Source organism: Rattus norvegicus, chromosome 11 (assembly GCF_021556685.1).
Source record: "Rattus norvegicus strain SHRSP/BbbUtx chromosome 11, alternate assembly SHRSP_T2T, whole genome shotgun sequence".
Classification (NCBI taxonomy): domain Eukaryota; kingdom Metazoa; phylum Chordata; class Mammalia; order Rodentia; family Muridae; genus Rattus; species Rattus norvegicus.
The window spans coordinates 69,367,580-69,428,527 of NC_141544.1; the positions used below are offsets into that span (position 1 = coordinate 69,367,580).

At 38.9% G+C, this 60,948-nt stretch overlaps 2 protein-coding genes across 11 annotated transcripts; one reads left to right on the forward strand and one right to left on the reverse strand.

The window, feature by feature from the left end:
• Positions 1–8,326: 8,326 nt before the first annotated feature.
• On the reverse strand, positions 8,327–36,661 carry Atg3 (autophagy related 3). The gene is made up of 11 exons (NM_134394.3): positions 36,271–36,661; positions 33,131–33,172; positions 28,997–29,046; positions 26,256–26,326; positions 24,655–24,762; positions 20,810–20,859; positions 17,560–17,641; positions 13,223–13,413; positions 12,395–12,522; positions 9,984–10,052; positions 8,327–8,595 (listed from the first exon to the last, which is right to left on the reverse strand). The coding sequence occupies exons 1-11, from the start codon at positions 36,340–36,342 to the stop codon at positions 8,514–8,516; spliced, it is 945 nt and encodes a 314-aa protein (NP_599221.2). The 5' UTR covers positions 36,343–36,661; the 3' UTR covers positions 8,327–8,513.
• A 138-nt stretch (positions 36,662–36,799) lies between these two features.
• Positions 36,800–57,892, forward strand: Slc35a5 (solute carrier family 35, member A5). 10 transcript variants are annotated; one of them, XM_087576762.1, is made up of 7 exons: positions 36,800–37,239; positions 37,757–37,945; positions 42,883–42,981; positions 44,024–44,157; positions 48,336–48,403; positions 54,229–55,009; positions 56,485–57,892. In XM_087576762.1, exons 1-7 carry the CDS (start codon positions 37,212–37,214, stop codon positions 56,548–56,550), a joined length of 1,365 nt encoding a protein of 454 aa, XP_087432888.1. In that variant the 5' UTR covers positions 36,800–37,211; the 3' UTR covers positions 56,551–57,892. The 10 variants fall into 10 exon arrangements, with proteins under 10 accessions (XP_087432888.1, XP_087432889.1, XP_087432890.1 ...); XM_087576763.1 differs by having other exon boundaries at positions 44,027–44,157; XM_087576764.1 differs by having other exon boundaries at positions 36,800–36,998; positions 44,027–44,157.
• Positions 57,893–60,948: the final 3,056 nt, after the last annotated feature.

Here is a 60,948-nt window from a genome sequence, read left to right on the forward strand (position 1 = left end):
AGTATTTCTAAGGCAGGACGTGTTATGGAGGAATAGAATATGAGGTAGAGAAAGATGGGGGAATGATGAGGATGCCCAGATTTGGCCCTGCAACTGGGTGTTTAGTCGTGAAGGGAAGAATTGGTGACGCCGTGGGGGTCTTACTGTTCATACAGTTACAAGGGTGTAAAATGAGAAATCTTGAGCTACACAAACTATGCCTGAAATGGCAGATAACCGAATAAAAGCAGAAAGCGGAGAAAAACAAAAGGGCAAGAAGTAACTTTATTCAGATCAATGCTGAGGAACCAGTCACAGTTTCCTGGCTTCAACTGCTACGTAGGACCTAGCTGTGACACCTGCATGCTTCAATGGTTGGATTTTTTTTTTTCTTTCCATTGTAAAAAAAAAAAAAAAAAAAAAAAGACACTAACAATTTCAAAACAAATTAAAATGTCTCTGTTAAGATGAAAAAATAAGGGCTGGAGAGATGGCTCAGCGGTTAAGAGCCCTGACTGCTCTTCCAGAGGTCCTGAGTTCAATTCCCAGCAACCACATGGTGGCTCACAACCATCTGTAATGGGATCTGATGCCTTCTTCTGGTGTGTCTGAAGACAGCTACAGGGTACTTATATGTAATAAATGAATGAATTAAAAAAGATGAAAAGGGGTTGGGGATTTAGCTCAGTGGTAGAGCGCTTGCCTAGGAAGCGCAAGGCCCTGGGTTTGGTCCCCAGCTCCGAAAAAAAGAACCAAAAAAAAAAAAAAGATGAAAAATAAAGCTACCTATGATTAACCAGTAGAGTTCTTCTAAGTTATGCCACGACAACAGAACCAGCCTCTTCCCAGATGTCCCCTATGGTGCTTTTCATCCATTTCTTTAGGATGTATGTCCTAGAGTAGGACTTCCTTGACCAGATATAGGACTTCCTTGACCAGATATTGTGGAATTCTTATCCCAAAATGCTGTACCAGTTAACTGTACACCAGCAGTACATAGTGGGGGTGGGGGATGGGTGTGATAAGTTTTTTTTAATTGTCTATTCCTATTTCATCTTTCTTTAAATTTGAGACTTTTGACCATGATAGTAGGCCTTCAGGGTGACCCACTATGATCCTTGCTGCACGACATTCCCATGAAAGTGTATTTTCCAACTACACTGAGTAGACTGACCTATATAACCAATGGAATGAAGGACATGCAATGTGTGGATACTAAGGGTAGGTCAAGGGAGAGATTGTGGCTTCTTTCCCACTCTCTTAGGTACGTTTCTCTAACTGGGGACACTAAACAGCTATCTAGGGAGGTTCTGAAAGTAAGAAACAGCCCCCTTACCATCATCAACTTGCCCATTGTAATGGGCAACTTGAGCAGATCTAGAACCAGAGGAAACTAACGAGGTACATCTCCAGGTATGTCTGTGAGGGTGTTTGCAGAGGCTAATAAATGGGTAATGCACTCTGAATGTGATTGGTGCCATACACTGAGACCCGGGAGGCCTAGATAGAATGATAACGAGACAGTCAAGCACTGGCATGGCCTCTGTGCTTCCTGGTTGGTCATGAAGCCAGGCTTTCTCTATCCCATTTCCCTATCAGTTCATGTTATTTAATCACAGTAACACAAATGCGGATATACCCGTTATATGAATGGGTGCTTTTTACACAGCAAACTGGCAGCTTATGCATTCAGGTACTCACAAACATGGCTGCATGAGACCTGACCCGGAAGGACACGTGAGACCGCTCCAAAGCTCCAGCTCTGTCTTAGGCAGCTCTTACAAAGGAAAACATTTCACTGGGCTGGCTTACAGTTTAGAGGTTTAGTCCATTATCAGCACTGTGGAAAACATGGCAGCCCACAGACTTGGTGCTGGAGAAGGAACTGAGAATTCTACATCTAGGCCATAGGCAACAGGAAGAAAAAGCTGCTGGAATTGGCTTGAGCATTTGAAACCCCAAAGACCACCCCCACACACACACCAGTGGCACACTTCCTCCAGCAAGGCCACACCACCCAAATCCCTCTCAGGTAGTGTCACTAACTCTCTGATGACCAACCTTTCAAATATATGATCCTATAGGAGTCATATTCAAACCACCCACCACAGGATTCAAACTGACATTGCTCTAGCTACTGAACTGCAGGATAATTTTTATTCACATTAATATCCCACTGCTAATTTGCAGGAATTCTCTGTAAGAAGGTGAACCAGACATCTGTTTTGCACTTTACACATGCCCTCTCTCAACTATTTGTCTGCAAAATCTATCCATAGTATCTTTAAAAGAATAATTTTGGCATAATCACACTCATCTTTTCCCCTGCATTAAAGTCAAATAGTTAAATGGATGATGGGGTAGACAGGGCTGGTGTTTGGGAGACTCTCTGGGGAGTAGAGCATGGGAAAGGTTGGAGGGAGAAAATGAAGGCAGGAAAGTAAAATGTATTTTTTAATTAAAAAACTTTTAATCGTGCTGCATTCTTGACCACAGTATGTTGTCTTATATGCTGTTCTAGAAAGCTGTGGTTTACACTTAGTTTTAGCCTTAACGCCATTTTCCCATTCTTTAATCAGAAATTTGGCATGTTCTCTTTAATCTCTAGGAAACAGGAAAAGTGTAAATTTTCTAATCTGTAGTTTAGTAACTAACAAATTTCATGAAAATTAACTTCCTTGGGCTCATACATATAACACAACTCCTTCAGAAGGCTTACTTTCTGGTGTGCTTGGTTTTAGGGTGATCTGTTGCCATTCCTTTGATATTATAAGGCCAAATTCTACAGAATAAAGTATGTATTCTTTAGATAGCTGAGTTTTGAGGAGGGTGTTCAGAGCTCTCAAATCATCAATTATTTGAATTACAGTTTTAAATTTGCCATTTTTACACTGCTAAACGCACAAGTATCAAAGTGTTACAAAGCAAGCACATTGGTAAGTCAGTGCACAACATCACCTTATGTGCAGAGAGTAGACTATTTCCAACCATTTATCTAAACTGACTAACCGATTGTGGAACTGACTTGGTGGTCTTAAAATGCAGAAGACTAGGAAATGTTAATTTCATCTTTAAAGCAAAGAAGAATAGAACTAAATTCATATTATGTAATCATATAGGAAATCTGCAAACACAAATGAAATTAGTTGGTCCAAAATTTGACCATGTCAAAGAGCACTGACTCATGCTCTCTCCATGTATGTCAGCTAGGACAGGAAACACATTGTGAAGACAGTTGTCAAGGGGGCAAAAGTGAGTATAATTTTGTGAGTCCTCAAGCATTTTCAGCTTCTTCTTCCATAAAGTATATCTGACACTCAACAGAAAACATCAGATGAGCATTCAGTAGAGTCTACTGCGGTACATAACTGGAGATGGGGTGGGGTGTAGTCATGCATTGTGTACAAGTTCCATCATAAAACCTCCATTATGGCCAAATTCACTCAAAAAGAATCACCAACTTCACCCAAGAAGATAAGAGGCCAAGAATTCAATTTCTAGCACTTCATAAACTGGGCATTGTGGTGTACAGCTGTAATCACAGAATTCTGGAGGTGGAGACAGGACAGTGAGAACTTTCAGGCCATTCTCAACTACACAGTGAGTTTGAAATCAACTGCATAAGATTCTTACTTTTTTCTTTGCTTTTACCAGTAAATTCTAATTTTAAAAAAACTTCTCAGAAAGTATAAGAAAAGACTTTTCAAAGACCTTGTGTTTACAAGTGTGCTGGCTCACTCCCTACATAGCTGGTGTAGCTGGAGCTAAATGAAGTTGTGAGCTACCCAAGTGGGTGCTGAGATCTTAATCAGGTCCTCTTGAAGAACAGCAAGAACTCCTGTGCCATGTCACCAAGCCTAGAAAAGACCTTTCAAATCAAACTTGTATTATCCCCCATCCAAAATCAACCAAGGCTATAGAAGAAAATAACAGATCAATGCCCAAATGAGCAGAGGCAAACTTTATCAATGCAAGAGAAAGCTGAATCTAAGTAATATATTTTAGATATAGACAAATATGCAATTTTCAAAAAAGGACAAAGTTGTTTCAATAATCAATATAATCTACTAAATTAAAAAACTGATAGTTTTAATTAGATACAAGGGAAATAATAATAATGATGTAAGAATAATGTAAGAATAATATAAGAAACAACATTCACAGAGACTCTAAGTCCAAGAGCATTTATACAAAACTAGCTGATGCTACAGATAAAATAATCCTTCTCAAAGATTACAAAGGCAAGTATGTCTTATTTATCACTCCAACTTTGACAGTTCCTAGATAGTTCAATATGAGAAAGTAGAAATAGATTAGAAAAAAGTGAAACTATTTATTTGCATTTGACAATATTCTATAAAGGAAGATATGAAAGGATAAACAAAAAGTCACTAGAAGTTTTAAAAGACTTTTTCCTTTTAATTTTGTGTGTGGGAAGGGTGGGGATATATGAGAGGAGTACAACAGAGCCCATGGAGCTAGAGTCACAGGCAGTTGTAACAGAGCCACCCAGTGGTAGTAGAAGGAACCAAACCTGGGTTCACTGCAAAACCAATAAGCATTTTTTGTTTTAAATTGGATGTTTTATTTACATTTCAAATGTTATTCTCTTTCCCAGTTTCCTGGCCATAAGCCTCCATCCCATGCCCCCCCTTCTTTTATAAGGGTGTTCCCCCTCTGCAACTACCCATCCTGATATTCCCCTACACTGGGGGGTCCAGCCTTGGCAGGACCAAAGACTTCTCCTCCCACTGGTACCCAATAAGGCCATCCTCTGCTACATATGCAGCTGGACCCACGGGTAGTCTTTGGGTAGTGGTTTAGTCCTTGGGAGCTCTGGTTGGTTGGTATTGTTGTTCTTTAGGGTTGCAAGTCCCTTTGGCTCCTTCAAACCTTTCTCTAACTCCTTCAATGGGGACTCCATTCTCAGTTCAATGGTTTGCTGCTAGCATTTGCCTCTGCATTTGTCATGCTCTGGCACAGCCTATCAGGAGACAGCTATATCAGACTACTGTCAGCATGCACTTCTTGGCTTCATCAATATTGTCTAGTTTTGGTGGCTGTATATATATGGGCTGGATCCCCAGGAGAGGCAGTCTCTGAATGGTCATTTCTTCAGTCTCTGCTCCAAACTTTGTCTCCAGTAGGATTCATCCCAGGGATGCAGGGATGATTCAATATATATGGAAGTCCATCAACGTAATCCACTATGTAAACAAACTCAAAGAAAAAAAAACCCACATGATCATCTCATTAGATGCTGAGAAAGCACTTGACAAAATTCAACATCCGTTCATGTTAAAAGTTGGAAAGATCAGGAATTCAAGGCATATACCTAAACATAGTAAAAGCAATATACAGCAAACCAGTAGCCAACATCAAACTAAAGAGAGAAACTTGAAGCAATCTCACTAAAATCATGATGGATGATCATTTTGATGTGTTCTTGAATTTGGTTTGCGAGAATTGTATTGAGTAATTTTGCATCAATATTCGTAAGGGAAATTGGTCTGAAGTTCTCTTTCTTTGTTGGGTCTTTGTGTGGTTTAGGTATAAGCATAACTGGCTTCTTAGAAGGAATTGGGAAATGCTCCTTCTGTTTCTATTTTGTGGAATAGTATGGACTAGTATGAGGTCTTCTATGAAGGTCTGATAGAATTCTGTACTAAACCCATCTGGCCCTGAGCTTTTTTTTTTTTTTTCTTTTTGTTGTTGTTGGGAGATTTTTAATAACTGCTTATTCTAAAATCAAATGTGAAAGCAAAGAATCTAGAACTGGCAAAACCAATTGTTTAAAATAAAAAGTTGGAAGGCTCACACTATCCAATTACAAGATTACAGTAAATCAGGCAGTATGGGTAAAGTCAAAACATGAATATATCATTAAATCTTCATAGTAATACTGATTTCAGGCAAGAGCCCTGGAAGACTGCTGCTGAATTACTGGACAAATCTATAACTAAAAACTGATCATTTGTGGTAACTCAAAGTTAGTTCCCCCAAAGTCTACTAGCTGTGGTGGTGTTTTTAACACCGCATCATTTGAAGCTTTCTCCAGAAGCAAAGGCTGGATCCTCTCCCTGATGACCCATAACCTCTGAAATGTTGTAAAAGCTCAGACTCACTTCTAATAATGCATAACACTAAGAGTTAAAAGAACCTACCTGACATAGTACAAAGGGCAGGCACACTACTACGTGGTATCTTCTCAAATCCCTATTGTGGTTCTCTTCAAAACTCCTTCAGACTACTCACTGCAAACACCAAACAAAACAACTGAGGGTGCTGAACAAAATGTCTACCATTAAGCTCTGAAGGTTGTCAAAGAAACTAGTGTGTGTGTGTGTGTGTGTGTGTGTGTGTGTGTGTGTGTGTGTGTGTGTGTGTTCACGTAGCGATTTCTAAAGTAAACAGGACCAGCTACTTACCTAAAACAGAAAGAAGGAACTGAAGGTATCTTTCTCATGAGAACTGACTTAACTGGGAGAAAAGAGGCCAGTAACATCTAATATTACATATGCCTTATGAAGAGAATGTTAAAATAAAAGCATTAAAACAAAAATACTCTAGTAAAATCAGTTTGGAAAATTAAGGAAGACTTACTTTGCAGAGAATAGAGCAATGTGTATGAGTGATAAATACCATGATGAAACCTGGTTTTTTATGTTAACTTTTAAAAAGGTTCAAAGAAAAAGGAGACTGGCCTACAGGTTGGATGTAAAGATGGTTGTCCACCATATTTAAGTTTTGATTGTATTACCATAACAAGTATCATATTATGCCCATTAAGTCATTGTCTTCATCATGGCCTTTTCTTCTTAATAAGATTTGAATGGCAATTTAAAGAGAAAATCAAAGGCATTAAAGGGAAGATTTCATTTTTCTTTACAGTTGAGCAATATCCACTGTGAAATGCACATTTCTCATCCATGAGTAACATCCATTGTGTATCTGTACATCTCTCATGCATTCATCAGCTGGACTTGATAGACTCCATTTTCTAGGTAGTATGAATAGAGCAGCAATGGATGAGCAAGTTATCTCTGGTGCGGGATGTAAAATCCTTTGATTTCTAACTGAATTTGATGTCTGACACACTAACCTGATTAAAAACCCACGACTGGAGAAAGATCACAGGCGTTGGGGGTGCAAGGTAACTTACTGACAGTGTTTCACTAAATAGTTAAGCAGTCAAGCCTCCTAATTCATATTTATGTTTATACCCATATCCATAGATAGATGCTGCTTTCAACCTTGGTCAAAGAAACTTCTTACATTGGGCAGCAGTTAATAAGAGACTGAATGCTCAGCTGTATGAGTCATCTATACCAACGTCCCCCAACCAAGGTTCAAGAAACATCATGGAAGAATGGCAGAAAAGAACGTTAAAACCTGCAAGAGCTGTGAAGTGCTATCTTTTCGACATGACATGGCTGATGCCCCACATTACCACCTCGTAATTTCTATGTTTGCTTACACAAAACTGGCACAAGGTCAAGTCAGTGGAAACTTGGAAGAGGCTAGGGAAGGGCTGTTATGGCCTCACTCCTTTCAGCAGAACTGCTCAGTTACTGGCTGATGAGGGAGGGTCACTTTCTTATGGCCAATTAGCGGGATGCCCATGCCCCAGAAGTTGGCCTACATCTATTCAAATATGGCATGTACACAAAGGGTCCTGGAAGAAGGGTGGGGAACTAAAGGGAGGTATGGAGGGGAGGTCAAATCACAATACATGGCATGGGTGCGTAGCACTTTCGAAAGCTTTTAAAGTTAGAGGGATATTCTTAGATAATGTAAACAAAATGGAAGACAAGACAAGACACTACGCTTAACAAACTAAGATGGAGACTGAGTGCAATGCAGGGATTTAAGGCAAAGGTTAAAAACAAACCAAAAAACAAAACCAAGGAGCTGGATTCTTCTCCACAGCTTAGAGTATGTTGTGTCAGAAAAATCTGCTTTTTAAACACCCAAGCCCAGATTTATAAACTGACACAATACAACTAAAGATTCCCCTTCAAATCCCACTATTCTACTGGCAGTTATGTTAAGAAAATTATCTCTAACAGCCTTAATTAGAAAGAAATCTGGATGATGCCAATAAATCAGGAAACAAGTAATGTTTCTTGGCATACAGTTAGCACTTGAGAAACGGGAACTACAAGCACAGAGCAGGTGTGGGACAAGGCAGGGAATGCAGTAGGGAGGAAAGGAAGGCACACAGCCTAGCACGGAATACTTTCTAGAGCTAGTTCTGACACTGGTAGATGTTCAACAGCATCCTGACTCTGCAATCATCCTCTGACGGGGAAGCCCTACTATAACCTTCTGATAGGAAATGAAAACATTTCTTCACACACATTTTATTAAACAAATAAGGCTGGTAGCAGAAAGTTTTTATTTAATGCATAAACATATCAGTCCCATTATTAGAGAAATTATTCTTATTGGTAAATATGGTCAATGGTCACATCTATGTATTAATTCTTTAAAAATCAGAAGCAGTAATTAGGATAGACTCTATATCCTCTCCACTACATTGTGAAGTGTCTTGTGTAGTCATATTCTATTGTTGGAATGACAGCTTGAACAAATTTCAAAAAAATTAAAAGATACCTGAATGTCTTTAGCTAAGGAAAATAAGATTTGTAGATAGTATTGTTCTAAGTCCATAATTATCAGTTTTATTAATTTATAAAAATACGATAAAATCTTATATTGAATCTATTAAGTTGCCTAGATAAGCAAATCTTTATCTGCTTAAAAGAGGTGCTCTACAACTGACTGGCTATCTGCTCCAATATTTGAATTTGAAATTTCTTAATGAGAAGTTCAGATATGTTGAATTACTACAATATTTATAAGGCAATGCTGTCTTTAATGCATTCAAATACGTATAAAACTCATTCGTTTACTTTGCTCCTTTACTGCTTACAAATTTTCTAGAATTTATATGAAGTTAAAATGAAACAAATATGCAAACACTGTAGCAAATGAAAAACAGATCAGATGCAAACACTTCATAAGGGATTCTGAATTCATAAGGAGGCATATAACAAACCATAGAATGGGCTGTACTGTACCATTTCCATTTCATAAATGGTGGAACTTTCTTTTATTGTATCTAGAAACATTGCAAGCTTACTTAGCTTTCAATAGGAAAACTATTATGAGTCACCTATAGTATTCCGAGCTGCTCCAGCCTTCAGCATAGAGGCAAATGTGAAAGTTAATGTACATCAACATTCCAGAAATAAATCTTATTGGACTGAAAAAACTTGGTTGTTTCCGTTATAAATCAACCCAAAGTTCCCCTGCAGAACATGTTTTATTAACAATTCTCAGGTTATCATACATTTAAGGTATGAGTAACCCCTCTCTCTCTCAATAAATGGTATTAACTACCAAATTCAACACAAACCTATGTCCAAATTAATTCAGTTTACTTGCCATGTCATCACTCTCTGTGAGTACTCTGAAGAACGCATCTTGCATAGATGTGACAAATTGCTTGGACATTAATACTCATTTGTGCTTCCTGTCCACCCAGAGACTTAGCAAAAAAGCCAAAAGATTATTTTTCCACAGGAGAAAAGTTTACATTTGTTCTTTACTTTTAATTAACCTGTTTAGCTTGAATTCCTTGCTTCAGGGTGGGCTAAGGTTGATACAACCTTAATTTTACCATCACCTGATGAGAACACATTGTGCTAACATTACCTCTTTAACAAGGTAGAGTTCACTGGCACATGGGCACACACACACACACACACACACACACACACAAATGGAGTATAACCGATGAGTGTGTGGTATGTGGCCTACTTTTCATAGTATATAACACATCCCAGAGAAAATTAAATTTTCACAAGAACTTCCATACATGAGGAGCTAAAATAAACTACAGGTTGCTATGAAAGTTACACTAAATTTCCAAAATGAACAACAACAACAAAAACATTTGTAGGAGCCATTTTCCCTGACACATATACACGTAAGGATACATATGAACACCAAGCTCTCCCCCGCCTTCTGCAACGGTCTCAATAATTTTCTTCATCACTTCAGCATGCCTGAAAGCAAACAACAAATCTTATTAGCATGGAGCAATTTGAGCAAAATTTTGTATTTATACAAAATTTTAAAAAAGCCTTCTGTAATTCCTCAAGTTAATTTTTAATATAATTAAACTATAAAATACTCTGTAAATTGCTGAGCCCTGAAAACACTTTCATTTGAAGGGATTTCTAAAAGTTATAATCATCACCACAGACTCAATAGCATCAGCTAGCTTTCTGATAACAGAGGTAGAAAACCCAAGGGAAAACCCTGCCAAATGGTAAATGTGAAGCCAGGGCTGTTTGCTCTGGAAACATAACAGGGTATGCAAATACAAAACAGAAAGAAAAAAGCTATGAGACCCTCCATAATCTCGTAATTTTACATGTTATTGTTAAAGTGTGTGTGTGTGTGTGTGTGTGTGTGTGTGTGTGTGTGTGTGTGTGTGTGTGTGTGTATAGATATATGCACACCATGAACTGTGAGGTCATTGGACAATTTTCAGGACTTCATTCTCTCCTTCCCTAGTGGATTCCAGCATCATGAAGTAAGAGCTTTTACCAATAAGCCATTGTGCCAGCCCTTAAATGTTTAAATATTTATTTAGCTTAGGAAAAATCGATAGCTGAAAGCTCAAGAAAAGCTAAGAATCAGAGCCAAGTTTATATTTCCCCTCTGCATTAGTGAGTATTATTTATTTGGTTCTACTTAAAAGAAGACTCTGGGTTTACATGAAGACAGTACTATCTCAAGGTTCTGTCCTATGCACAGATATATACATAATAAGTCAAGTCTCTCCAACAGTGCAAATTGAGTGGCATCAACTACAGGGGGGAAAAGCAATATACAAAACAAACAGCTCTTCATACATTACCTAGTTCCTACAATGCTATTTCAGTTCTTTTTTTCTTTTTTTTTTTTTTTTTTTTTTTTTTCGGAGCTGGGGACCGAACCCAGGGCCTTGCTAGGGCCTTGCTCCTGCTAGGCAAGCGCTCTACCACTGAGCTAAATCCCCAACCCCACTATTTCAGTTCTTATACACAGTCCTTTACACAGAGGAAGATCCTCAGGAAACTTGCAGTCCAAGGCAGTCCTAAAAATGTCCCCATTTCTTCTATAGGGCCTCAAATTTTTATATCTTATCTCATTCTATTTCATATAATAATCATTTGTTTTATTAAAATGTTTAATGTAATTATCAGATACAAATCCCTTCTTCTCAATAAAGTAAACTTATGCCACAGATACATATTCCACTCAATCAGAACCTATTAAAATTTGAAACTGATAAAACAGATTGAATCTCAAAAAATGATCAGCTTTAGATAAATTAAAATTAACAGCAGGCCATACTATAGGCTGTTCTCACTACAGAGAAGGGGAAGGCAGAGTAAATCTACCTATATGCACTTAGCCCAAGTCTTGTGCATGGGTCATATAAATGGAGAACAGGAGAAGAAACAAGAAGTAACAATGAATTCCTAATGAATTGCTTTACAGCAATATTAAAATTCTTGGCATAAATAAGCTGAAAAGTGGAAGCCGGCTTTCTCTTGGGTAAAAAGTTCAGCAAATAAAAAGGTTGCATAAAAGAAAAGGACACCAACAGTTTTTAGCTTTGGTACACACTGTGCAACCCAAAATGGGCTAGAATTTGCAATCCTGCCTCAGTCTCCCAAGTAAGAATGTTGCGATTATAAGGGTAACCCACCATGCTCACCTAAACAAATTTTTTTTTGAAAAATTCTCATCAAATTTTTCAATAGATTATCATCATTCTCAGTATCATGAATATTACTTGTTATAAATTACTAATCCAAAGAAACAAGCAGCATATTGCTTTTCTATAAAGAACATTTGAGACAAATCATGTACCTTGGTTCAGCTTGACTATACTTGGACTCAGGAAAACACACTGACAGAGAATGCCAAAGCTCGCAATCAGTTGCCTTGGGAAGGCTAAAGAAAGACTTCCTAAAGCAAGACCTACACTCCACATTCACGTAATGAGGCACCCGCAACACTGTACCCCATGGCTAAAGGATGAGTGCTGAGTTTACAACAAGCTGCCTAAGCTACTGATAAAATGAGAATGATCGAGAGATCTAATCTATAACTAAACACAGAAAACCGAAACAAAATCCTTAGTACTACATTTAAAATAAATCAGTAACACCGTCCTTTCTCTTGGATATTTAACTAAGCAAAAGAACATTTCTAAAGATGAAAGAGAGTTTTGCTAATAAAGTAAAATTTTGTTACTAATGTTTACACGTCCCCAAATAATGAACTAATGAAGTTGACACACATGAACAAAACACACATTCTCTTTCCCCATACACGTATACACCCAGACCTGCAGGGGTGAACTGAACACATAGGAGGTGGTGGGAGGTGAGGATGGTTTTCAATGGTCACTGTTTTCTTCACATGATCTTGACTGATGTCTTCATACATGTGCTCAACTGTTAAAGGCTGCCGTTGCTGAAAGCATAAAAAACCAAGCATGTGAAACAACTATCGAAGCTTGTAGTCTACATCTATTTATAAATATCAACTGTCTACTATCACTTGTAATTTACAATTTCAAATTATTTACAATGACCAGGTTGTTTGAGAAAGGATTCTGAACACTCGGGCTATGTAATAGGAGCCATCGTTAATGTTGAAAAGATGCCACAAATAGATAAGTTTATAGATGCCAAACAGTTTTAAATTTTAAGAATTTATCCCTTATGCCCACTTCATTTTTTGTTTCCTTCTAACAAGTCATAAAATGGCACAAGTTAAATGAGTTGATCTTACTTCAATTATTCTCTAATCCAATATTAGAATAAAAATTTGTAAGGGAATATAATGACATAATTGGTTTGTAAATGTTTACATACTCCACAGATGTATCCTGACAAAATAAAAGGAATTATGCAAAGTTCAACATCTCGAATTTTGAAGCAATAAACTTAAAAAGACTCAGGAGTCAGTATATAACATATTATTTTTATTTAATACTTAGCACTGTCACACTGAATAGTTTATTCTAATTGTGAATCAAGATCAATAATAATAAAACTGTAAAAAATTACTACATAAATTTAAAAGACCATATATACTCATGGATCAAATAAAGAAATTGAATTAAATGCACCAATTTAAAGTATTTACTTTCTCTTTCTTTCTACTGTACCTCATCATAGCCAAACAGCCAGAGCCGTGGCGTCTGGTAGTACTTGTCGTAAGTGATGTACAGGTCATAGGTTCTTGTTTGCAGAATGGCGTCTTCACCCCCAGCATCAGCTTTAGCTTTACAAGCTTCCACTATTCTTCTGGTGTCTAGGGTAGCCTCATCTGTTTCCAACAATCCACTCTCTTCATATTCTTATATAAAAAAGAAAAAGAAAAGTTCACTGAGTTGAACTTAACGTTTTAAGACTTTAATCTTTTTAGTTTGATATATTACCAGCAAAGTAGCATGGTCTCTTTTCTTCTTGATATGTAATAAACAGTTGTTCTCACCATAGAACTTACAACCTCGGTATAAGTTTTTTTATTCTTATCAAATCATGGGCTTTCACCTTCCCACTTAAAGTACTTTCCAGATTCTCTCAGACATACCCAACTGTCATGAAGGACCCTTTGAGACCATTGTTAAGAAGAATAAGCCTATTGGAGCACAAGCACTGCAACACCATGACAATGGCCATGATATAACTGAGATGCTTACAAATGGGCACCACATAGCATGCAGCACAGATATGATGGACAAAGGGATCACTTGTGTATCATGGATGAAAGATACTGCACAGTATAAAATGTCACTGTTTTACTCAGAAACATGCAATTCAAAACTTAAAACTGTCGCTTTTCTGGAATTTCACATTTAATATTTTCAAGACAGTAGATGGCAGGTACTAAGGCCTCTGAAGTTGTGTTATAAGGTAACAAGCATAGCTGGCCACCTGCAATGTGTTCTTTAAAGTTAGAAGTGGCTTCTGTTTCAGTAGTCCCAAGCCTATATTACTAGTTTCCACCTTTGTGGACTCAGAGGCAACTAATAAACCAATGTAACTTATTCCTGCACACTGAAACACTCTGAAACACTTTCCTTGACTTTCACATTATATTTTATTGCCTTTCTCCTAACTTTCCTGATGCTGCTGTTTCCTCGGTATTTTCTACTCTGCTTCTTTTATTGCACTTTCTTTTTTACTGTACTTTTAATACTTTAGCAACAGAAATAGGAAAGATTTCAGGCCTGGGACTTTGTCTTCTCTAACATGCTGCCATTAAAAACAAACTCATCAGATTCAGTGATTTTTTTTCCCAAAAAATCATTAGGGTTAGGGTTAGGGTTAAGGTTAGGGTGTATAACATGGACCCAGACTTGATTTTGCAACAACACTGGATGACGAATGGGAATTACAAATCATATATCTAAAAGTGACCTGACTCCTTTCCTCTCAGTCATTGGCATTTCTCCAGACATTCAGATCACATTTGTCTACCCTGCCTTTCACACTTCACATCTAACCCAGCATATTGCTTTCGTCCTATCCTCAAAATATTTTCACAATTCTGTTTCTCACTGCTATCAATATTATCATCCTAGCCCAAGCTACTATTATTCTGTATTTTTTTTTATTTAGTCTATGTTATAAAAAAGAGTTCCCTATTTTCTTTTTCCTCTCACTATAATTTAATTCTTGGTTGTCAACTTGATTAAATATGAACTTAAGTAAAACTGAAATGTTTAGACACACCTTTGAGAGATATTTTTCTTATTATTTGACAGGGAAGATCCACTTCTAATACAGATCTTTGAGGTGAGAAGATGCACCTTTAATCTGGGCAGTCTGTATAAAGGACAAGGAAGAAGGACACTCCTTTTTGCCTGCTTGCTCTCACCCTTAGTAGCAAGTCCATTCCTTTACTGGCATTAGAGCCTACTTCTCCCAAGGTTCTGGTATACACCAAAGATTAGATGAGACACGTGTCCTCATGGACTCAACAACTACTAGATTCTTGGACCTTTTGTTCATACACAGCCATTGTTGTATTAGCTGAACCAGCCTGTGAGTTATTCTAATACATGCCCTTTATAGACTCCTTCTATAAGTTCTGTTACTCTAAAGAACTTTGACTAACACAACCCCAAATTTTACAGTCACAGTGATTCTGTTCAAATGTTAAACTCCTCGTTTTACTTAGAAAACTGCTTCAGTGGCTTCTCCTCTCTAGTTAGGACACCATACCTCTGGCTCCCAGTCACTTGCCTGACTCCACTCTCACTATCTTATTCTTCTCTAGCTCTGGAATACTTTATAAAAGTCACACGTTCCCACCTCAGGACCTTTGTAGTATACTCCAACATAAACAGCGTGTTTACTCCCTTCATTGCAGATATATTCTCAAAGTATATTTCTTGACTAACAGCAAAATATAGAAATAGTACTCCAAGATATCTTATTCTCTTACCTCATCTTTCTCTCTTAACACTGAAAACAATCCAACACAATATATATTTCATTTTATCATTTTCTGTATTTTTATCTAGTTAAACAAGAATTCCAAAAGATCATGTCTGTTTCATCTCCAACCCTAAATGGTATCTCAACACATCCATTTTTAAAAAAATCTGAGGGATGGAGGCTAACAATGATGCAGTAGTATTTAACAGCTATGCAAGAGAATAAAAGGCCCGATGGAAGACATAAAAGTTAAGGATGAAAACCCAGTCACAAAAATAAAGGGAGAAAAAAATAAGAGGGTGTGCTAACACAATGAAACAATAAAGACACTAAGTACAGTAAGATGGTCTTTAACAAGGAGGTCATTACATGGCATAGCAATTCTTTTATCAAGTTTAAACTATCTGAGATTTCATTTCTATTAAAGATTAATGAAACAGAAGGGGCTGGAGAGGTAGCTCAATGGTTTGGAGCACTGGATGTTCTCATAGAGGACTAGGACCTCGTTTGCTACATCTACATGGTGCCTCACAGTTATTGGCAACGCTAAGATCCAACAACCTTTTCTACTCCCCTTCAAGAGCCTGAGGCACACTCACATGCAAGCAAAGCACTCACACACACCGAATAAATAAATGTAAAAAGATATTTATTAAGACTTCTAGTACCCCGCTATGCTCAGTCTGCACCATCCTCCAATAGAGGTTCCTGTTTTGAGTGTTGCCCTTCTGTCAGCACTGTTTTAGGAGGTACGGCCTGACTTGTGGAACAAGTCAGAGGGGCTGGGTTTCTGAAGGCTATAACTTAGCCTTTGGTTTTAGCTGCTCTGTTTAAACAGCCATTTTGCCAAATGTTCCTCATATCAACAGGGTCAACTCCACCATGTTTTTCCCACTAACGATGAACTGAAAGCTCTTAAACCCGAACCCCAATCGATCTGTCTTCTCTTGCTTCTGTCGTACAGCATGCTGATGGAGATGCGTTATTCTGTTAGAACAGCTGGTTTTCATCCTTCGTAATCATGTTTCATTAAAACACCTCCCTGCTCTTCCAAATCCATGGCCTCTTTTCTCATTAATGGTTGTTATATGCAGCAACAAATATAAATATCAGAACATAAACTGCTTATGTCTGTACAATGTCACTTATAAAATATGTTTGCAAGACAATTTGATATTGGTGTGCTCTTCCCCAGAGAAGACTCCTTGTCCCATTCTCAGCACTCCTTAGCTGCCTGTGGTTCCTGTGTAGGTTGAGGCCTCCTGAGCTTCCCTCCACCCACCTGGCATGTCTACTGTTGTCCTTTTTCAGCTCTTGTTTGGGTCGTCATGCTGATGAGCTGTTAAATGGATATAGGTCCTGACACTATTTGAAGACACAGTCTCATGGCAAACTCCCTAATCCTTTGGCTCTTAACAATCTTTCCACCCATCCTGTGGTAATGTTTCCTGAGTATTAAATGTGGGAGTTGTTTTGTTGATGATGATTCTTATCTGGTAACTAAGGTTATTTCAAAATCTGAAGGAAAAAAAGGATTCTGCACAGCTGCACCATCCACATCATGTACACTTTAAGTCCCTCATAGCCATGCATGACACACACCTGTAATCCCAGCACTCACAACACTGAGGCAGTGAATCTCAGGCCAGACTGAATTACATAAGGAGGTCCTGCTTAAAAACAAAACAAAAGAATGAAAAAACTACTATCTTTCCATGTCTAAAAGCACAGGACTGCACTCCTAACACTTAGAAGACTGAGGTAGGAGAATTTTTGAGCCAAGACAGTATAACAAAATGTTGTTTAGTGCAATCTTCGGGATTTATGACTAATCATCCTAGTAGAAATGATTCTGTCAAAATCACTTTCTAATTAAAATAGAAGGATGTAAAATCAAAATAAGTTTTATTCTAACCTGATGAAGTTTAAAATAAACTAAATATTCACAAGGCTCTTAAATGTTAAGCCAACAGAAAAGAAATCTTAGTGCACATGAAGCATAAATACTCTAGAATGGACAATCTAATAGAATTGACGCAATCTAAACTGGCAATACCTTCCATGTCTGCAGCTTCCCCTTCCTCTTCCTCCTCCTCTTCATCGCACAGCACTGAGCAGTCTTGGAGTTTTATACTGTCCTTTAAAATTAATTACACTTGAGTTATGCAAGCTCATGCTCATTAGTTCAATATTAAGCATACTTAACATGAAATTTTTATCAGCAGTATTTATTAGACAGCCTGTCCTATAAATGCTCCTATTCTTGGCATTGGTGATAGAATGAGGACACAGAATCAGTAGCCTCTCCCTGTGCACCCATGCTTCTTCTGTGAATTCCAGCATTAGTGTGGCCATCTTCATAAACCTTCACACTGAACACTGAGCACAATGGTATCTAACCACAGGAAAAAATCAATGTGATCTAATCAGACATGTATGTTCCCTAGAAACTCACATACCAATGACAAGACTAACCCACAAACAGATCACTGGAGTAACATGCTAATGCTGTGATTGAGAAGCATCAGAGGGTATTACAATAGGTTCCAAAGTCACCTTAGGTGACCATTTAAGTCATTGCCAATCAAACTCTCACTCACCAGTACATACTTTTTTAAAAACATTTATTTTGTGTGTGTACACATATATGGAGTTCAGAGGAAATTTTTAGAAGCTGGTTCTCTCCTCCCACCATGTGAGTTCTGAGGACTGAATTCAAGTCATCAGACCTGGCAGTAAGCACCTTCACTCACTGAATCATCTCACAAGCCCCAAACAGTACTTTTACTGTTAACTACCAGTGCACTGGTATTAAAAAGCTAGTTCAAAGTTATGTTAACCTGCCTATTTACAACTTAGAGAAAAACTATATATTTGTAAGCCAAAAACATTTGTAATTTGAAATGAAGATAAAGCTTTATTGTATTCTGACTTACTAAGAATATCCTAGCTGCATTAATCTAAAGTTATAAGAACTTACAATGATTATATTTTCATTTACCTTATTAATAATAATGTCTAAGAAAGAATAATGCCAGTGAGAGCCTACTTAGGGCTTATTTGCCACTAGAAACAAATCACATATATCTCTACTACACTTAAGATGTAAACCAGAGAAGATAGGAAGGATTTGGGGAAGTTAATGAACTCTCCACTGTGTATCTGACATCGACACAACAGGGTAGAAAGGAACAACACTTGAGTTCAAATGGAAAATATTGTAGAGACTTAATTACAAAAAAGAGAGAAAAGCAAATTCTATTTGTAGTAAAACACAGAAGCCATATACCTAGTTTAAAAAATTAGTTCTCCACTTCCTCTTTTAGAACAAAAAAGTTAAGTAACAAAATAATCATTACTGTATTCGTTAAAAGAATTTTTAGGCAGGCCTGCTGACTTAAAACAGGTAATTCCAGCTACTGGAAACCTATAGCAGAAATAATTAAACCAAGTTTCTCTGAGCTACGGCCAACATGGGAAACCTAGTAAAATGCTGTCTCACAACAGAGGAAGGGACAAGCAGCTCAGCAGTAAAGCCCTGGCCTAGCGCCCTGGAGGCAATAGGCTCCACCTTCAATTCCTAGTAGGAACAAACAAAACACCAATCATATTACTTTGCCATCTGTAGTTACAAATCTGAAGTAGACACAATAATAGACAAAATAAGCAGCATGCTCTGAAACAACAACACGATTTGTGAAATCTTTTCTCAGTCATACTTCCAAATATTACAAAGAAAAACAAAAGGTCAAATTCCTAGGCCAATGAACCATTACTCCCAAATAACAAAGGGTATTTTACTTTCTTATTCTTTAAATTCCAGGAAATAAATTCCAAAAGATACAGTTATTAAAACATGCGAAAAGGGCCTTATGTTAGTAATTTATGTAAGCAACAGGGGACATAGTTGTTCTAGCCAAACATTCTACCTCTGAGAGTTCTGAGAGATCTATTAAAAATTTGAGAACATACACACACATGGGGGGTTCGGGGGGATATTGAGGGGAAAAATAGCAACACATATACTAAAACTAGAATACAAAGAACATTTATATGATCCCTATATAAGGATAAAATAGAAATTAAGAAAGCAATCCATATTTTTATTTGTTAAAAAAAAGAAAAGTAGGACTGGAGAGATGGCTCAGAGGTTAAGAGCACTGACTGCTCTTCCATAGGTCCTGAGTTCAATTCCCAGCAAACACATGGTCCCACAACCATCTGTAATGACATATGGTGTCCTCTTCTGGACTACAGACAGGCACACATGCAGGTAGAATGCTGTACACATAATAAATAAATCTTTTTTAAAAAAAGAAAAGTAGCTGGGCAGTGGTGAAGCACAGCTTTAATCCCAGCACTCAGGAGCCAGAGGCAGGTAGATCTCAAGTTCGAGGCCAGCCTGGTCTACTTAGTGAGTTTCAAAAAAGCCAGGGCTACAGAGAGAAACCCTGTCTTAAAAAAAAAAAAAACAGAAAACATCAAGTATTCTGTATTTTTTCATAGCATTTCAATAATCGTATAAAAATGTGAAGCAGGGGCTGGAGAGATGGCTCAGTGGTTAAGAGCACTGACTGCTCTTCCAGAGGTCCTGAGTTCAATTCCCAGCAACCACATGGTGGCTCACAACCATCTGTGGTGCGATCTGGTGCCCTCTTCTGGCCTGTAGTCACATATGCAGGCAGAATGCTGTATATTAAATAAATAAATAAATAAATCTTTAAAAAATGTGAAGCAGATGCAATCAATCTGAGAAAAGATCTAAACCCTCTAACCTAAACCAAATGCATATGAACTAGCACAAACGCCTCACCCAATCGCACTTACATTTATCCACACAAACTTAAATGATTATTCAAAATGTCACCATTTTGTGATATTAGAGTACACAGTGAAACCTCTAAAAACAGAAATTTAGAAGTTACCACCAGCAATTTAAAAAACAAAATAATAAAATTGGTTAGAGTAAACTACAAAATGTAATATTAATATAGCACTAGCACCTGCTAACCAGCAAAGGTAAGCTCTCCCAAATTTTCCTTTTAACCATTCAGTGTACTTGAACAGCCACTTTTCTTATAATCCCTAAGAGTTACAAGCCTGATTACCTCAGTAACTCTATCTGCTGGTCCCAGAAGATGGAGCAAGAGAACCAACTAACCACAGCCGTCTGTCAGATTTCTCCATCCTTGCCTTGATACACATAATCCCGCAGACACACCCAATAAAAGAAATACAATTTAAAATTTAAAATTGGTATATAGGCAAAAACTAGGATCACTGACTTTAGAAATGATAAGCAATACCTTGCTTTCCAGTGTAATCTCCTTAACTGCTTCAGTAATTCCTGTAATACCTGTTTAAAATTCAGCAGAAAAAATTAACTAAAATTAAGCTGCAAACATCCTATTTATGTGAATAAACAATTTATTTAAATTCTCACAACTTTGAAGCAGACATATCTTGACAGAATCTTTACAAATGAACTTTTACAAATAACCCCAAAGGTGCCTCAAAAAAATATAATTTAGAAATTTATCTATACTACCATGACTTGGCCCATTTGCTATTCTTCATTTGAATTTTTATCACAACACACCCTATGTTCAAGAGATTATATGACTTCTATTTACACTTTAATTAGACATGCATCAAAATTAGGTTTTGGTTATGATGATATACTCTTTGCTTCAAAACTCTTGGTGATCTGAATGTAGCAAGACCATACCACACAGACCTTTTACTTTACCAAGTATTTTTAATTTTATCCTTGCAAGCTCCGTCTGTAAAAGAGTAACATTTCCCCCTATGAAGCATGGTGTTGACAGACAGACTTGGTTGATTCTTCTCACTGTATTCAGGGGGTCCATCCTCAAAAGCCCGTCACTGAAAGGTGTAATCAGAGAAGCAGCAGCACCACACCATAGCCCACATGTTTCAATCCCAGGCACCTATCAGTTCTCAAAAGGACAGTTCAACCAGGATGGGGAACTCAGTAAGATAGGAGTACCAATATTACTACAGATTTAAAGTCCTAAATTCAAAATGTATTTAACTCCTAATAAATGTAGCATATTTTCTTATCCTAAAATTGGCATGCCTTTAACATTCCTAAACCAAAGGATGATAAGCTCACCTTCACAAACGGAAGATGGCACACTTCAAAGACCAGCACTACATGAGTTTATGCCATAGCAGTTTGGCTATCATCCTATAATAGATATGATCAATCAAAACAGTAAAACCCAAATCTTCGTCAATCAAACCAAAAATACAAAATTATTTACTGGACATAAAAAGAAACCTCATCAATCTGCCAAAATATAGTAATGTATCAGTCAAAATATAATAATGTAGTAGCATCCCATTAAACCCAACCCCAAGGCATCGGCTGAACGAGTTTCTCTCTACAATGGGAAGTGGTAACGCAGAGATTCATGATGGTCAAAAGGGCTGAGACTAATGCCTACTAGATTCTTAGCCCTGGGTGTGACTCTTCACCAACACCCCCGAGGCTCAGAGAACTTCAGGGAAGACGTGGTAGAAAGGAAGGAAAAGCTGGTGGGTGCGAAGGAGTGCTGAGGGATGCTGTATTCTGGTATGACACGGACAATGCACTCACGAACTCACAGCACCTCTCTGGTTATCTGCACAAGACCTACATAAGATTAAAGCCAATCAAGCTAATAGCACGGATGGGGAAGGTGCTCATGAGTTCCATCCCAGGTGAGTATCACTGGCGTTGGTGGCTGCTCAGAGAGAGAGAGATTTGTGTTTGTTTTGCATACAGGTACCACTGGTGGGTTGCCCAAGCTCTGGTGGTTGGTCCCACACGCACATGTAGACTACACTACTTCAACTCAGTGAAAGCATTTAAAAAGAAAACAAAGGAGGGGATGCTTAGAGGTTAAGTGCACTGGTTGCTCTTCCAGAGGACCCAGGCTAGGTTCCCAGCATACACAGTAAATAACAACTATCTGTAACTCCTGTTTTAGGAAATCCAATACTCTTTCTTCTGGCCTCCCCAGGCACTCTACTGTGTGCACATGATGCAGACATACATATTGTTAAGTCATCATCCATATAGGCTACAGAGATGGCTCAGTGGTTAAGAGCACTGACTGTTCTAGAGGTCCTGACTTCAACTCCCAGCAACCACAGGGTGGCTCACAACCATCTGTAATGGGATCTGATGTCCTCTTCTGGTGGGTCTGAAAACAGCTACAGTGTACCCCTAAATAAAATAAATCTTAAAAAAAAAAATCAATAAGGACATGAGAAATTTTTTAAAAGGACACAAAGGTGAGGGGTAGCCAAGGATATGAACAAGGTATACTAGACATATGTACATATATAAAATTGTCAAAAAGATAATTTTTAAAATATTCTTAAAGTATAGCATACCTGACAAAGCAAAAGAAAGTTTAAATGTTTCTAAATTCAGCCACACTCCAGACTTGTGATGCTTTATTCTGTCAATCTGGTTAGTGTTGGAATAGCCAGCTATCTGGTCAAAAACTAATCCAAAGGTTGTAAGTGGAGGTACTTTTAAGAGGCTTGAATAAATATTAAAAACAGTACTAAATAAAGTAAATCGTCCTTCAAAAGGAAGGTAAATTGCATCCCATCAGGTAAAGGAGAGAAAAGGAAACGAAGGCCAAGAACCGCCTTGCAGTGTCGACTGCTCTTTAGCTCTCCAGCCTGTGGGGCACACCCTGCACAGTTCAACTGTCACATGAGCCAACTCCTTACACAGAGCTACTTATATCACAGTGCAGCAGTGATCCTCAAAGGGTGGGCACTGGAGAATTAAAATTTCCACAAGAGATCCTATCTTGGGAGAGAATGACATTTAAGTCCTGGCTATAGAGGGAGAGGGAAAGTGTTCACTTGGGCCTGACAATTCACGTCACAGCTAAATCTACATTTTATCAATTCCTGGACTTTGTTTCATCTTTTCTGTAAAATCATAGCATCACTGAAGAGAAGGAAGAGATCTTTTCTCTTCCAGGTGTAGCTAAAACTATAAATAAATCCATTCCTATGCCCCACGGTTTTCCTCTAGCATGACAGAAACCTCCACTTCCCCTGTCATTCTCACCCTTCCAGCAGTACCCTGTACACCTCCTACTGGTCTGCATCTCTAAAGATTGACTAATGTAGGGCTAATAAGAGGAAAAGCGGGTTGGGGATTTAGCTCAGTGGTAGAGCGCTTGCCTAGCAAGCGCAAGGCCCTGGGTTTGGTCCCCAGCTCCAAAAAAAAGAAAAGGGGGGAAGAAAAAAAAAAAGAGGAAAAGCAACAGTGAAACCTGGATGAGGTGAAGCAAGGGAAACTGGCCTCAGGTGGGAGGAGGGAGTACTGCCTCATCCCGAGACACAGATTAAAGTTATAATCCTCTAAGTATCTCTAATGAAGATCAGAATTTACTATATGCACTTAATAAACTGAAAAACAATACTATTGTTATTTTCCACAGAGGAAACTGATGTTACTTGTTCTGTATCTGTAAGTAAACATTTTTTAGCAGACAACTTTTTGTAGACTTTTGCCAGTCCAAGCATACTAACACCTACTTAGCTCTGTGCATTATGACTCTATATGTGGGTTCAAAGTTTAGGATAGTGTTTCTAAAATAAAATACAACTAGAAAATAAAGTATCTCTCCAGCTTTTCAGAGAAAACCACACTTTAAATAATCATTCTAGACAGTTAACAGGCAATTCACTACCCACATGCTACCTGTAACTTCCAGCCCCAAGAAAACTAATGAAGAGCATTTAAGTCTCTGAAGGAGGGGGGAGGGGCTAACAACGTGAAACAGATAGGAGAAGGACTGATGGAATGGCTTTAAGATGATGCTGAACCTACCACTTCCTCTGGGCTTTAGCACAAGAGATTCCGAGCAAACGCATATGCACAGTCAGTACTTTGTATGGGATTTATTTTCTCTTCAATTTAGAAACAATGAAAATAAGTGAATATTTCAAATTGCAATTGAGGCAGCAGATACTACCTTTCCTTTTTTGTCTTTGGGGACAAAATTGTACCTTATGTATCCTTTTTAAAATTTTAAATCAAGCCTTTTATAAAAGATTGTGAAAACTTTAAAAAAATTTAAGCTAAATACATGTTGTCCTGTACACCTCTCACCTGTGTTATGGTACGTGTCTACCCAGCCCCCATCACCATCATCTTCTTCAATGATAGCCTCCAATTCATCCGAATACTCCATCTGTTTACACCGCTTGTAGCATGGAACTATTAAAACAAACAAACAAAAGCCAACTCCAATTACTACTATATAACCCTCTAATAATAAGTCCACTGGAAAGAGAAGGCTTCTATCTTAAAAAGAAAAATATGAAGTAAACCTTTCCCTTCCAATGAGACTGGTAATTAAGAGCTACACTCAGCCCATAGACACATCATTATCTAGTCCTATTAGTCCTTCCCCAGGCTGTTTTATCAGAAGACAAGTAAAAAGGCTCTGGTGTGAGCATCTCTGTCTTCCTTTACCATGATCTGTGAGGAACAGCTGCCTGAAGCCATATGATGGTGCTCAGTTGCAAGCTAATGAATAATATTTCACTCTAATGGCTCTGGTCTCAGAATATGCAAACACCACCTGTCACACTGAAGGGTGGTAGAGGTGACCTCTGGAATGCAAGGCTAAAATAACTGTCAATATGAATTTCATAATTCTTATTTAAGTTCCAATTATTTACCAAGGATAAACAGATTAAAATTCAATAATCTGCTAAATTTTACTTCCTAATAAAGGTGCCAAATTTTTCATATAGTTGTATTAACAAGTACAATTATTTCATAAACCTAAAATTATTGATATGTTGTATAAACATTCTGCTCAAGATATCATCAAATTCATGATTAAACAACCAGAATATAAATTATCAACCTTAAAAATATATACACCGTAGGAAAGAACACCTGGATTTGTTTGGGGGTTTTTTGGAACTGTGTATCAAACACAGGGCTTTGAGCTGAGTAAGCCCTCTACAATAGAGCTGGCATTTGCCTTAACTATTGAGATCAAGTAGGAATTTTAATCATTGGAATTGAAGAAGTACTGCTCAGGCTGGCCTTGCACTTACTATGCAGCCCAGACAACATTCTTTCATGCATATATACAAGAAAATGCACATGGGAACATGACTGCAATAACTGCAGTTTGTTACATATTATCTGCCTTCCAAGTTTAGGTTAAATTACAACAGAAGTCAAAGTACTGTTACATGATTATTTTAAGATCACAATCTTCTGATGTTTAAAAATTAATTTCATAAATAAGATGACTTCTATTTTAAAACAGTTGTTGTACCTGTGGGTAAACTTTTGATGGCACAATGGATAATAAAATCTTTAATCTTAAGATTTTATATGTCAAAGGTGAAATCAATTTCATATTTCATAAAAATTCACATCTAAAGATTAAAATCAAACAGCTAAGTATATTGCAATTATAGAATCAACTTAAAAAACTATAAAGAGGAATCTAAGTTTTCCTAAGAACTTCTTCCATTATCATGACAACTAGATCTTTCTGATAAAAAGAACTGAAAAGGAAGAGATAAAAATCAATCAGAAAACATTACTGGAATAAAAAACCCAAATCTTCATGAAATTTTCGTATTTTCATCTGCAAGAAGCCGAACTTCAGTAATTAGTATCAATTACTATAAATTGGACTTTATTATTTCAATATACTATGCATGCAATGATATAATTCTTACCATTTTTGGTTACCAAAAACTGTTTCCCTGTTGGTAGATATGCCTTCACTTTCAATTCTTCCCCTGTAGCCCTTTAAAAACAGTGGAAAGCACAAAAATACAAAATATTGTAAAAGTCAAATGTGTAACAGATATCCCATGAAAATCTCAAGACTATTAAGGCTGTATTTCTGTGGAAATTGTTTTAGCACGGTTAGGGAAGTCTGCCGTTAAATAAGGGCACAGAAAAGCATATACTAACATGAGTAAAATATATTGGAAGATGCAGACAAAAGGAATTTGTATTTAATATTAGGCTAAAATGGTAGACTAATAGAACTAGGAAACTATTATACTTGCTTCTAAACAAAAATAAAGTGCAGCTCGTTCATAATGTAACCCATCATACCACCTCTCAGACAGTCAATATCAAAGTACTGCTTGTTTTGAGATAAGGGCAAGGGATGGAAAAGTTGTATATTACACACAAAGTAGACAACTAGCAAGATCCCTTACTCCCTAGAAGTGGGGATGGGTTGGGGAGGCTAAGGGGGTAGTGGTTGAATATGAGCTACATGAAAAAACTTCTTCATAGAACCTATCTCTTTGTACAATGACTATACCCTAAAAACTTTTAAAATCCCTCTTCCTACTGTTGTTTAAAATTGAAACTAAAGGTACTGAATCAAAGATGGTAGTACTGGAAATAATACTTAAAAGCAAACAACAAAATCTTGTTACAGCCCGTAATTACAGGATTCCCAGCTCCAACATGAGCTATTCATTATCAATACATTCTTTAAGGCTACCATTACTGTTGCCACCTTATAAATGACAAAGCTAACATTTAAAAGGGTCAGAGTGCTCACAATCAGTAATCAAGGCTGGCAGAGTCAGGATCAAGTCACGTGACCGCAGGACTCTTCTTCACCCACTCCTCCTATGAGTCAGGACCAACTGCTAGTGATTTGCAGTGCTCTGGCACCTCTCTCTGTGAATCTGCTCGGTCTTCTGTGCTCCATCTACTAGACCTGGCCAGGACGAGCTGGCATATGGTGCCGTCACAAGTATTAACACAAAACCTTAAGTTATGCTGCCTTTTCAAGCCTCTTCAATTTAAACTCATAGATTTGAGAACAAGATCAAGCCATGAATATTATGTATAAACCTTATGATCTTCTTTCAATAAGCTCAACTATCAGATTCAACACTGGTGCCTGAAGTTGTAAGAGAGGAAGGAGTTAAAACCATGATGGCTTATGTACACAAACATATCAGCATGCAAATATTTGTTTCTGGGACTACTTTAAAATTATTACTCCTTGGCCCCAGCAATTCAGACAAAAATGTAGGCCCTGTCATGGAGTATGACTGAGTTCTCAGTTACAGTTTAATTATTTCAACAATCACAATTTATAAAAGTGAAGCTGGCCAGTATTTCAGTGGTAGCCACCTGAGTTCAATCTTTGGCATCCATGAGGTAGGAGAGAAATGACTCCCACATGTTATCCTGTGACCCCCCACATGCATGCTCTGGCATGCTGAACTCAAACACACACACACACACACACACACACACACACACACACACAAATTTTTTAAAAATCTATAAATATAGTAATCATAACTAATACCTGTTAAAAGGTATTTATACACAACTCCCCCTTGCTGTGCTATACTTGCATCAAATAAGTTCTTCTAGCCAAGTAAGTGTTACCCTATTTCTATACTTATTCGCCTTGAAAAGGATGGAGATATGTGGATAAATACACACCAGAACCTAATTATAGCAAGAAATTTAGAACACATTAGAGAGCTTCTAAGGATTTTTAAATTTTAGAGCAAAACTACAGACATGTACACATATTAATAAATGAAGCTGGCAACCTGCCATTTCTTGGTAATACCCTATAAGACACACAGCAAATGATAAAAGCCAGTGACAACTATTTCAGGTACATGTTAAAAACAAAGATGAAAGGAACTACAGGTTTAAAATAATTCAGGTGATTAAATTCTTTAGCTAAAAAGGAAATTAGAACCAACTACATCCTTGTCATCCTAGAATCCAACAATCAGTACTGTATCTTTCAAGTATAACTAAAAGCATCATTAACAAGAAGATCCATGCTAAAACATTTATACAACATATACATGAAAACAGTTGATTATATAGACAACTATGACCTAAACAAAACAGTTCAGCCACTACTGAAATAACAGTTTAGAAAAAACCCATCTATTAGTACTAAAAATAAACTTTTATTCATTTTAAAGCATATTTGTGTTAAATTACTTTAGTATTTAAAAGTAATGTTAGTGAAAAAATTAATTATAATTCTTTATGGGCCTAGTCCCAGGTGATTTCCAAAGCAGGACCTCAACATTCACCTGTGATGTTAAAGTTCAGGTATTATATCTTAAAAAACAAAAAACCTCCATAAAATCTCTGCATTCTTCATAAAATGTTCAAATTTATTAAACTCCTAATATTTTTAAAAGAACCAAAAATCAGACATAAGGAGAATAAAGAAAATACTAGCAAAGGAAGTTAAGTGGATTTGAGTGTCCACACTTTGTGCTAACAAAGTAAAATACATGACACCTATTCTCCCCCGACCCCGCATTTCACTGTTTTAGTAGAAGAACCTAATGAAAAAGGCTATGGTCGCTCATCATCCTACTTTTCATGTGCTAACCAGTTTACAAACTGTGACCCTAAAGCTTCATCACTTTTCCAATTTTCACTCAACATTACTTACCATTGCCATGTTGGACAGTGGTGGACTAAGTGATCTCCAGCTGCCACAAACTATGCAGGGATTGCAAGGAATATGGAAAAAGCGGAAAAGATACATTGAACATCACTGAGTACAGGATGGCAAAATACCAAACTGATCACCCTGCCTGGGTAACTCTGAGAATCAATAATCAATTAAAATGAAAAAAGCACAAAGCCTGCTTTATCAACCTGAAGGTTTTCAATTAATAAACTTAAAGTTTTGTTTAGCACCTATAAAACCTCAATTTTGGAAGAAAAAAAAAAAAACATTGTTATCATCTCGTTTTGTGTTCTGTGTATCCCTGACTGTTCTGGAACTCGCTTTGTAGACAGCCTGGCCTATCACCTGCTCTGCATCCCAGCGAGGCACCACCACACCCGGCAAACACTGTTATCTTTAACTCAAGTTTTATTATCAAATCATGTTTCAAACCTGATATGAAATTGCCAAAAGTAAGGCAATGAGCCTCAAGTGTTAAAATCTATCTTGCAATTCGACAGAGTCCTGTTAAGGACTGGAAACTCAAGGAAGATGTTTAAAGAAACAGATACAGGTCTAATGTCAACCCATTCATTAAATTACAGTGTTTTCTTCTTCCTCCTATGTTATTTCTCAGTTCTTTCTATTAATTTATTTATTTACTCATTTTTAATACAGGAAACTTATCACTCTACTCTCTCTCTCCTCCCAGGACCTCTTCATACAGCCCCTAGCCACCATCCCCATCTCTTCTCTGAGAAGGCGGAGGACCCCTGGGTACCAACCAACCCTGGTACATCAAGTCCCTTCAGGACTAGGCACGTCCTGTTTTGCCTGCATGTATGTTTGCATTCTTGATGTCCGCAGTGGTCAGAAAAAGGCATAGGTCCCCTGGAACTGAAATGATGGATGCGCGTCTTCATGTGGTTGCTGGAAACCACACTCAGGTTTTCTGCACTATCTAGTGATCTTAATACTTTAGCCCTCTAAGATACTTTTTTTTATTTTCTGGTGGTTCTGTGGGAATCAAACCTGGGGCATATTAAATAAGCATTCTGTGTCTCCCCCAGCCCTGAACCAATATTGAAAAACAGTTTTATTATATTCTTAAAAGGATTCATTAAAAAAAAACAATTATAGTATAGTAACAACATGGGTTGAAGGGTTGGGAGGAACTTAAGTCCTAGACTAACTTTGAAAACATCTACAAAATCAGGCTTTGGGTCCACACTGGATCTCCGGCACCTCATCACACCAAATCTGGTGGCAGACACCTGTAATTCCAGCATTTCTGAGGTAGAAGCAGGAGGACCAAAGAGTTCAAGGGTCTTGTCAGCCACCTGGTACATTCCAGATTAGCCTGGCATACATGAGACAGTCCAAAAACATTTTAGAGGGAGAGGTGTAGAGGGAGAGGAGGAGAAAAAGAAAAGATCTAAAAGATTCCGTGGGCATTCTGAGTAAGCTGAACATTATATAAGCTTTCATTTTTCATCACGAAAAAATTCAGACTCAGGAAAAAGCAATTTAATATTTAAAAATGTCCTAGTTCACATGAACCTAGCTGAAGAATACTAACTGCTTTAAATAAAGAAAACAAGAGTTTTCGAGGCAGAGCTACATTGTAACAACTGGAAAGATTTGAAAATGCTTTCCCAACTGCCTCTATTTCACAACACTTCTAACCTAGAACTCTGTACTTGTGGATTATTACACAGCACAAAATCAGGATACACATCATATTCTCAATACCTTTTGAAAAGTTCTATCTAAAAGTCAATTTTCAATTGAGAGAGTAAAATTCAGCCACATAAGCACTCAGAAAATAGCCTAGTTAAGTGATAAATCACCAAAGTTAAGATACGGCGATATTATTCCAAACATAAACTTTCTTCTTCAGTTAATGCATTTGGGGGTTACCACAACCAAGTGTTGCTTTTAGCTGTGCAGTTGTCAGGAATTTGTCAACACACAGTAACAAGTTAATAAAATGTAAGCCAAAGAAATTATTGAAAATGAAAATTCATTAATTATACTGCCTTCAATCATAAGACATTAATTTTATATAGTGGTCTCTTGATAGTAACTATTTAAATATAACAAAACATTATGAAATAAAACTGAAAAAAGAAACCCACAGAATTCCACCAATAATTAGCACATGTGGATGTCTGTCCTCATTAGCAGAAGCCATTATTACTACTTTCAAAACTTAAGTGAAAGAACATGTTACAGTCAAATTTCAAATCACCAATTGCTTATAGTACCTTTTTCAATAGTAAATATTCTTCTGTAATGTTTTTCGATACATAATACTGGTTAGTACTGTAACCAACAAGATACAACCAATATTTGCATTTTAGCAAACACTATTCCTCAACTAACCTTTAATTCATGTATCACTATTTAAATTAGTTATAGCTGCATTTCCTTTTCCCCAATAGATACAGTATCACCCTGCCTCTCTTTTGAAACAAAAATCTTTCCACATTTCTCAATGAAAACAAAAAGAGAGCAAGAAACTGGTGGGTAAGAGCCCAGAAATAAAAAGAAACAAATTAAGGACTCAATTCAGTATGTAGTATTTATCCCAAGCAAATCATACCTTCCCATTGTCTTCCCTCTGGCTCATTCTAATTTAACTCAATCCTTTAATTAAGCTCTATCTGAGCCTAGCATTACATGCTTTATACCTAATTAAGCTAGTTTTGCCTTAGTTTTTTTTAAGGGAAAATTCATACTAAATGGGGCTATTAATTTATTCATGTTAGGATGAATTTGTTTTAAAACAAATTGATTCTATGGAACTGCAGCCAATAAATAGTTATATTCACACAGTAAAGATACAGCAAAGTATGCAAGCACAGCATATGATTATCTTTGCTCTTGATTTCAGATAATTAAAAAGCCACAGCTAAACAATGCCTGTTTGAGAAGAAAATTAATGAGATCCTTAAAAACAAAACTGACTTTTAAAATTGATATTGAACATATTACACCCATGCAAAGTAAGTCCTTTCAAAGAATTTCTATTCCAAACCCCTCATTTTATACATGGGTAAATATGATGCCTAGACCTATATAGCTAGCTGATTTGCCTAACGTGAGAGAAATTAGACAGATGGTTCTAGAAAGCACACCCCATAGGCTCTTTCTACATTTCATGTCTTTAGTAAGAATAAAGGCAGTTTTTAAAAAGTCTGTAAAAATGTCTGATCAGTACAGTAAGCCATTATTATTAGGCCTCAAAATGAACTTGATTGAGGAGAGTAGCACCATAACTGGAAAGCGAAAGATCAGTTAATTCTCTGGTTTAAAGCCTTTTAATTTAGAGCCAGAGCCAGAGCCTCATCACATAATACAGCTTATTTTATGTTTCTTACAAAACAAGGAATATGATTCTATTGCTAATGAATGTTTTCAGTGAAAACTGGAGATCAATTTTAAATAAATCTGTTGCTTTTACTAAAAACAAGTAACTGTAATACAAACATAACTATTAATAAAATTGAAGTCCCTGGATAGTTTGTCTGGGGGGTGAACTATTAATGAGATCATAATGCAAACTTGTTGAACAAATAAAATGAAGAAGTGAAATTCAAAATACTGCTCTATGGGAAAAGTTTAAAAAGTATAGGGAGCAAGTAAACCCCCCACAGTTCTAACCGTACTTAACTTTCAGCACAATTTGTTTAGCAGACAAAGTGAGAACATGGTAAAATACTCAGTGTCGACTATGTAAAACTAAGCTAAATGACAGGAGAAAATCACTATCACGTTTTCCACACAATATCATAAAATATACATTTGGTCTAAACAGAGCCAAGACAGGGAAGGCCAGAGCCAGCAGGGTATATCCTGACACAGCAATAAAGACCAGTACACACGGCTATCTTTTCAGCTCCCCTTCCCAACCATCTCTTCCACACAGTTTAACTACAGAGAAATATGAGAAGCAGCAAAACAAAAAGATGTTCAATATCATCTGCTAAGGAAAGTAGAAATTCTCTTAACCTAGTTATTATAGTTACCTAAGTATAGTTTTAATAAAGACGTTTTCTAATAAAGAGAAAAAGACACTAGTCTAAAATAATTCTAACAATATAAAGGCTTTAGGGTATCTTCAACACTCACCTCTTCTGGGGTGATTACACCTGTTTCCTTAAATTTTGATTCCTAAAGAGGGCAGAAAGGATAAAAGTATTAGACTATGTTCACACTCAACTAAAAATTATCTTAGGGACAAATATTTGCCCCTCCTAGACAATGAAGAATATATTATGAAACAAACAAAACACTAAAACCTAGATATACTGTGTATAGCACTGGTCCTTGCTAACAAAGACAAATGGTATAATGTACAAATGTATAATGGAGATGCATTGCAAGAAATCGCAGTACAATCTGATCAGTGCGGTTTTTAAAAAGCATGCTAATATTTAGAGCACATGTTTAGTGGTCCTGCGTGGTGAACAAGCCACTTCATCACCAACAATGTTTTATTTAAATTGAGTTATATTAGAAACCTGCAGAAGAAATCTTTAGTATTCAATATTCCCCATTATTCTCATCTCCACCATAATTTTTTCCTCTTGTTCTGATTTACTTTCTTCTGGATTAGGTCTTGTTATCCAGGCTGAGCTGGTATGTAACTCAAATCTTCCTGCCTCAGCCTCCAGAACACTGGAATTCTAGGCACTGTGTCACTACCGCCATGTCCAGCTTAACCATGTTATCGCCATGTTAAACTTTTAACAGAATTTTCTCCTCTGAAGCAACAATGCTATTGACTAATTTTTGTTCCACATTTCTACTTACAAGATTTTGTGGTACAGTCTACAAAATAAAAAAATCCATTTGTAAATATTTTTTATTCGATAAATATTTACCACTATATGACAGTACTATTTGAGACAATGTGCTATATGCAGAAAAATAAATCAAACTCATCTTTATACCAGGAAGAAGAAAAAACATTAAGTAGGGGAGAGGTAGTATTAAAATTAAAAAAACAAAACGACAACAAAAAAAAAAAAACCCTCAACTAGGAGTTCAACTTAGCACCTCCAGAACCCAATGGAATTTCAATTGGCTTGGTCTTGTACAGGTAATCATGGGCACTCTGAGTTTGAGTTTATCAGTCTCAAAACTCCAAAATACTTTCAAAGCAGTCCTCCCAACCTCTGGCAGATGATGGGCTGCAATGAGAAGATAAGTCTGTTTTCTTCAAGTTGTGGCCCCTGGTAGGTTGTCCATGCTCCAATGGATGACCCTATACACAGATGACCCACAACCTACATACAAGCAGCAGTGATTGGGCTCAGAGGATTAAAAAGAAAACATGAAATTGACAGAGGTATATGGTGAGGGTGACCTGGAAGGAATTGGAGGGATGGATGTAATCAAAATGCATTGTACACATGTATGAAATTCTCAAAAAATAAGAAATAAACATACATACATACACACACACACACACACACACACACACACACACACACACACACACACACACATATATGATAGACAAAAGACCAAACCATAAGGCTGTTTGGAGTAAAAGCACTGCTGGCCAAGGGAGGAAAAAAATTCTAGAAGCAAGTCTGCTTGATGGAATTCTAAGGAGGGAAGCTATGCCAAAGTACTCACAAGATAAAGGAGACTGGGACTTCTAATATCCAAAGAAATCCTTCAAGATCACTATAAGGGTTTTTGCTTTACTACACAGCTGTCATCTAAACAAAGCATGCCATCTCTAAACCTTCACTTCCTAATAAAACATCATCATGTCTTTCTGGATATTTCCTTTTTTCTCTTTGCCTTCCCTTATCTAGGAGGTATCAGTAAGGATTCTTTTCACAGGAGTGACAAGGAGGGGCCATTAATCCTGCTTTCTTTTCTACTAAAAACATATGCCACACATTGCCTCCAAGCATGGCAGCAAAACACTTTAACCTCAGAACTTAGGAGGATATCTAAGAATTTAAGGTTAGCCTGGGCTACACAATGAGTTCCAAACCATCTACATCTACACAGTATATATTTTTGATTCCTCAAAAACAGTTCTACAAGTTAACAAAATGCAAGTGGTATACACAATAGCCATTTTATATTTAATTGAGAGGTATTTTGCTCATCTCTCCCCCAGACTAAAATTAAACTGATGGCACATTATTAAAACACTGTAAATCTAGACAGATACAATATTCTGGAAACATAACATACAAAAGAAGCATTTAATTCCAATGTAGAAATTATTTTCCAATTCTCAAAATAGAAGAGTAAATGTTAACTAAAATGACTGTCACAGTAAACATATAAATAAAACAAGATTCTCATTTACAATTGTTCCGAACTCTTCAAACTAGATCCAAAGATGTATTATTTTCAAAAGTATTTTAGAAATAATTATTGAAAAGCATCCCCCCCCTTCACAAGGAAAGATCGAACAGCCTACTCAGCCTATTAGCAGATTTCACCCCTGCACTAAGATTGGTAAAGTTCTAACTGAAAGCTATATACAGAACAAAAACTACGTAAATTAAATTATCTTCTCATTTACTGCTCCCTTTTTGCAAAGCAAAATCCATTTACCCTATGTAGCCTAGAAGGTGTTAAGAAAGCTCTACACGAAGCTCTGGAAATTTACTTTGGAAAACAAGTAATCATCTGTGTTAACAGCTAACCTATCAACTTTTTCACTTAAAAATGTTAGAGTGTTTCCAATCTATACAATATACAATCCGGTGTGCTGAACTGTTGCTGGAGTCCAAGATTAATAACCAGTTACGGAAACTTTAAAGGCTTGGGAAACTACAAGTTTAGCTCAAAGTTAGTAACATGTTACAATTCACTATGTTCCTCTGAAACCTAAAGAAGTTAGGAATTAGACCACCCGGAAACCAAAACTTCCTATGAAACTTGGAAGGAAAAGTGCCATACTTGTTAGCCACCAAGCTGTCATCTCTTCAAAGGTTAACCCAGTTTACCGCTTTAAAAGACTTTGAATATCAGGACCTTAGTACCTCCTGCTCCGCACCACCTCGCCTAGCACTCCAAGGTACTGAGGAATGATCGGTGGAGACAGCAGGCGCCGAGCTTCACTCTAGTTGAAGCGGGGAAGCCAGCAAGCCTTCTACACTGGCCCAGAAGCCCAAGCCAAGAGGCAGCACCCAGCCGCGCGTCCTGTCCCTCCACCTTCTAACACACCCGTCCACGCTGGGGACCCGGACTTGGGCGGCCAATGCAGAGCAAGTCAGACCCTCCCCGCTTACCTTGAGGACCGGGGTCAGGTACTCGGCCACTTCCAGAGCCTTTCCCTTCACCGTGTTGATCACATTCTGCATCCTGGGACCGGAGCAGCGATGGGGCACGGAGAGACTGTCGCAATCCGGGCCAGGGAGTCAAAAACTGCCCCGGACGTGCCCGACTGGCATCGAATCCCGCAGCGGCACCCGCCCGGCCGGGAGGGAGGGGCGGCGGCACGCGGAGGCCCGGCCCAGCTGTCACCTGGCCGCGACAGCAGAGGCCCAGCCGGCTGAGCGAGAGACGGGTGCGCGCGCAGCCCCCGGCCTTCTCGAAGCTGTCTTTCGTCCCCCAAGCTCCACTTGAACCCCTTCCGGCTTCCCCTTCCTCTTCTCACACTCTCCCAACAGCCCCGCCGCCTCCTAGGCCTCACGTGACTCGAATCTCCCGGGACACGTGACAGAAGTAGGCCCGTGGGGCGGGACCGGCCGCTCCTCGTTCAGGCCCGCCCCCCGGAAGCGCCGGAATGGGCGCGCCTGCGCAATGGGCGAGCAGGTCGCTTTTCCCTGGCACTCAGCTTTGTGATCCAGCCCTGCAAGGCAGCGGGAGAAGGGTATCTTCTCGCCTTTGTTCCCGGCTCATACTTTCCCCACCAATGGGCCTTCAAAATCTACTGCTGCTACTACGGAGCTAGGCAGTCACTATCTCAGCTCTATGATGTCCGTTCTTCCACTAGAACCTTCCCTGAGCGACTGAGGTAACCGCGCACCGCGCCCCCGCGGGCAGTGTTGCACGAGCGTGTTAGGGGCTAGGGAGCCGCCCGCTATTCCTATTGCGCATGTGTGGGAGGGTTTCCCTGACAGCGAGGGAAACCTGGCAGTGGTGGAGGAGTGCTGACCACTAGCCTTCTGTTCGCTTGCGCCCACCTGATCTCTAATTTGGGCCCGTGTCTACGGCCCTCGACGGCTCTATGTGCCCATCCTACTTGTGCGCTTTGGGCAAGTATTTACCCTGTCTGGAATTTCGTGTCCATCTGTCATGAAAAAATTGACCAGTTAGGCTCACTGGCCCAAGACGAGCCTGATGCTCCCATCCTGGCTCCGTAAAAGTCATTAGCTGTGTTTCAACTATTTGCACTGTGACTTTTTTTTTCTGTAAAAGAATCGTTCCCAGTAAGCTCTTTTTCAACTCCGAAGGAAGAGGTGCTATTAAGAGTACCCCAAAAAAGTCCATTCCAAAATTCGTTCCTTTCGGACCAAAGTTAATATGAATAAATTGCTTTTCTGCAGTCCCAGACGGTCAGTTACGCACTTCCTAACTTATATCCAATCTGGCCATCCCCTTTCTGTCTCGAGAATTGCCACTCCTATCAGATTTTGGCAGTATTGTTCGTTTCCCGTAAGTTCTCTCTGTTCTCCTCAGCCGTCTTCGTTCTGATGCAATTGTGGCCAGACATCTGCAGGTTTCCTTTTCTGTTATGCAGTCTAAAGTAGTTGCATTGTGCTTAATCCTTAGGTCTGCCGAAAGGGCTGCTTATGAGAGTGCTCTTTTTAAGACAATTTAAAAAAAGCAGTGGAATGGAAAGAAAATGCTTCAGGCGCCCCGGGTTAGGCCCACCGACTCTGTACACATTCCTGTTAGGTGTCATATTCATCACTCTAAGTTCAAGTCGCATCTTACTGGTCAAATACTCTGCCAACGAAGGTGAGTTAAGAAGTAATGTGTATGGGGTACTTGTAAGCATTTGTCTGGCGTTCTTATGAGTAAATTATACACGATACCTTTTAAAGTGCCATGCTTTAAAAGGTCAACGATAAAGTGTATTTAAAATTTAAACTTCAACCTTGTGTTCCTTGGCAAGATTTTTTGACCCTGAATGAAATTTGGATCATTCAAGTGCAAAATAAAGCAATGTGCCATAGCATCTGATTATACCTCACCCAACAAGTGTTTCCGGATCTCTGGCAAAATAGACGACTGTAGCCTATTTGGAAAAACAATATATTGGCTTAGTTTCTTGGCATTTGTGTGAGTCAGCATAATTTATCAATGGGACAGTAAAAAGTTTGGTATGTATGCTCAAACTTTTTTAAGGGTTTATGCAAACATTCAATTCCACAAAACTGCATTGGTGACTTCTTAACTATTGACAACTATAAAATCATGACATCGTGACCAAGTAGGTAGCCTACTTGGGCCCCTACCTGTGAATGTAAGTCTTAACTTCGGGTAATATTTATCTTACAGGCCTGGGCTCAGTTTAAATGGTGTGTTCGTTTCTTCCCTCGTTGCTCTGACAAAATTACCTGCCCAAAGCAGGTTAAAGGGAAAGGTTTCTCTGGGCTGGATGTCTGAGAGTAGGGCTCACCATGGCAAGGAGGGCGTGGCAGTGGAAGCTTGTAGCAGTTATTCACATGTCACCCACAGGTATCCAGAAGAGATAGAATAGGCTCGGGGCCAGAGAGATAGCCCAGAAAAGCAAAGAACACTGGCTGGTTCCGTTCCCAGCAAATCTCCTAAACACTCTTCTTCTGCCACCTAGCTAGAAGTCTTCACCCATTCACATGATATTACAGGAAAACTCTTTTTAAAAAAACGTTATCGTCTCATATCTTAGTTATCATAGTCTTAAGATCCCACCCTATGAAATGCTGTTGCCTGTGGGTCTTCCCACCTCAAGATAAATTTACATAGTCCCTTACAGGCATGCTCAGAGGCTAATCCAATTGAGATAATTCCTCACAGGTATGACCAGAGGCCTAGTTTCTTAAGGGAGTCTAGATCCTTGGTAATATTAACCATCACAGTCATAGAGTTCAAAGTGCATAAGATACAGACCATGTCATTAAGAACTCAGTTTATTAGAAGAGATAAACATGTGTAATAGAAGTCTATTATAAGAAATGCAATAAAAAGACTATGTCCAAGATGCAGAGATAGCCTATGAAAAAGTATTGTGTATGTCTGGGAAAGGACGGCGGGCAGTGCATAGAAAGCAGGGCCACTTCTCATTAGATGCCAGTTGTTTCCCAGAAGACCAGGGATATGGGGTATTGAAATAGAAGACAGCAACCTATAAAAAGGAACAGAGGCAAAACAGCAAACAGCTGGGGCAGATTATATAAAGATTTATTATGTGATGGTGACCCACACCTTTAATTCCAGCACTTGGGAGGCAGAGACAGGCAGATCTCTGTGAGTTCAAGGCCACCACCCTGGTCTAGATCATTTCAGGACTGCAAGGCTACACACACACACAGAGAAACCCTGTCTTGAAAAAAAAAAAAAATCAAACAAATGGGAGAGAGAGAGGGAGGGAGGGAGGGGGAGAGAGAGAGAGAGAGAGAGAGAGAGAGAATATTGTTGACAAAACACTTAAAAGTGTTGTGTCACAAAGGGGGTTTGACTAAAGAGAGAAGCAACACATAGTTAAAGGCTATGCCAAGCTGTGGTGTTCTGTCTAGAGTGTGGGCAAATAAATATCTGAAGGATTATAACTGCTTGCCAGTAGAAGACTGAAAGAAAGCCAGTTAGATAGATTATTGAAAGTCAAGCCACATGATAAAGACTAATCAACGCTGCTATCAGAATATAGACGATAGAGTCAAGAATATTCAAAACACAAAAATACGCAATTGGACAGTGTCTTGAATGTGAGGGTTAAAGGAGATGAAATACTGGATTTTTTAAAAATCTTTCCAGTTCAAGTAGTTGGATAGTGTTTTTAGCTGAAATGTGGAGACTGTTAGTAGGAAAAGTAAGTTGGGTCAAGCTTGGAAAAAATTACAAGGTGTTTACCTTCCAGGAGGTATGCCCTATTTACTACAGTGTGTTACAGTGACCGCACAAACACACGCAAAGATAATACCTAGTAAAGGAGTAAAAGGAAGTAGTTACTTGTTTTTGGTGAGCTTTAAACTAAACGTTACAGAATTTAGATCACAGTTATTCTTGAACTGATATTTAGACTTTAGGAGCAGCAGCTTGTGCAGATGAGAAGACAGCAGTGAGAATTACATTAAGTACAAGGCCAACATTCCGAACATAAAGAATTCATCAGAGCTGGGAGCCAGGGTCATACACATTTGATAGGTTTTTAATCCCAGGATTTGGGAGGTGAAGGCAGGAGGATCATAGGAGGCAGAGGTTCACGTGCAGACTTTGCAAAGAGAGTTGGGAAAGGAAAGAGAGGTGGGGAGCCCCCCACCCACCCACCCACATGTTTTAGTGACTTTGTTGCTTAGAATGTGAAAGAGCTAGCAAACTCAAGGGAGGGTTTGTTTTGTCTTAGACTGTGAGAGGACAAAGTGCATCATGGCACTTTGCATAAAGGTAGAAGTGTGAGGCAGCAGCTGGTCATAGCAAATCCATGGGAATCAGAGAGATAAATCCTACCAGAGAGCTCGCTCACTCTTTCCCCTTCTTACTCAACCTGGACCCAAGGCCTTATGGTAGTTTGCCTCACTACCTTCAGGATACTTTATCCCTTGTCTAAAGCTCTCTGAAAACATCCCTACAAATGCACCTAGAGGCATGTCACAGGGGACTCCACATCTAATAAAGATGACAATGTAGACTAACCAGTTAACCAAAACAGATAAGACAAAATCGCCACACCATGAAAAGGTACCCATTAAAACAAGCGCCATAGCATTTGTAATTAGACAATATTTATCAAATATTTGAGCCAGACGGTGGTGGCACCCACCTTTGATTCCACCATTTGGGAAGCAAAAGAGAAGGGTCTCTGAGTTTTAGGCCAGCCTAACCTACAGAGCTAGTTCTGGGACAGCCAGAGTTACACAAAGAAACCCTGTCTTGAAAAAAGAAAAAAAAAATAAATAATTTGAGTACAATAATAAAGTAAGAAACCAAATGGATGTTGACTGACAGACTTTTATGAGGAGGGATGTGTGACAGGGCCTGATCTTACATTTCATTTATCAAATTTTAAGCTTTATGAGTGCTGAAAGTCAGATTAATAGAGGAATAAAGGAGCAATGCTGAAGTCAGAGTAGGTATTTATTGAAACTAATCCTGAGAAGCACAGATTCTGACAGGAGAATGGGCAGATGTAAGGCCATGGTTCCTTTCTCTGGAACTAGAGGAAAACCATGTCTAAGTATGTGTAAGAGATAAGTGGGCTGAGGCCATACATACTGTCACAGTTTGGGATTATCTGTGAGAGGAATACCAGAAAGAACTAACAGAGAGCAAAACTGAGCTAAATAACATTTTCACCGTGTTTACTATTGTAATTGGAGCCTCCTTGTGTCTCATTTTCTTTCATTTTCATTTTGTTTGTATATCATGATGAAGATTATGAAAAGTGCCTTTTAAGGATAACAGTGTGATTTAAGTCTGACTTTAAAATGAATAAAGGGAGGAGGTAGTCTTTGACCGGTGCATAGTTGAACAAGCAAATATTTACATTCAGCTGGACATTTATTAAATGCCAGTTATATGAAGGTGACCAAAGGCTGGTCTGTTTGTCTTTGGACATTTACTCTCTAAGAGTTTCATAAGCATAATAAATAAACAATATGGTCTGTCAAATGCTGTTGTAGAGGTTGATAGATTGTACCCAGAAACAGACAAGTAGTCAATTTGGCATGTGTTGAATGTTCAAGTGATTCTGCAGCAAAGAGGGGGAAAATTGGAGAGAGAAGGTTAAGTTGGCAAACCACCTACCATGTTTGCCAAGTTTTAGTACGACTAAGAGAAAGCAAGCAAATGTTTGCAAAAGAGAAATGCATTTGTAAAAACAGTACTTACCAAAGACTCTGTTTGTTCTTGTCACGATTATAAAGCAGGCTATCGTTAAGTACTTAGAAAAAAAACCAGGTTATTACTGAGACCAAAGCATGCTAACCAGACCTCATTCTTAATTCAGTTGACCTGTTACCTAGAATATGCTTTATAATTTGTCAATGGGTGTAGTGACCCAGAGTTACTGCCTCTCACCCTTAAAAATAGCAAAGTTCTTTGCCAGATAGTTTTTTCTACCCCATTGTACCATTTATGCCAAGTGCCGGTGAACCAAGCAGTGTTCTAGTATGTACTATAATATGAACCAGCTTGGGCTGGAGAGATGGCTCAGGGGTTAAGAGCACTGACAGTTCTTCCAGAGGTCCTGAGTTCAATCCCCAGCAACCACATGGTGGTTCACAACCATCTGTAGTAAGATCTGATGCCCTCTTCTGGTGTGTCTGAAGACAGCTACAGTGTACTCACATACATAAAATAAATAAACCTTTAAAAAATATATATATATATATGAACCAGCTTGGAAAAGTCTGAGTTAAAGACCCATCATTGGCAATGTTATCTTGATTTTTGTAAGGCAAATGAGTCAGGCTAAATACTAATTTTGCTGGTAAATTCCTAGCTGTTGATGAGTCAGGTGCTGACTGGTAATTAGCTGTTTAGAAGTCAGTCTCTGCCTCCACCCCATGGAACATTCTTTGCTCTTGGTTCTAACCTACCAACATATGTATCCAGATATGGAGACAAACTGTGCCAGCCGAAAACACATTTACTTTAACAAGCGTTATTTGATTTTTAAATTTAAAATATATTAATTACATGTAAACGCATGCAGAATAAACTGGATGGTTTTAAATTTCCCTGTTACATTTCAGAGAACAAGTATGACTACCTCCCTACTACTGTGAATGTGTGCTCAGAGCTGATGAAGCTGATTCTCTGTATACTTGTGTCCCTCTGCATTGTGAAGAAAGGTAATTGCTAATCCTGTACATTCCCTAAGTCATGCTATCAAGAAACATTAGAACCGGTGCAGCGTTTATATCATTTAGTCTAGTCCAGGCATATGTATATTTTATAAGCAGGGAAAGAGGATCAAAGAAAATGTTAGGAGAGTTGTATTGGAAGGAGGGGAGCTGGGAGCTTTTCCATTTTATTTCCCAGTGCCCTGCTCCTCACTGTTGAGTTAGATTTACTCAGTGGGCTTTTCTTAATTCTCCATCTCAGTTCCCCAGTTATGAGCCTTGGCACTATTGTATTACTCTTTCATCTCGTGCGAACTAAACAGAGCTTTTAGAGCATGAAAGTGCTTGCATAGGAAGTCTTCACATCACACAGTTTCAGTCTGTGATGAGTTTCTAGTCAGTTGAGTGCATTTCATAATTTCATGAAATGTCTGATTGCTTGAAGGGTTTAAATCTCTCTCTCTCTCTCTCTCTCTCTCTCTCTCTCTCTCTCTCTCTCTCTCTCTCTCTCTCTCTCTCTCTCTGTCTCTTCCCATTTCTATCACAGCATTGCCTCCCTAAGTCTCTGGAAGTCTGGAGCAGGAATAATAGATAAACCAATATTAGTAAAAAGTTAACCATCTCCTAGTCCATGTGCAGAAATGTTCACCTATGAGTTCCTTTCTCTGATCACCTCTTGAGGGGAGAATGAAAGCATAAAGGCTCCACTGGTTTTTTCTTTCACTTACTCTGTTGATAGAAGTAAAGCATATAAGTCTATCTGGAGTCGCTTTGAGTTACTAAGATTATAGTTCTGTTTCTGCTAAGGGTCTGGCCAGTTGTTCAATGGCACACAGGTGGGAACAAAAAGAGATACTAATAAAAATGCCATATTATCTTTTACTTCTGTAAACCTGAAGTCACTTCCTGGGCAGTTTAATAAGGCCCAGTTTATAGAATTACACTAGTAATCAAATATAGTGTCCTTTCAATAGAAACATAAGCATTCTCATTGAAGATTGTTTGCTGGTTGTGTGATTGTTTTGCATGATTCATATCTTTCTCCCTTCAGAAGATCATCAAAGTAAACATGTGAGATGTACTTCCTGGAAGGAATTCTCCGGTTTCCTGAAGTGGTCCATTCCTGCCTTCCTGTACTTCCTGGACAACTTGATTGTCTTCTATGTCCTATCCTATCTTCAGCCTGTAAGTAACAATGCAGCAGAGGAAATTCCATCCAGAAGACACGAAGAAGTGAATCCCCAGACTGGCCTTCCTTTTGCTCATTTTTCCACTGGCCTTTCTGACACTTCTCTAGAACCATCTGAATACGGATTTGCCTGTCTGTGCCAAATCTTCACATTGCTAGTGATCTCTGTGCTGGGTTTTTGGTGGGGTGGGGACTTGCTTTCAGGCACAAGGATTCAGAAGCCATGGTGATTTGTGTAAATGATCAGTCTCCCTTTAGTTTGAGCTCTCTCCTGACCATTCAAGACGTCCACTCAGATTTCCAGTATGCAGAAAATAGTACAGCTGATGGACCTCCCTTTCCCTGTTTTAATTGTGTAGTTTATCCATTTACTATTTGTAAGTATGTATACCCATACTCACTATATGACTTCTTCTGTTACTTTTTTTATATGTTTGTATGTATGTGTGTACACATGTGTCATGGCAGAAAGTAGAGGCCAGAAGAGCTCGTCGTGGGTGTCTGTTCTCTCCTTCTACTATATGGGCTCAAGATCAATCAAAGGGACTGGCTCTAAGCCCCTTTTCCCATCTTGCTAGCCCATTTCTAAATTAATCTTATCTATAGATTCCTTAAGAGTGTAGAACTATATCAATTCAGCTGATAATACTAGGAATACTCGCTTCTGATACATCTTTTGTATTAATTTGGAAAGGCATTGGTAATCACAACTAAAAGCCTTCTGCCTGGGTGGTGACTCACACCTTTAATCCTAGCTAGTGCTTCAGAAGCAGGGGCAGGTAGATCTCTGAGAATTTGAAGCCAGCCTGTTCTACATAGTGAGATCCAGGACAGCCAGAGCTATGTAAAGATCCCCACTCAAAAAAGAAAAGAAAAAAAAGAAATTCTGTTTTCTACTTTACCTGTAGTTAGTTAGGGTTCCATTGCTCCCTTCCCCCAATATTTTTTAAAGTGAGGGATTTTATTGCCTATGTTATATTTTTTAAAAATAATAAAATTAAACGCTTTAATTATAAGTAGTATTTCTATTGGCACTGATCCTTTCTGTGAAGCCTCCCTGATCTGCTTTAGAAACAGGTGAAGAAGAGGGAGCAGTAGAACATAATAGGAATCAAGAGCTTGGCGCTTTTTCACATGTGAAGTCTGTGTGACTGGGAGTGCCCTGTCTTCCTTCCCTCTGTTTCAATTCTTCTCTCTATAAAATAGAGGAAAAAATGCTAAACCAGCTCAAAGGTACTTAGGCCAACAAACACCTGCCTTCCTACCTGCTCTGTGATGTGGGGGACGTTTTTGTCTTTTGTTTTATTTGTTGTTTTGTTTTTCATTAATTTATTAACTTTATATCCTAATCAGAGCTTCCCTTCCCTCCTCTCCTGCCAGTTCCTCCCTCTCCTCTCCCTTCCCCCTTAGGCCCTTCTCTCTTTCTCCTCAGAGATGAAAAGACCTCCCTTGGATATTAACCCACCTTGGCCTATCAAGTTGCAATGAGACTGAGTAAGTGTATCTTCTCCTGTTCAGGCCATCTAGATAGGAGAGAGGGAGTCACAGGCAGGCTACAGAGTCAGACTCAGCCCTGCCTCCGAGTGAGGAGCAAGCTGTACATCTGTTACGTCTGTGAAGGACTAAGTCCACCCTATGCATGCTCTCTGTTTGGGGGTTCAGTCTCTGTGAGCCCCTGTGCACCCAGTTAGTTGTTTCTGTAGATTTTCCTGTGGAGTTTTCTGACCTCTCTGGCCCTTTCAGTCCTTCCTCTCCTCTTCCACAAGATTCCCTCTGCTTCACCTAGTATTTGGCTTTGAGTCTCTTTGTGTCTGTTTCATCAGCTGCTGGGTAAAGCCACTTGGATGACTGTTATGCTAGCCTCCTTTGCAAGTATAGCAGATTATTGATAGTATCAAGGGTGGGCTCTCTCTCATGGCGTGGGACTCAAGGTGGGCCAGTCATCACTTGGCCGGCCATTCCCTCACTTTCTGCTCCCTCCTTATTCCCTGCACCTCTTATAGCAGAAACGTTGTGGTTCGAAGGTTTGTGTCTGGCTCAGGATCACCACCTCTCCATTGGAAGTCTTGCCTGGCTATAGGACGTTACCAGTCCCCTCTTGCTAGGAGTTAGCCAGGGTCACCCTTACAGATTCCTGAGAGTTTCCATTGTCCTAGATTTCTAGCTTGTCCCAGAGATACCCCCACCCCACTCCACACACACAGACACACACTGATTCCAGTTCTCTCTCCCAGCATCTTCCCTACACTTGATCCCTCCTGTTCCTCTTCCTGCCCTTTCCAACCCAGTTCCCTCTCTACATCTACCCCAGATGTCTATTTTATTTTCCCCTTTCAGTGTGATTTGTAATAATGGTAACTGTTCAGTTTATGTAACATACCTACTTCTAAATTCTTCTTTACTCCTTTTCAGAGTTGATAATTCCTATCACAGCAATGTGATTATTTGTATTCAATAGTAAATATTACCTATATTTTATTGGAAGCCAGCAGATTAGCTGTACATTTATACCTGTTCCCACACACTCATGATTAAGCAGAATTGCAACTTCCTTACTCTTCTTCCGTATTTATTGCTTGGCTCTTCCCGAGCAGCTACAACCACAAATATTATGAAACAAATTATATGATTTATTCTATGTATTTCTTGCCTAATTCTCCTTAAGAAATTAAATAAAGGCACATAGATAGAAGTGTTAGGACAAGGACTATATATAATTAGATGCAGTCTCTGGTGTTAACACAGGAAACAGTCAGACTGACTAGTTATGTGCATTTGCACTGCTCTGTGTGACCGCTCAGCACCACTACTTCCCTACTCTAACCAGCCTCCTTCCTCATCACCTCTTCCTCTTCTCTCAACCTGAAGCTCACAAACACTTGTGTTATAGTTAGGCGCACTGAGAAAATCCACTCATTGTCTCCCAGGCAGACAAATAATAAATGATTGGGAAGCTAGAAGTGTTGATTACCCAGATTCAGTCATTAGACAGTATGTATTTATAATAAATTACTATTTTTATGACCACTAAATACATATGATTGACTAATTCTTATTACAAAATTCAATAGAAAAACATTATATTCTTAGAATTACAACTAGTTTTATTGAGTTTCACTTTTTTGTTTTTAACTGTTGTAGCTATGTTTGCTTTTGTTAGTGGTTATATAAGACTCGGTAGTGTCCGTTGTTTGTTTATTTAATTTCTTGATACAGAGTTTTACTATGTCTCAGACTACACAGGAGCTCCAGATCCTCCTGCATTAGTCTTCTGGGTGCTAAAACTACAGATAAATAAGAACACATCTGGTTTCTCTGTATGTCCACCTGGCAGTGATAGCAAGAAGTAAAGAAAAGTGAAACATACCTTTTGATTATTGTTTAAAAATATTAGCATTGCCAGATCCAGTTATAAGTTAACAAATCCAGTAGAATTTCATATATTCTGAGCAATACATACATGTATGTGTGTTGTAGTCAATTTAAACAGAAATATAACTGTATTCACAAAAACAAACTACTACAAAATCTAGGTAATACAGTTCTAAATATTTAGAGTGATTCAAATCAAATCCAAAAGACTATCTTATGTGAATTATGTTTTAAGTCATGTCATTTCAGCTAGAAAACTGATTGTTTCTAAAATAACAAAAATGCTTAAAGATGTACCTGCACTTTCTTACCATAGTAATAGGCCTTCATGTCCCCTTCTCTGCCCATAAAGCCAGTATTAACCAGTTGTAAAGGGCGTATGGTTAGAGCTCAATGGTAAGGTGTCAACAGCTCTTACTTGATTCCCAGAACTACACACACAAAATTAATAATTTTTAAAAGGTCTATAAAGTGCTTTGACAGCCGTTAAAATAAAAATACAAAAGTATTCTGTACTTCACCTTTAGATTTTGTATTTCTTGGTCTATATACATTCAGGTCATTTATACATGCCTTGGCCAAACTTCAACACATATTGTCAAATCCTGACTAACTAACTTGATCTTATCTGCATAAATTTAACAAGCAATAAAATGGAATTTAACCCTGCAGTGAAACTGCTGCCCTAATAACCCTCTGCTTTGTGACTGAAAAGCTTTTGTGTCAGGTGAACTGGCAAGCTGGAAGGGCCTGAGGTCAGTGCTTCTCCGGGATTGTAATCCTATCTTCTCTCTCTTTCTAGGCCATGGCTGTTATCTTCTCGAATTTTAGCATTATAACAACAGCTCTTCTCTTCAGGATAGTGCTGAAGTAAGTAATTCGGAATGGAAGCACAGGCCATCCTTTAAAGTGGGCCAGTCAGGCTGTCGGTAATTGACGCAGAGTGCTGAGCCTTCAGAATCCATAGGCCACCATTTCATTTCTCATCAGCCTTGTATATTCGGTTCCTTATTCATCCAGTGAGGAGAGCAGCTCCAGTGCTGCTTAAGTTCTCTGTCATCAGGTGTATGAAATACCTTGAACTTTTCAAAAGTAAGATATTTGATTACGATTTGTTGGTATTTTAATTTTTGTGGCTTTTTAAAAGATGTTTGTTTTGTGACAAGATCTTACTTTGTAACTCAGAATAGTCTGGAACTCACAGTCCACCTGCTTCGACCTTCCAAATGCTAGGATTGCTACCCACATCCAGTCTACAAGGGGCCGCACCCTTGAAGAACACTAACTTCCCTGTTCTGGCAGCCATTGGTTCCTAACCATTCTTTATGGAGGAATGGGACTGTGTGCCCACCTGCCTGCTGTATGCTCTCTTTCTCTCTCTCTTGAGCTTGCATAGGTCTTGTGTATGCTGTCACAGTTGCCATATACAGTTCATATACACATCTGCCCAGCTGTGTCCAGAAGACACTGTTTCCTGAAGTTATTCACCACCTCTGGCCCTCACCTTCTTTTTGCCACCTCCCCATTTAAGCCCTCAGCCTTGGGAGGAGAGAGTCAGACAATCTCTTATTCTCTGAACTTTGACCACTTGTGGGTCCTTATGTTAATTACCATCTAATGCAAAGCAAAACTTCTGTGATGAGGGTTAAGAGATACATTAATCTACAAGTGTAATGGTAAATCATTGGGAGTTAGTTTAGTAGTGTGCCTATTTATAGGATAATAGTAATAGATACTCTTCTAGGGCTATGATCCGTCTAGCCACAGGCTCCTGTCCCTGATAACAGTGCAGGTATAGGCTTCAATTTGTGGGGTGGGCCTTAAAGTCAATAAGAGGAGGTCGGCTACTTCTGTGACATTTATGTCACTGTTGTATCAGCAGGGATGTATTGCTAAGCTGATAGTTACTGTATTTCTCAGGGTTCCCAGCTGGGTAAGGTAGATAATTGCTTTTCTCCTCTGAGAGCATATATAGCACCTTCCGGCACTATGAACGCTAACCTATAGAAAGCTTACAAAGAAGGCAGGAAGCAGTATGGAGCCATTTCGAGGGGATGAAAGAACCTCCAGGAAGATGAGATCCAACAGAGTGCCTTAAGAGTTAAAGGGAGGACAGGAACAGAAAGGGTTAAGTGGGTAGAGAGTTGGAGACCTGTTAGAGGAGTGACTATGGAGAGGGATAACTGACACCAAAGACCTTCAAAAGTCATGTGGAAGCTACTGAAGTCCTGAAATATATACACATATAGACATAAATGAGTCTAGCTAGAGTTACCCTGTAATGTGACAGCAGTACCCCCTGTAGACACTGCAGGCTAACAAAAAGGCAAGTTCCAGGAATGGTTCCCTCCTTTGAGTTGTTGGCCAGTGGTACGCCCCATTCTTTTCTTGTCAGTTCGCCCAAGCCAGAGTTATCTGGGAAGAGAAACCTTGGTTTGAGACAGTGCCTCCATCAGATTGCCTGTAGTCAAGTCTTTGGGGCCATTATCTTGTTATCTTGATTAATGATTGATAGGGGGTTGAGGGAACCCAGTTCACTGCCAGTAGGGCTACTCCTTGGCAGGTGGCACTGGATGGTAAAAGAAAGCAGGTTAAGTAAGCCATGGAGAACATGCCAGTAAGCAGCCTTCCTCCAGGATCTCTCTGCAGTTCCTGCCTCACATTTTCTGCCCTGCTTGGGTTTCTCCCTGGCTTCCTTCAGGGAGGAACTGTGATTATGTAAGCCAAATAAACTGTTTCCTCCCCAAGTTGCTTTTGGTCAAGATGTTTGTCATAGCAATAGAAAAAAAAGGAGAACATCCCCCAGGCGTTATAGGCCCTGCCAGTGCTCTTGAGTCCTCTCCAGAAGCCGCATTATGACTGTCACTGAATACATCATGTACGTCATTCAGCTAATTTTCTTTGTTTCTTTTTTTTGTAGAACTTTATGCAAACATAATTATTTTTATTAGAGAGAGAGAGATGTGAGGATGACAAATGTGTGCATGTGTGATGCTATAGTACTCATGTGGAGATCAGAGAACAGGTCTCATAAATTGTTTCCTTCGGTTGTGCGGTCGCATAATCAAGCTCAGGTGGTCAGGCTTTTACCTACTGATCCTTCCTGCTGCCCAGATTTGTTCATAGTGGAAGCCGATGGCAGGCATTATTCCTCAGATCCTCTCTCACCAGTTTGTTCTCACCTTGCATAGTTCTGTCTCCTTAATTCTGGAAAACAGCCTTACTTGGGGGTTGAATAAAAATGGTCAATAATAATTTATATACCAAGTATAAGTTTTCTCCAATAGAACCAGAAAAAAAGTATTACTCATTAATACAATAATTTTCTTCAAAAATTTTCATTTGAGGAATCTTTATGATCATTATAAGTCTGTATCCCTAGGAACTCACTCAGTGCTACCAGGAAATATATTTTGTATCTTTTGTATTTTCTTGAGAAAGCAGTCAGGTGAGTCCTTTTATTGTTTTATTCTCTGCATTGCTTTAAATACAATAGAAACAATAAAACTGCTCTTACCTGACACAGTTGAACCTAATTTTCACTTAATAGGTAAGCTAATGATGGTACATTATATATAGTTACCTCTAAGAAGCCATAGGATTTGTTCTAGAATGCCAAAAATTATGTGAAATTCCCTTAAATAATGTTTAGTATCCCCATGTAATCTGCCGCGTTTTCCAAGTGCTTTATGTTACATATGCTGCCTAATATAATGTAATTGCTATACAAATAGTTTTAAATTATTTGTCCTGCCTGATATGATGTAAATATTTCTACTTTAGGAATGATAAACTTTGCTCCTGATCTATCTTTTTCAAATACTTTCAACCCATTAAGTCTGTGGACACAGAACTCCGCTCACTGGCCAGGAGTTCATCTTAGTGATGGGGGATATATCAGCAGCCTAAGTGGATGCTTGAACTGTGTTAAACACTGCTTATTGCTGATCCCCACCCCCAACACACACACACACACACACACACACACACACACACACACACACACGTACACACGTGCAAAATTCATCTTCATTTGACCTAAACACTTAGGCCACATACATCACTGTAACTTTTCTAGTTTGAGATCATTTTATAGTTTGTAACAGCAAAATTGGGATAGGTTTTTTTTTTGTTTTTGTTTTTGTTTTTGTTTTTTTTTTTCACTTCATGAACAGATTTTTTTTTTCCTTCAAGTGACCCTAACATCCTTAACTTATTTTTTCCTTTCCCTGCTAAGTTGAAAGTTTTCAGCATTTTTCTGAGAGGGCGCACCTTTCAGCAATCTGGAAGTTAAACTGTCAGTACCACACTTCTTTTGCACTTTGGGGCTATGAAGTAAAATAAGGGGAGCCTCACTGTGAACGCTGATGCCTCAGCAGTCCCTCAGAGCAGCAGATGCAGAGACTGGCAGGGCGGTGTCACACACACACACACAGAAACAAGGGGCAAAGGGTGATTCACCTAGAGGATGGGGCAAAAGGAGCAGGAGATTCTCTCGTGCTTCTCACATAGCGGACAGTTAAAATCCCAGTGTTGACAAGATGGCTCGGCAGATTAAAGTGATTGCTATGGAGACGATGAACTGATTCAGTCCTCAGGACACACATAGGGCAAGGAAAGAACTGTTTCTGCAAGTTGTCCTCTGATCTTCACATGTGCATACATGCATATGCACACACAAAAATGTAGTAAAAGAATTTAAACAAAGCAAATTATCTGTTCATAATTTATCATTTATGTGTTAAGCTGTAAGAGACTATGAGATCATTTTGTAAAAATCATCTAAAGCATAAATTGATGTTTGTGAGAGCAGATGCCTTCAGCCATCTCTGAACACCAGGCACGGTCCTACAGGACAGTGGAGTGAGTGCTCGGCTCGGTGAGCTTCTGCTGTTCACTAACTGAAGAGTGAGCTCACCATGTGGGGAGACGTCGTCACCTATGCACAGATCCTCAGCAGAGTAGCTGATGAAACGCCATATTCCTCTCCTGAAAATACCCCATGTTCATCCAAATTCTTAGTCATTTTTGTCTTCCCTACAGCATTAGCTTGTACCAATAGCTATTTGCAGTGGCTACTTTTGACTGTGTTTCACGGCTTTTCCTTTAGATTCTTTTCTTCACAATATTAGCAGAAAATCTGTAGCTGCCAGTATGAAAACCTTCTGAAGCTTTGAACGTCCTCATCTGCCATGTACAGTAATTAATTATAATTACTTCCATAAATTAGATGTCCATTCTCTATCTACGTTTTTTTCTTTCTACTCGTAGCTTTCCACTGCTTACTGTGCCACCTGCCTCTCAGCAGTGTTGTGGCTCTTTGTGGTTTTAATCCCATGTTGTGGGTATGACGGAGGTCTAATCTAGTCTAGTCTGATCACTGGGATCTAAATCTATTTAGAATGAGAAGGCATGATATACAGATGCTACTTCCTCAGCTACCGTCAGCACTTAGCAGTTTCAGAGAAGGAAGCTATAGAATTGAAGTCAGACCCATTTTCCTGCATATGTCCTGGGAGTTTAGAATGAGTCTTAAAAACTGTAGCTATCTAGGAGGAAGAAGGTACACAAAGCCATGACAGATCTCTCTCTTCTTCTTTCATAAACACATGAGCAAGGAAATCATTTACCTCTCACTTAGCTTTTTCCCTAAGAGCAGGAGTTGCCTGCACTGTGCTAGGCGCTCAATAAATCCTCTAGTGATTGCATTCTTATTACTTCCAGCTCTCACTTTGACACTTACGCTTTGCTTGGCTTTCCCCCTCTTCTCAGGGCCTTACAGACTGTCCCTGACAGAGAGATAGATGCACCTTCTTCATGGCCTTGCCATAGTTGTTTTTCGGCCTTACCTCCACAGATACCCTCCCTCAGTATAGCCCCCTGGATCGTATGTCTCAGGTCTGCCATCACTCAGCTACCCCAACTCTCTCCTGATTATAATGCAAGCTCCCTCAGGAGGGAGGGTAAATCTTTATCTGCCCAGTTTGCCTATTGATTGCATGTTCTTGAGCAGAGTAAATGACCAAGTAGAATACAGTACAAACCCTCTACAGTTCACAATTTTATTGTCAGGTGAAGCGATGAGTAAAGCCTTGTTGGGTTATACAATAAATGTTATCCAAGCGTAATTTTTTCTTCCCTTATCGTCCAATACTTTGTTTTATGATGGCTTATTCTTGGGCCCTTGACCCAGGAGCTGATGCCGTCAACAGTGAGTCTAGTCTCCTTTGGGAAAGGTTATCTCTCGATCACTGAAGCTCATCCATATTGCTTTTCTGATTCTTGCAAACTGAGCTAAGGTCCTCTGTCAGAATTTACAATTTATCACAGTTAAAATCCAAGAAAGCCCTCAAAGACAGGAGGCTGTGTTATACCTACACATTCATGGTAATTTGTAGGAAGGAGAAGTTTAAAATGTCCCTAAAGCGTTCTGAAAGTAAATAGAGGGTTGGGTTTGAGACACAGGCCCATCAATTTATAGTGCACTCGGGTTGTAGGGAATACTAGCAACTGGGTATAGTTTATCCAACCAAGTATCCGAGTTCCCAAATCTTCATTAGAACGTTTAACAGGGGAAGAGGAGCCTTCCCCTGTTTGTTTGTTTGTTTGTTTGTTTGTTTGTTTGTTTGTTTGTTTTTTAACCACTTCACTCAAACACAGATGTGGTAAAATCTTGTTTTCTCCCTTTTGCGTAGGCGGCATCTAAACTGGATCCAGTGGGCTTCCCTCCTGATTCTGTTCTTGTCTATCGTCGCCCTAACTGCCAGTACCAAAACGTCACAGCATGACTTGGCAGGACATGGATTTCATCACGATGCCTTCTTCACCCCATCTAATTCCTGCCTTCATTTCAGGAGAGACTGTTCCCTAGGAGACAATTGTACATCGAAGGAGTGGGCTTTCAGCGACGTCCAGTGGAACAGCACAGCCAGAGTCTTTAGTCACATCCGTTTGGGCTTGGGCCACGTTCTGATTATAGTTCAGTGTTTTATTTCCTCAATGGCCAATATCTACAATGAGAAGATCCTGAAGGAAGGGACACAGCACACTGAGAGCATCTTCATACAGAATAGCAAGCTTTATTTCTTTGGCATTGTGTTTAACGGGCTGACCCTGGTCCTTCAGAGCAGTAATCGTGATCAGATTCAGAACTGTGGGTTTTTTTATGGCCACAATGCATTTTCAGTAGTCCTTATTTTTGTGACTGCCTTCCAGGGCCTTTCAGTGGCTTTTATCTTGAAATTCTTAGATAACATGTTTCATGTCTTGATGGCCCAGGTGACAACTGTCATCATCACAACAGTGTCCGTCCTGGTCTTTGACTTCAGGCCCTCTCTGGATTTTTTCCTAGAAGCCCCATCAGTCCTCCTCTCCATATTTATTTATAATGCTAGCAAGCCTCAACATCTAGAATGTGCACCTAGGCAAGAAAGGATCCGAGAGCTAGGTGGCAATCTTTGGGAGCGTTCCAGTGGGGTAAGTGGTGTAAATGCACTTAGTGCTTATTCTTAAATTCAAAGAATTATTCAAGGAAGACAATGTCATGCACTAGACTTCTGATGCTGGCGAGGACTATGTAAGTCACAGTGCCCTGAGGATTTTGTGTATTAACTATATAATTGTATCACATAGAACCGCAAACCCCAAAGGTACTCATCCTTTGTCCCATCCTGACTCCCCCAGATATATGATTAGGGAGTGAGCCAAATACTTTATAGACATTAAGTAAAAGAACTGCTAGTGTGCTATGGGGTCTGACTCCTAGTTCCTTGCTTTTTCCACTACATAGTAGTTGTGGAAAAGAAAAACTAATCTTTTACATTGATAAATCATGTGAAACAGAAAACTTGTTACCTTAATCTTCCCCATAGTTATCTGTTTATTTCGCATATGGCTTTTAATAAGAGCTCTCTTAGATAAGAATATATTCTAAAAATATTTACTCTGAACTTACAATTTTTATCAACAAAAAAGACGAACATTTAAATTTCACATCATGAGTCCATTTTACTCTGTAGGAAAATCTGTCATTTACTGGGCTTATAGCAAAAGTCCACGTGTTATGTCTCTGAGGTTTTGATAACAGATTTTAAGATTAAAAAACAAACAAAAAGGGGTTGGGGATTTAGCTCAGATTTAGATCTGGGGATTTAGAGCGCTTGCCTAGGAAGCGCAAGGCCCTGGGTTCGGTCCCCAGCTCCGGGAAAAAAACAAACAAACAAAAAACACAACTTGATCATGTATCCCAAACCCAAGTCAGCAAGAGAGTACACTCAGGAGTCCTCTGCTCTTTCCAGTGAGGTGATAATAACTACCTTGCTCTTTAAGGAATTACAGTCATCTTAGGACCAAGACTTCTTTAAAATCATTTACCGTCCTTTAATCGCTTCCCTGAAAGACCTGCAGGTGGTGGTCTTAGTCTGAGTTGAATACACTTCACTTTTTTCATTATAAAACAACAAAAAAGATTCAGATTTATTTTATTGTCCGTGTCCGAGTGTCTTGCTTCCATGTGTGTATACCGTCCGCACGCCCTGTGCCCTCAGAGGTAAGAAGACACCCCAGGGACAGTGGTTACAGGTGATCGTTAGCCACAGAGAGTTGTGAAGGCCCGTGTGGGTGCTGGGAACCTGGGTCCTCTGCAAGGGCAGTAAGTGCTGTTCACCACCGACTCTCTCCTGTCCCATCTTTACTTTTTGATCATCATCTGTGCTTTTAACTGTAGTAATTTCAATTCTTTAATTTGACCAGATTATTTACATATGTGTGTGTGTGTGTGTGTATATATGTGTGTGTATATATGTATATGTATATATATGTACGTTTGTGTATATATACAGTTAACAAACTGAAACTCATAATTCAATGAATAAACCTTCGATTTATGTATTCAATAAGATATTGAAACATCTTGAATTCTAACTAGTTACTCGTTTCATGTTTCCTTTTAGGATGGAGAAGAGCTGGAACGACTTACCAAACCCAAGAGCGATGACTCAGATGACGACACTTTGTAATGGTACCTGGTTGGTGGACATCTCCCACTGTCTTTGCACATTTTCAGCATTTGTGGCAATTGTCTTTCTGATAAACTGGTGATGATTGAAAGCATAATATTCTTTACATGTATCTAACCACTGAATTAATAGCTCCATCCAAGACCTATAGAAGCCACAGGGTGGCAGCGTTCTGAGCCATGAACTTAGGGCTGTGTGTAACTGAGTACTCGATGAGTCAACAAGACACATATGCAGATGGCTTCCTCAGCCTCCGGCTTCCAGAAATCATGTGAATTTGACCCTACAGATACACAAATGGAGACAGCTTGCCAGATACTAATCATCGTGTCATATCATCTGTCTGCCAAGACCATCTCTGTCTGTGTCATTGTTATATTGTCTAGGCTGTCCCTCAGATTTTGAGGCCTTAGCAATAGTCACTTTGCTTTTATTAAAGCAGTAAGACTCTAAAAGTTTGGGCTGAAAGACCTAAGTATCTGGCTGTGCCATAGACTTTAAATAACTTCCTTTGTGATAAATATTTTTAAGCCTATTCAGAAATAAAATTTCAAATTTTTATTTGTTTTTTTTTGTAACTTATAAGAAATTGTATTCTTAGTAATCATCTTTTTTTTTTAAGCTTTATTTACATGTAGTTGGTTGCTACGTTATCACGGTTAGCACTTGTATTTTACATCACCTAAGCCATTGTGGACTTTGTTTGTTTGTTTGTTTGTTTGTTCCATCCCCGGTTTGTACATTTACAAAATCTTAACGTCATTACCTTTTAATGTTGAGTTATTGTGCTGAGAATTAAGTTATTTTATTTTTGAGTTACTGAACTCTGTAACTGTTACCTACCTTCCTTTGTATAATATCCTATTCTAAAAGTCAAGACTCTGGCTTTAGGACACCTTTATAAGAATCCTTTTGTAAAAACAATAATGACTTTTAAATAGAGTAGTATTACTCCAAGAGGGCCAGTAATCAGTAAGTCACCTCTCAACAACACTTCCTATTTATAAGTGCATGGTATTCTCAAGCTAGGTTTGCATGTAGCCAGTTGACACTCCATTGCTAGAGCAGTCACGTGACAGTAATTAAAATGTAAGGAAATAGAGGGACCAGTCCCGGGCGTCATAGCTGAGTGGTACTAGAAGCAAGCTTCACACCTGTGTGCTTACACACCCTGACATTGTAAACGGAATTGTAAGCTACCATGCGGTTTCACAGTCCTTCTTTAAGTCTCCATGCACTTGTATAAAAGATATTACTATTATTATAATCTACCTGTCTACCAAGAAAAATATAACTGTCAATCATTGCTAAAACTTTTTAATTAAAGTAAGTACTAAACTCATATCTTGTGTCTGTACTCTGTCATATGAGATGTGGTGGTGTGGAATGCTTTTAAATTTTAAAACAAGGGAATAAGGCAAATAATCAAGCAATTTAAAACTTGGTCTTTGCCTAAATCTTGGTGTCTAAAGAATGGTTAAATTCTCTACCTTATCGTAGGCATTCTCTCCCCGGGTTACAGGAAATGTGATCAGCCAGCGTGATTCATATTAAAGATAAGGAAAATAAGATAGACAGGACTTACTTTTAGAAGCAAGAGCATGGAAATTATCTTACTGAGCTTCAGAAGAAATTGCAAAACTGTCACCTACAGGACGTAGTATAGCAGCCATCTGTGTCAATGGTAGGGGCAGTTTGATTTTTCTTATTTACAGTGATTTTTTGCATTCTTACTCTTTGGAAAGCAATCATTGTTCACCATCAGACTTATTTGTGTTAACTTGCTACTCCCTGAAGGGGCTGAGCTAGAAATAAGATGTCAGATACATGCACTTGAGTACTTTAGAAGCATTTCTGCTTTAAGAAGGACAGTGTGAAGAAACCATTTCCTAGATACTAATGGAGTGAGAATTGTATGACCAAAAAAGTTGTCACACAGAAAGGGAGTAAACACAATAGACATGGTTTCTACTCCAGGAACTAAGTGGCAGTGAGGTAGCAGGACAACCCAGTTGACACACATGGGGCAGAAATCCCAGCAGGTCGTATTTCTCAGCATTGGGCAAGAAAACAAGAATGTGGATACTGATTGTGAAGGGGAAATGTCTTAGACCAAGATCCCAAGTCCTTCCAGCTGCTTCTTCCCCATAGGTTTTCAAGCTCTGTGAACCGAGTGGCCGGGTCAGGACATGTTTGCTCAGCTTATAGCTAAGACTTACTTTCCTGTTTGCCCTCTGAATCCCCTTGTGGAAGCCCTGTTGCTTGTGAGGTAGATATTGTGGTTTCGTAACTGCTAATGTTGCTGTAACCCTTTCTGTATAAGCCAACTCGCTGGATGTGCCCAGACCTTCCTTGGTACCCTTCCCTTTTCCTACAATGATTTTTATCTATGGGCTCATAACATTTTAAGCAGAAAAGGCTAAACATAGTGGGTAAGAGGGTGATTTTTCTCTCTAAAGCCTAGATCAGAGTCCTTGAAATTGGGTAATTATATATTTTCACTTTTAATGAAGAAAACATTTGATAAAAGTTTAAGCATGAATTTTTACTCTTATTAAAGTACATCCAAACAATGTGATATATGAACTTATTTCCCAAGACAGATTCTCTTTGTGTACTATAGACTAGCCATGAATTCCCTTTGTACTGAACTTAGAGTCATCTACCTGCCTCAGCCTCCCAAATTGAAATTTCAGCTATGAGTCACCATACCCAGCCTCGCTTACATGTTTTATATAAAAACCAAAATACATTTACAGAATAAAATATAGTACTAACAAGATCAATAAATTTTAAATTAAAATACACACTTTGCTGGCTAGCTTTATGTCAACTTGATAAAAGCTATAGTCATCTAAGAGGAGGGAACCTCAATTAAATGCCTCCATCAGACTGAGCTGCAAGCAGACCTGTAGACTATCTTCTGAATTATGATAGGTGGGGAGGGACTAGCCCATGTGCATGGTGCCATCCCTGAGCTGGTGCTCCTAGGTTCTATAAGAAAGCCATGGAGAGCAAGCAAGACACACACACACACACACACACACACACACACACACACCACACACCACACACACACACACACACACACACACCACACACACACACACACACACACACACACACCACACACCACACACCACACACCACACACACACACACACACACAGACCACACACACACACACACCACACACCACACACACACACAAACACACACACACCACACACCACACACACACACACACACACACACACACACACACACACCATGGCCTCTGCATCAGCTCATGCTTTTAGGTTCCTGTCTTGCTTGAGTTCCTGTCCTGACATCCTTCAGTGATAAACAGTGATATGGAAGTCTAACCCAAATAAATCCTTTCCTCCCCAAACTGCTTTTGGTCATTGGGTTTTATGACAGCAGTAAAAACCTTAACAAAGACAGAAATCAGTCTGTGGAGTATTGCTGTGACAGACGTGACCATCTTGTTTTAGGGAGGATTGTACAAAGACTTTGAAACTTTGACCTAGAAAAGTCACTGAGTGTTGAGCGCTCGGTGGACTGTTCTGTAGGAGCTTGGAAGATAAGTGTTGCGAGCAGTGCAGAGAAGCCTGCTTTGTGACGTTTCAGAGGGAAGCAAAAAACTCTTAAGAGGCCATTTGGAAAATCTGTGATTTCTGGTCAGCTGGAGCTGAAGAATTAGCTATGATTAACAAGAGACCAGACCACTAACATGAAGCCTTCACTTTCCTGGGATAATTGATGCTGGTCATCTGGGGCTGAAGAATTACCATGTTCAATAAGAAAGAAACCAGAGTCTTTGAGGTGAATCCTCTGGAATGTGTCTCCTGCGAGTCAGCACAGAGAAGCTGTGTTCCAGAGGTAACCAAGGTTGTACCTCATGCTGGCATTCCTGTCTCCTTATTTTATATTTGGAGACCGCTCACTTTTGGTTATCCTTTTAACAAAGAATGGGTTGTTATGAACTATAATTACTCTGCTGTAGTATCAAATATTGATGCCAGTTCTTTCTATGTCACTGTTGGGGTCCCCAGTTTCCAACTACCCTGTATTACCCCTGCTGCCACGCAATTCTATTAGTCATTGTTCCACAGTCAAATCAACTTTTAAGGCTCTGCATGTGGAAGATCTTGTATTTTTTTTCTATTTTGCTCACCACAGTGTCTTCCAGATCCATTGAGCTTACTGCAAATGATAGGGTTTTTTTTTATGTCTAAATTATATCCAGCACATGTATATACCACATTCCTTCAAATATTCCTTTACCGATAGGCAGCCAGGTTGATGTCATATTTCAGCATTTGTTATGAGCACTGGAGTACAGTGCCTGATTTCTGTGTATGTATATCCAAAAGCAGGACAGCTGGTCTACTCTCA

Bases quoted from the DNA above. Each gene is read 5' to 3' on its own strand.
- Atg3 (NM_134394.3), bottom strand. From the start codon at position 36,342: ATGCAGAATGTGATCAACACGGTGAAGGGAAAGGCTCTGGAAGTGGCC. The intron at 20,860-24,654 runs GTGAGAGGTGTA...AATTTTAAACAG, and splicing joins AGACACGTACCATAACACAG to GTATTACAGGAATTACTGAA. The intron at 13,414-17,559 runs GTATTGCCAGTT...TTTTTATATAAG, and splicing joins GGAAGCTGCAGACATGGAAG to AATATGAAGAGAGTGGATTG.
- Slc35a5 (XM_087576762.1), top strand. From the start codon at position 37,212: ATGTGCCCATCCTACTTGTGCGCTTTGG. The intron at 37,240-37,756 runs GCAAGTATTTAC...CTTAATCCTTAG, and splicing joins ATCCTACTTGTGCGCTTTGG to GTCTGCCGAAAGGGCTGCTT. The intron at 42,982-44,023 runs GTAATTGCTAAT...TTCTCCCTTCAG, and splicing joins CCTCTGCATTGTGAAGAAAG to AAGATCATCAAAGTAAACAT.